General features: G+C 45.7%; 5 protein-coding genes across 5 annotated transcripts; 3 read left to right on the top strand and 2 right to left on the bottom strand.

Moving 5' to 3' along the window:
• Nucleotides 1–23,136: 23,136 nt before the first annotated feature.
• LOC123145223 (protein RADIALIS-like 4) lies at nt 23,137–27,345 on the top strand. The gene is made up of 2 exons (XM_044564597.1): nt 23,137–25,704; nt 26,976–27,345. Exons 1-2 carry the CDS (start codon nt 25,436–25,438, stop codon nt 26,998–27,000), a joined length of 294 nt encoding a protein of 97 aa, XP_044420532.1. The 5' UTR covers nt 23,137–25,435; the 3' UTR covers nt 27,001–27,345.
• A 3,905-nt stretch (nt 27,346–31,250) lies between these two features.
• On the top strand, nt 31,251–35,574 carry LOC123145224 (chromatin modification-related protein MEAF6). The gene is made up of 6 exons (XM_044564598.1): nt 31,251–31,559; nt 34,012–34,112; nt 34,682–34,751; nt 34,870–34,897; nt 34,982–35,036; nt 35,146–35,574. The coding sequence occupies exons 1-6, from the start codon at nt 31,395–31,397 to the stop codon at nt 35,240–35,242; spliced, it is 516 nt and encodes a 171-aa protein (XP_044420533.1). The 5' UTR covers nt 31,251–31,394; the 3' UTR covers nt 35,243–35,574.
• Nucleotides 35,575–37,038: 1,464 nt separating this feature from the next.
• LOC123141681 (uncharacterized) lies at nt 37,039–39,022 on the bottom strand. Its single transcript, XM_044560767.1, has one exon. The coding sequence runs from the start codon at nt 38,840–38,842 to the stop codon at nt 37,691–37,693; it is 1,152 nt and encodes a 383-aa protein (XP_044416702.1). The 5' UTR covers nt 38,843–39,022; the 3' UTR covers nt 37,039–37,690.
• A 4,192-nt stretch (nt 39,023–43,214) lies between these two features.
• LOC123145226 (ATPase family AAA domain-containing protein 3C) lies at nt 43,215–47,546 on the top strand. Its single transcript, XM_044564599.1, has 8 exons — nt 43,215–43,565; nt 43,649–43,744; nt 44,237–44,347; nt 44,482–44,791; nt 45,151–45,241; nt 45,322–45,631; nt 46,267–46,415; nt 46,705–47,546. The coding sequence occupies exons 1-8, from the start codon at nt 43,305–43,307 to the stop codon at nt 47,207–47,209; spliced, it is 1,833 nt and encodes a 610-aa protein (XP_044420534.1). The 5' UTR covers nt 43,215–43,304; the 3' UTR covers nt 47,210–47,546.
• A 1,425-nt stretch (nt 47,547–48,971) lies between these two features.
• On the bottom strand, nt 48,972–51,298 carry LOC123145227 (zinc-finger homeodomain protein 7-like). Its single transcript, XM_044564600.1, has one exon. It carries the CDS (start codon nt 50,833–50,835, stop codon nt 49,438–49,440), a length of 1,398 nt encoding a protein of 465 aa, XP_044420535.1. The 5' UTR covers nt 50,836–51,298; the 3' UTR covers nt 48,972–49,437.
• Between the last annotated feature and the right edge of the window lie 19,819 nt (nt 51,299–71,117).

Genomic DNA, 71,117 nt, shown 5'->3' on the forward strand with positions numbered 1-71,117 from the left:
ACATCTTTCAACATAATTTTTCTCTAGGAACATATCAAAATAAACATAGGGAAGTAACAACGCGAGCTATTGATCTACAACATAATTTGCAAAATACTATCAGGACTAAGTTCATGATAAATTTAAGTTCAATTAATCATATTACTTAAGAACTCCCACTTAGATAGACATCCCTCTAATCTTCTAAGTGATCACGTGATCCATATCAACTAAACCATGTCCGATCATCACGTGAGATGGAGTAGTTTCAATGGTGAACATCACTATGTTGATCATATCTACTATATGATTCACGCTTGACCTTTCGGTCTCAGTGTTCCGAGGCCATATCGGTTATATGCTAGGCTCGTCAAGTTTAACCTGAGTATTCTGCGTGTGCAACTGTTTTGCACTCGTTGTATTTGAACGTAGAGCCTATCACACCCGATCATCACGTGGTGTCTTAGCACGAAGAACTTTCGCAACAGTGCATACTCAGGGAGAACACTTATACCTTGAAATTTAGTGAGAGATCATCTTATAAAGCTACCGCCGAACTAAGCAAAATAAGATGTATAAAAGATAAACATCAAATGCAATCATAATATGTGACATGATATGGCCATCATCATCGTGTGCCTTTGATCTCCATCTCCAAAGCATCGTCATGATCTGCATCGTCACCGGCATGACACCATGATCTCCATCATCTTGATCTATATCAATGTGTCGTCACATGGTCGTCTCGCCAACTATTGCTCTTGCAACTATTGCTGTCGCATAGCGATAAAGTAAAGCAATTAATTATTTGGCGCTTGCATCTTATGCAATAAAGAGACAACCATAAGGCTTTTGCCAGTTGCCAATAACTTCAACAAAACATGATCATCTCATACAACAACTTATATCTCATCACGTCTTGACCATATCACATCACAACATGCCCTGCAAAAACAAGTTAGACGTCCTCTACTTTGTTGTTGCAAGTTTTACGTGGCTGCTACGGGCTGAGCAAGAATCGTTCTTACCTACGCATCAAAACCACAACGATAGTTCATCAAGTTAGTGTTGTTTTAACCTTCTCAAGAACCGGGCGTAGCCACTCTCGATTCAACTAAATTTTGGAGAAACTGACACCCGCTAGTCACCTGTGTGCAAAGCACGGCGGTAAAACCAGTCTCGCGTAAGCGTACGCGTAATGTCGGTCCGGGCCGCTTCATCCAACAATACCGCCGAACCAAAGTGTGACATGCTGGTAAGCAGTATGACTTATATCGCCCACAACTCACTTGTGTTCTACTCGTGCATATGACATCTACGCATAAAACCAGGCTCTGATACCACTGTTGGGGAACATAGTAATTTCAAAAATTTACCTACGCACACGCAAGATCATGGTGATGCATAGCAACAAGAGGGGAGAGTGTTGTCCATGTACCCTCGTAGACCGAAAGCAGAAGCGTTAGCACAACGCGGTTGATGTAGTCGTACGTCTTCACGATCCGACCGATCAAGTACCGAACGCACGGCACCTCCGAGTTCAGCACACGTTCAACTCGATGACGTCCCTCGAACTCCGATCCAGCCGATCTTTGAGGGAGAGTTCCGTCAGCACGATGGCGTGGTGACGATGATGATGTTCTACCGACGCAGGGCTTCTCCTAAGCACCGCTACAGTATTATCGAGGTGGACTATGGTGGAGGGGGGCACCGCACACGGCTAAAAGATCAAACGATCAATTGTTGTGTCTCTAGGGTGCCCCCTGCCCCCGTATATAAAGGAGCAAGGGGGAGAGGTGCGGCCGGCCAGAAGGGGCGCGCCAGGAGGAGTCCTACTCCCACCGGGAGTAAGACTCCCTCCCTTTTCCTTGTTGGACTAGGAGTCGAGCGGGAAAGAGGAGGGAGAGGGGAAGGAAAGGGGGGCGACGCACCCCTCTCCTTGTCCTATTCGGACTAGGGGGGAGGGGCGCGCGGCCCTGCCCTGGGCGCCTCTCCTCTCTTCCACTAAGGCCCACTATGACCCATTAAGCCCCCAGGGGGTTCCGGTAACCTCCCGTTACTCCGGTAAAATTCCGATTTCACCCGGAACACTTCCGATATCCAAACATAGGCTTCCAATATATCAATCTTCATGTCTCGACCAGTTCGAGACTCCTCGTCATGTCCATGATCACATCCGGGACTCCGAACAACCTTCGGTACATCAAAACATATAAACTCATAATATAACTGTCATCGAAACTTTAAGCGTGCGGACCCTACGGGTTCGAGAACTATGTAGACATGACCGAGACACGTCTCCGGTCAATAACCAATAACGGAACCTGGATGCTCATACTGGCTCCCACATATTCTACGAAGATCTTTATCGGTCAGACCGCATAACAACATACGGTGTTCCCTTTGTCATCGGTATGTTACTTGCCCGAGATTCGATCGTTGGTATCTCAATACCTAGTTCAATCTCATTACCGGCAAGTCTCTTTACTCGTTCCGTAATACATCATCCCGCAACAAACTCATTAGTTGCAATGCTTGCAAGGCTTAAGTGATGTGCATTACCGAGAGGGCCCAGAGATACCTCTCCGACAATCGGAGTGACAAATCCTAATCTCGAAATACGCCAACCCAACAAGTACCTTCGGAGACACCTGTAGAGCACCTTTATAATCACCCAGTTATGTTGTGACGTTTGGTAGCACACAAAGTGTTCCTCCGGTAAACGGGAGTTGCATAATCTCATAGTCATAGGAACATGTATAAGTCATGAAGAAAGCAATAGCAGAATACTAAACGATCATGTGCTAAGCTAACGGAATGGGTCAAGTCAATCACATTATTCTCCTAATGATGTGACCCCGTTAATCAAATGACAACTCATGTCTATGGCTAGGAAACATAACCATCTTCGATCAACGAGCTAGTCAAGTAGAGGCATACTAGTGACACTCTGTTTGTCTATGTACTCACACATGTATTATGTTTCCGGTTAATACAATTCAGCATGAATAATAAACATTTATCATGGAATAAGGAAATAAATAATAACTTTATTATTGCCTCTAGGGCATATTTTCTTCACTTCGCTTGTGAATCGAGTTGCTTGAATCTCTTAACGTCAGCAGCGTTGATGGTAGGAGTGACAGAGGGAACGCCAGTTTTCACAACGTACCAAAGATCGTTGTCAATTGCCTCAAGATGCATTCGCGTCTTATTCTTCTAGTAGGGGTAGTCCGTCCCATCGAAGGTAGGACACCTAGCAGAGACCTTGCTCATACTTGCGGTCGACATAACTAAAACTCCAGGCGTTTAACCAAAATCACACAGAATAAGGGAGTACCTCGCTCTGATACCAATTAAAAGTGCGTTAAGTCGACTAGAGGGGGTGAATAGGCGATTTTTACAGATTCGTCAGTAAGGAATTTCAGGGCGAGGAAATTCCTAAGTCACGAACGACTAGCAGCGGAATAAGTACTCATATGCAAGCATGACAGAACAGAAGCATAGTCATCTTGATGAAATGAAAACAAGCACAAAGTACAGAAAGCGTAAACACGGGATGAGCAGGCTAAAGATGAACTGACTGAAGAAAGTGAACTGAGGAAATTGAGAATGTCTTCAGTCAAAGTCTTCAAACAGAAGTGATCAAGTACACAACACAGTAATGAGGAAATGAAAGGGTTGAGGAAATAGAACCAGTTATCTTGGTGAAGACAATGATTTGGTAGACCAGTTCCAACTGATGTGACAGTTGTACGTCTGGTTGGAGCGGCTAGGTATTTAAACCTGAGGACACACAGCCCTCACCGTATTCTCCTTGAGCTAAGGTCACACAGACCTCGCCCAATCACTCATGGTAAGTCTTCAGGTGACTTCCAAACTGTAGCGACCAGACCTCAAACAGTCTGACCTCTGTGCATCAGTGTCATCCCTGGATCGGTAATGCTGGCACGCACAGTACTTGAGGATTTATAACAGAGTAGCAATCCCACACTTATTACATCGAATGTCTCAAAAGAGAACTTATTACAATAAATATGGCTTAAGGCCATCTAAAATCGACAACAGCGGAAGGCTTGGAAGATAAAGTGAGTCCATCAACTCCAACAGCATCACTGAGTGAAAGACAACGACCTAGGGCACCTTACTCGTCGTCGGAACAGTCTGCAACATGAACGTTGCAGCCCGAAACGGGTCAGCACATGGAATATGCTGGCAATGTAACACATAGAGTAATGAACAGAATAAATGCTATCACTACATGCATATTTGGCTGGTGGTAAGCTCTATGGTTACAGTTTTGCATAAAGCCAATTTTTTCCTACAACAAAGGAATAAATTTTATTTAACTATCATGGTGGTTGTTAAACATTGAGAAGGTTCCTCCAACTCAATCCCAATTAAGCATCATCATTAAACCCAATCAAAGTATTTTAAGAGTGATGAGATCAACATGATAATCGAAGAACTAGATACTCAAAACGTCCATAACCGGGGACACGGCTAACCATGATTAGTTTATACACTCTGCAGAGGTTTGCGCACTTTTCCCCACAAGACTCGATCTCCTCCGTTGGATTTCTCGCACTACATGGTGTTTGAGAAATGGATGACCGAGACACAGTCTTTCAGAAGCATTAACTCTCTACTCTGGATAGATAGTACCACCTACAACCCACTACATCTGCTAGTCTACCTCTTCAAGAGCTTCACGCAACTTACTCAACTATGCCAGAGCCCATATTGGCTTCTGGCTGCACACGGAAGTTTCTAGCATGAATAATCTTATGATCCCTTTGAGCCTAGGTGGCGGACCGTAGGATGATCACACGGGTCCTCCGGGATATCCTTGGACAACACTGGATTCTCCAGGTGCCCACAAGCAATCCACCCAGATGTGTATTAAGGTTGTCACCTTAAGTTGAACCATTAATTAACAAACTCACATCTGTCATGGATACACTCAAACCCAATCCACGTCTATGAGCATAGCGTAGCAATATAAGCAACGTAGAAGTAACTCCCATAGGTTTGATAATAAACAGGTAAATAGGTACTACCTCATCTACTTCCCAAAACCCACAAGTTAATCAGATCCTAACCATGCAATTGTTTGAGGATTGATCTAATGCAATAAAACTGGGTAGTAAAGAGGTATGATCAAAGTGTTATTTGCCTTGCTAATGATCCGTGAAACCTAGAGACTCGTAGTAGCACGCTTCGCACTCCGGGTACTCTATCACAAACAAACAAGCATACAATAAGCACTCAACTAGAAGCACGAGTAAAACTCAAATAAGAGATCTAACCAGAAAGGTCAACTTAAGAACTCCGGTTTGCAAAAAGAATCAAATCAAACGAAGCAACAAAACTCAAACTGCGAAAGAAACAAGATCCGTTTACTAATCTAGACTTAAGTCAAATTTTACAGTAGCAAAATCCTGTTCAAGTTGGTTAAACAGAAAGAGGGCTTCGAAACGAAGATCTAGGCGCTTGAATCGCCTGATTCTGATAAACGAGCGAAAAGATAAACTAAAATGAAAATCAGGATAGAAATCACGATCGAAAATAATCGCGGAAAATCCCTGGAAAAAGAAAAACTGACGAACAGGCTAACGAACGAACGTTCGCTGTCTGCGGTTAACGGGTGAAAACCGTTCGTTAAAACAAACGTACGAACAGGCGTTCACTAAATAACTAAACCGAAAAAAAAAGATCTAAAAAAACGCATCTAGGTTTTCGTATAGAAACCGAACGATTTTTAGAATAAAACCGACGGCTACCTCGCGGATCGGGACAGTGGCGGCGTACTCCGGCGGCAGAGGGCTCCGGCGACGGGCGGCGGGGTGGCAACGGGGGTGGCGGCGCGGCGTCGGCGGCGGCGCGGCGGTGACGGCGAGACGACGCGGCGGCGGCGAACTCCGACGGCGGCGAAATTCGGCGACGGCGGCGCGGACTTTGAGACGGCGGGGCGGCTAGGGTTTGGGGCTGGGGCGGCTCGGGCCTCGGCCTTAAAAAGGCCGGCCGGGTGCATTGTCCTAGTCGGACACGGCCCGGTAAGGTAGTTGACTTCTTCTTTTTTAATAATTCCGCACGCAGAAAAACAAAGAAAAGAAATACTAAATGGACTTCAAAAATTCTGAAATAAATTTTACCTGTCCTCTAAAAATATAGTGGACAAAGTGAACATTTATTTGGGCCTCTAATGCAAATTTGAAAAACACATATTTTTCCTAATTCAAATAAAATAGCGATAAAAACTCCGAATAAAATTCTTATTTGATTTTAATATTAAATCTCCAATATTTCTTTATTTTGGGGAAGTCATTTTATCTCCTCTCTTTTATTTTCATAAAAAATATTCGAAGAGAAAAATAATTAAAATCAAACGATCCTCTTTTCAAAATTTGAGAAAACTCAATTATGAAAATAACGAAATCCCCAACTCTCTCCGTGGGTCCTTGAGTTGCGTAGAATTTCTAGGATCAAGCCAAAATGCAATAAAAATATGATATGCAATGATGATCTAATGTATAACATTCCAAATTGAAAATTTGGGATGTTACAAACCTACCCCCCTTAAGATGACTCTCGCCCTCGAGATTCGGGTTGGCTAGAAAATAGGTGAGGGTGATCCTTTCGTAGGTCTTCCTCTCGTTCCCAGATGGCTTCATCCTCGGTATGGTGGCTCCACTGAACTTTGCAGGACTTGATAACCTTGCTGCGTGTGACTCGGCTGGCGAACTCGAGAAACCGGTTTCTCCTCGTAGGTCAAATCGTTATCCAACTGAATCGCTTCCAGTGGCACTGTATCTCTCAGAGAAATATCAGCCATCTCTGCGTGGCACTTCTTCAACTGAGAAACGTGGAACACATCGTGAACTCCTGACAATCCTTCGGGCAATTCTAACTTGTAAACAACTTCTCCCATACGTTCCAAAACCTTGTATGGTCCCACAAAACATGGTGCTAACTTTCCCTTAACTCCAAAACGCTTCACTCCTCGAAGTGGGGACACACGAAGATACACTCTGTCTCCAACTTCGTAAAATGTCTCCTTGCGTTTAGAATCCGCATAGCTCTTTTGCCTGGACTGGGCTACCTTGAGTCTATCGCGTATCAGCTTAACCTTCTCTTCAGACTCTTTAATCAAATCTGGTCCAAACAACTAACGGTCTCCAACTTCATCCCACAACAACGGTGTCCTGCACCTCCTTCCATACAATGCTTCGAAAGGGGCCATCTTCAAACTGGCTTGATAGCTGTTGTTGTAAGAGAACTCTGCATATGGCAAATTGTCGTCCCAACTAAATCCATAGTCTAGCGCACAAGCTCTCAACATGTCCTCCAGAATCTGATTGACTCTCTCAGTCTGTCCATCTGTCTGTGGGTGAAAAGTTGTACTGAACTCTAGCCTGGTTCCCAAAGTCTCATGCAACTGATTCCAAAACTTTGAGGTAAACTGGGTTCCTCTATCTGATACAATGGTCCTCGGAACTCCGTGCAGACATACGATCCTGGTCATGTATATCTTTGCCAACTTAGCACTGGTGTAAGTGGTCTTAACTGGGATGAAATGAGCTACCTTCGTCAAACAATCGACTACAACCCATATCGAGTCATAGCCTGAACGAGTCCTGGGCAATCCCGTGATAAAGTCCATGCCTAATATCACATCCAGTCCTTGTGACTCCAATACTATTAGGTCTGAGGGAAACACGTAGTTACCAATCCTTAATGGTAACCGATCACACCATAGGCTAGCCATATACTCTGCTCCTGGCGAGGTTACTAACATGGGTGACCTAAGGGCTTGGGTTGGCAGTTTAAACTTATCCACAAATCCCCTTGATATGTATGAATGCGATGCACCAGTATAAAACAGAACGATTGCAGTAAATGACTTAACCAAAAACTTACCTATTACTGCATCGGGTTGCGCTTCAACCTCCTCCACACTAATGTGGTTCACTTGTCCCCTGTTGAAAGGGTTGGGCTTCTTCCCAGAGCTTCCATTGCCATATCCATTCTTTGCTTCAGAACACTCCGTGGCATAATGTCCATTCTTCCCGCACTTGAAACAAGTAATGTGACTTAGATCCTTCTTGGCGGGCGTTGCTGGGTTGGAACGGTTCTGACCGTTGCTTCCTCCATTACCATTCCCATTCTTGGGGCCACTATGGTTGTGCGAAATCCCTCCATTGTGGTTGTGACCTCCATGGTTATGTTGAAGGGGCCCTCCCGAGTTCGGGGTAAAACGGGGTCTCTGCTGAGCTCCAGAATTATACTTCCCTTGTCCGTACTTCCTCTTGCGGTTGTCAATCTGCTGCTGCTTCCCTTCAATCATGAGAGCTCTATCTACCAACTCTTGGTAGTTATTGAAGGTTGCCACCATCAACTGCATGCTCAGCTCATCATTCAGTCCTTCCAGAAACTTCTCCTGTTTAGCTGGATCCGTAGCAACGTCATCTGGAGCATAACGTGCTAGCTTACTAAAATCATCCACATACTGGCCAACAGTGCGTCCTCCTTGGCGTAAGTTGCGAAACTCGCACTTCTTCATGGCCATAGCTCCTGCTGATACATGGGAAGTGCGAAAAGCCTGCTGAAACCGGTCCCATGTGACAATGTCGATGGGGTAAGTGGCTGTGAAATTCTCCCACCATGATGTTGCGGGCCCATCAAGCTGATGTGTAGCAAAACGCACTCTCTCCGCATTTGTGCATCCTGCAGTGGTCAACTCCCTTCCAATCTTGCGGAGCCAATCATCTGCAACTATCGGCTCGGTGCTACTGGAGAACACCGGCGGATTCAGCCTTAGAAAACGAGCTAAGTGATCAACAGGTGGTGGTGGGTTATTGTTGTTGTTTTTCCCCTGATTCTAATTCTGGACTAGTATCTGCATCAATGCATTCTGCTGCTGGATCAACTGAGTGAGCTCCGGTGGGAAAGCAAATCCATTGTCGCGTCTCGGAGGCATCTGATGGGTTTAGAAAAGATGAGAAAACATAATAGAATGAGGTCTAGGGGGAAAACACTACCCATATGCACATGAGACAAACACAAACATATCACTTCCATCAATTCAAACAAGGGAATACAATCGGTCTAACTATCGTTACAAAAGTGCTCGGACTAAGCTATATACATGGGGGAATACTACTACTGATATGGTGGTCGACTAGAAAAAATGATCGGTGGAAGATTCCATAATATCTGCTCCAGCTTCATCAACAAAGGCATCATCGCTATTGTCGGGGTCTGAGTCGGTGTCGTCGATGATGATGTAGTTCTCCGGGCAAGTGGAATCGTCGTCTTCTCCTCCTGGCGCAGGGTCTCCCATGAATACTCCTAGCTTCCTTGTCAGAACGTCATTCTTCTCCACGAGTATCATCATTTCCTCCTCGTATCCATCGCGTGTAGACTTGAGTTCTTACTCCAGCTCCGTGATCCTGGTCATTGCCTTCTTCAGATCTATCATGCCTGCGCACATCTGGTTCTCTTGGCGACGAATGTGTTGGTTTAACTCCTGGATGAAAGCTGCAATAGATCTATCCTTCCTGGTGCTGATCATCTCCCATTGCTCGTCTCGGCGCCCACAAATCTAGTAGATAGTATCCTTGAGATCCTTGTGGTAAACTTCTCCAATGCGTCCCATGGTGATGTGGGCTGCCATGCTCTTTCCTAGACTCCAGGTTGGTGCATCAAAGGAAACCTCTATGGGCTCAGTGACAGGCATGAACGTCCTTCCTGGAACTTGAACTCGAATCATCCAACGCTCCTCTTCTGGTAAAGTGGCAAGTAGGTCCCGGTGAAGCTTGGTATTCCGATGTTCAGGTATCTAGTAACTTCCTTCAAGTGTCGTCCAAAAGGTGTATCTTCATCCGGTTGAGTGAACTTGTTCCTTGCATCTGCCATCCTATAGAGTAGAAAAGGGAGAGGAGTCAGAAATGAGAAGAGAGTAGTGATATAGGGTTTTAGCTTAGTGGTCGTGTCCTACAGTCAGCGTGTGCTCAGATACCATCTTGTAGCAACCAGACCTCAAACAGTCTGATCTTTGTGCATCAGTGTCATCCCTGGATCGATAATGCTGACACGCGCAGTACTTGAGGATTTATAACAGAGTAGCAATCCCACACTTATTACATCGAATGTCTCAAAGGAGAACTTACTACAATAAATATGGCTTAAGGCCATCTAAAATCGATAAACATCGTAAGGCTTGGAAGTTAAAGTTAGTCCATCAACTCCAACGGCATCACTGAGTGAAAGACAACGACCTATGGCACCTTACTCGTCGTCGGAAAAGTCTGCAACATGAACGTTGCAGCCCGAAACGGGTCAGCACATGGAATATGCTGGCAATGTAACACATAGAGTAATGAACAGAATAAATGCTATCACTACATGCATATTTGGCTGGTGGTAAGCTCTATGGTTACAGTTTTGCATAAAGCCAATTTTTCCCTACAACAAAGGAATACATTTTATTTAACTATCATGGTGGTTGTTAAACATTGAGAAGGTTCCTCTAACTCAATCCCAATTAAGCATCATCATTAAACCCAATCAAATTATTTTAAGAGTGATGAGATCAACATGATAATCGAAGAACTAGATACTCAAAACGTTCATAACCGGGGACACGGCTAACCATGATTAGTTTATACACTCTGCAGAGGTTTGCGCACTTTTCCCCACAAGACTCGATCTCCTCCATTGGATTTCTCGCACTACATGGTGTTTGAGAAACGGATGACCGAGACACAGTCTTTCAGAAGCATTAACTCTCTACTCTGGATAGGCAGTACCACCTACAACCCACTACATCTACTAGTCTACCTCTTCAAGAGCTTCACGAAACTTACTCAGCTATGCCAGAGCCCATATTAGCTTGTGGCTGCACACGGAAGTTTCTAGCATGAATAATCTTATGATCCCTTTGAGCCTGGATGGCGGACCGTAGGATGATCACACGGGTCCTCCGGGATATCCTTGGACAACACTGGATTCTCCAGATGCCCACAAGCAATCCACCCAGATGTGTATTAAAGTTGCCACCTTAAGTTGAACCATTAATTAACAAAATCACATCTGTCATGGATACACTCAAACCCAATCCACGTCTACGAGCATAGCATAGCAATATAAGCAACGTAGAAGTAACTCCCATAGGTTTGATAATAAACAGGTAAATAGGTACTACCTCATCTACTTCCCAAAACCCACAAGTTAATCAGATCCTAACCATGCATTTGTTTGAGGATTGATCTAATGAAATAAAACTGGGTAGTAAAGAGGTATGATCAAAGTGTTACTTGCCTTGCTGATGATCCGTGAAACCTAGAGACTCGTAGTAGCTCGCTTCGCACTCCGGGTACTCTATCGCAAACAAACAAGCATACAATAAGCACTCAACTAGAAGCACGGGTAAAACTCAAATAAGAGATCTAACCAGAAAGGTCAACTTAAGAACTCCGGTTTGCAAAAAGAATCAAATCAAACGAAGCAACAAAACTCAAACTGCGAAAGAAACAAGATCTGTTTACTAATCTGGACTTAAGTCAAACTTTACAGTAGCAAAATCCTGTTCAAGTTGGTTAAACAGATAGAGGGCTTCGAAACGAAGATCTAGGCGCTTGAATCGCCTGATTCCGATAAACGAGCGAAAAGATAAACTAAAACGAAAATCAGGACAGAAATCGCGATCGAAAATAATCGCGGAAAATCCCTGGAAAAAGAAAAACTGACGAACAGGCTAACGAACGAACGTTCGCTGTCTGCGGTTAACGGGTGAAAACCGTTCGTTAAAACGAACGTACGAACGGGCGTTCGCTAGATAACTAAACCGGAAAAAACCGATCTAAAAAACGCATCTAGGTTTCCGTATAAAAACCGAACGGTTTTTAGAATAAAACCGGCGGCTACCTCGCGTATCGGGACGGCGGCGGCGGCGGGCGGCTGGGTGGTGACGGGGCGGCGGTGCGGTGTTGGCTGCGGGGCGGCGGCGAAGGCGAGACGGCGCGGCGGCGGCGAAATCCGGCGGCGGCGGCGCGGACTTCGAGACGGCGGGGCGGCTAGGCTTGGGGCTGGGGCGGCTTGGGCCTCGGCCTTAAAAAGGCCGGCCGGGTGCAGTGTCCTAGTCGGACACGGCCCGGTAAGGCGGTTGACTTCTTTTATTTTTTTAAATAATTCCGCGCGCAGAAAAACAAAGAAAAGAAATACTAAACGGACTCCAAAAATCCTAAAATAAATTTTCCCCGACCTCTAAAAATATCGCGGACAAAGTGAACATTTATTTGGGCCTCTAATGCAATTTTTAAAAACGCATATTTTTCCTAATTCAAATAAAATAGCGATAAAAACTCCGAATAAAATTCTTATTTGATTTATTAAATCTCCAATATTTCTTTTTTTTGGGAAGTCATTTTATCCCCTCTCTTTTATTTTCATAAAAGAAATATTCGGAGAGAAAAATAATTAAAATCAAACGATCCTCTTTTCAAAATTTGAGAAAACTCAATTATGAAAATAACGAAATCCCCAACTCTCTCTGTGGGTCCTTGAGTTGCGTAGAATTTCTAGGATCAAGGCAAAATGCAATAAAAATATGATATGCAATGATGATCTAATGTATAACATTTCAAATTGAAAATTTGGGATGTTACACAAACTTTCACAAACTCGGTCACTCGGCAATCCACAATTTTCTCTTGGATGCTGTAGACCATGACGCCTAACCGTCTGGAAGATGCACAGTCTTCAAAGGTAACAAGCGTCGGATCTACACAGGAACAATCTATTCAGTCATGCTCAATCACTTTGGGTTTGTAGGTGTTTGGGTTTGGGTTTTCCTCACTTGATGATTTTCGCTAAAAGTCCTCGAAGAATGGGATGCTCTCAATGACAAGTGTCAGCTTCTCTCGGAGCAGCCAACCAGCTAGTGGTTGTAGGGGGCGGCTATTTATAGCCTAGGGAGCAGCCCGACATGATATGACATAAATGCCCTTCAATGATATGACCGTTAGGTGGATAAGATATCTTGGAACGGCTGGCACATAGCACAGCAACGGTCGGAAATTTGAGATTCAAATTCCTCAGGGCTATCATGTTCCTCACTTGTAGGCAATCCGCACTGGCGAATTCCTAACTCCTCAATCAGAACAAATTCCTCAGAGACCAGAAGAACTTCGTCTCTGTCACTGAAGAAATTGACTGAACTATATGAGATTTCCAATGGCTTCACTCGAAGGGATTGGTAGGTGTAGGATTTTGAGTTGAGCATCACATGGAAACTTTTTCTTAGTTTTTCCTCGACCCCCTTTAATAGTAGGGATAATTAGATTTATGCCCCTAGTTGTGTCCCACTCGTCTATTTTACCCCTAATTCCCAAAAGTCACCGGTTCTGTCCAAATCACTTTGCTCCTCTTATGCTTTTGCCCTTTGACCGTTTGACCGTCAGTTTGAAAACTTCATAACTAATTCATACTAAATCAGAAAAATGCAAATAAGATACCAAAATGTTCAGAAAAACATCACCTATATGTCAGTGTCATTTGCATTCATGAAAAAATTGTTGGAAAGTGCCCATTCGAGTTTTAGCTCATATGCTACCACCATGAATAGTAAAATCTAAAAAAGTTCAAAAAAATTCAAAAATAATTTGGTGGCAAAGAATGACAAATGTTTTAAGTGCCTGCCAAGTTTCATCAGGGAATAACATTCGTGGGTGCTGCGGCAAGAAAAACAATCAGCACTCCAAAATAGATTATTTTTTTGCCACGATTTCCACGAATGTCGTTCCCTAATGAAACTTGGCAAGCACTTAGAACACTTGTCGTTCTTTGCCACCATAATTTTTTTGAATTTTTTAGAGTTTACTATTCCTGGTGGTATCAAAAGAGCTAAAACTCGGATGTGCACTTTCCAACACTTTTTTCATTAATGCAAATGACACTGACATATAGGTGATGTTTTTCTGAAAATTTTGGTATCTTATTTGCATTTTTTTGATTTTGTATGAATTAGTTATGAAGTTTTCAAACTGACGGTCAAACGGTCAAAGGGCAAAAGCATAAGAGGGTCAAAGTGACTTGGACAGAACCGGTGACTTTTGAGAATTAGGGGTAAAACAGACGAGTGGGACACAACTAGGGGCATAAATCTAATTATCCCTTAATAGTACGGTGTTTCCTATGACTCAAGAAAGAGAAAATGAAACTACAAAAATAAAAGTCTTCACACTTCATGTTCCTCGCATAAATACCAAGTCTTCAGGGTCACACCAATTTCTTCACTTTCAAAGTCTTTAGAAAGCCAAAGTCTTCACTTGAAGACATTCATTTTTAGGGGTCGACTTTCTCTGTAAATATAAAACTCCTCATAGATTTATAGACCTGTGTACACTCATAAACGCATTAGTCCATTAACCTATAAGTCTTCAATACACCAAAATCACTAACGGGCACTAGATGCACTTACTAACACATAATAAAAGCCGGGAAAAAAAGAAAAAAATCATTTAAAGCTGAAAACGCGTGCAGAAAAAAATCCGAAGTAGCGCCTAGAGCTCAACATGTGGCGGCGGTCGAGAGCACGCTAAATGGCGCCCTCTCTCCCGAAGGAGCGCTCTTTGATTAGTTGCTCCCGACATATAGCTACTAGGGTCCGTTTGGTCTCATAGAAGAAGGTGGGGTAAATGCCGGGATCGAGTCGTTTGCTCTCCGATTGGGGAGCGGGAGGTCCTATATGGCGCGTTTAGCGCTAGATCTCCTCCGTGACGCTCACACGAAGGTTTCCTCAACCTGGCCCAACAAAGGCTAGTTGCTTGGGACGTTGTTCGCTTAGGATCCTGTCGCTCGGGACGCACTATTCTTACGTTAGCTCAATCGTTGACTGTGTTGCCTTTTGTAAAAAAATGAATACGAAAACATAAAATTTGGAAAAGTTAATTGATTTTAAAAAAAGTTCATAGATTTGAAAAAAGGTTCACACATTTAAATTTCATTGAATTTTGAATTTCATCAAACTTGGGAAAAGTTCATCGGTTTAAAAAAACATCATCGGATTTGAGAAAATTTCATCAAATTTGAAAAAAAAACAGTTCATGGATTTTCAAAAAATAGTTTACAAGTTCGGAAAAAGTTCATTAATTTTAAAAAAAGCTCATTGATTTTCATAAGAAAAATTTCACATATATTCAAAAGAAGGAAAAAATGAAAAGGGAAAAAGGAAAAGAAAAGGAAGAAAAAGAAAAGTATGAAAAGAAGTAAGTAAACACATTTGGATGCTTTGCCTGGTTGGCTACCGTACCTACCACTTGAGGAGGAGGCTGTGTGTTCGAGGCGTAACACTCAGGCGCGCTTTTTTTGTGTTTGAAACAAAAACAAAAATGTAGATGGACCGGCCGAGCGGGGAGGGAAGTTGTGCTCCCGTTTGCAAACTATACTATAACGGACGCCCTAAGCATCATATAGGAAATGCCTTAGGGAGCGTCCATAATACATTGCCTGACGTGAGTTGAAACATATAGCGTCGTCTAACGCGAGGGGGCAGTTGGGCCGACACAATAGTTCATTTTTCTTTGTTTTTTCATTCGTCTCTTTTTGTTTTTCTCATGTTTTTTAAAAAGTATCTAGATACCAAAATTCCATAATTTATATTTAATTAAATTTTTTAAAAACTAAGAATTTGAAAAATGCTAACACGGTGTACAAAAATTGTTAGCATATTTTTTAAAAGATTGATATCATTCAAAAGGAATGTTTTTAACATTTAAAAGAAATTACGCATGTGTAAATAAAAAATAATGGTTCATACAATCAAAAAATTTATGTTACATTAAGATAATGCTCATGTGTTTCAAAAAATTATGTGTGATATTTCCTAAAATGTTTTAACACCAGTAAAAAATGTTCATCTAATTTAATAATGTTTTGTACAATTTAGAAAATGTACGTTACTACCTCCACTCCGAATTATAATATTTTTGGATATTTTAATATGTACTATATATAGATCGTAATGCATGAAAAACACACACTAAAACTTGTCTATGTACATCCGATTACAACATCTTATAATTAGAAATGGAGGATTTAAATTTTTAAAAATGTTCACACATTTCAGAAAATATGCTCTTAAAATTTAAATATATATTTCTACAAATGTAAAGAAATGTCCGTGTAGTTTTTATCTTTCTTAACATTCATAAAAATATTTTAATGTGTATTTCAAATATGTTTAACATGTATTTGAAAAATGTGCAAAAACATGCACTTGGAAAAATATTAATCATCTATTTGTAATTTTTTAAATGTTTACACAATTACTTCAGATGTATAGAGAAAAGTATAATATGTATGAAAAAAATTACACATCAAAACATACATTTAAAAATGTGAAAAATGTATTGAAAGATGTTAAATGGTTATAAATCCTGGTGTATACAAAAAATGTACAATCTATATGAAAGAAGTAGATATGTGTTGAAGAAAGAACAAAATAAGAAAATAACCCTTAAAAGACCAGCAACGGGACACAGAAGACGAAAAAACAAAAGAATACTATTGTAAAAGAAAGGAAGGAAAAAAGGATCAGTGCTACGCATCATCGGGATGATTTGAGGGAATGTTAAGACGCCTACAGAGTGTTAGATGCGCCCCGTCACACCATTGATTCCGTCCCCAACCTGTCTCTTTGCGGCGCCTCCGGCCATCAGGTATGCTGCAACGCACCATACCAGCTCCATGCGTTGCACATGTAGCTCCAACGAGAGCTGTACCATGCTTCATTGCAACACCAGCGGTGTTCCAGCGGTCTTGTGATGCTCCATTGCAGCACCAGCTATGCTTCCGGCGGCCCAGCGTTACTCCATTGCAACGCCGACAGTGTTCCCGCAGTTTGGTGATGCTCCATTGCAGCACCAGCTATGCTTCCGGCGGCCCAACATTAGTCCATTGCAACGCCGATAGTGTTCCAACAGTCTGGTGATGCTCCATTGCAGCACCAGCTATGCTTCCGGTGGCCCAACGTTACTCCATTGCAACACCGATAGTGTTCCAGCAGTCTGGTGATGCTCCATTGCAGCACCAGCTATGCTTCCGGCGGCCCAGCGTTGCTCCATTGCAACGCCGACGGTGCTCCCAGCAGTTTCAAGGCAACATCACCAGAGTTGCAGCGCCCAGTCGGCCACTCGCCGTGGTCAGCGCCAAAACGCCGCCGGCGCTCCCTCGCAGCTCCGAGAGGCCACGTGCGATGCTCAATCGCAGCTCTGACACCCATGCGCAAATGCTCCCACCGCAGCACCTCCAATGCTCGGTGGTGCTTCCAATGGATGCTCCATTGCAGCGCCTGCGATGCTGCATACTACTGCGTTGGGGGGTGGCCATGGCAGCGGGGAGAATGTGGTTTGCCGCTGGGAGCTCCTCTGACAAACAGGGAAGGGGAACGAGAAAAAGAATCATGGGGAGAAGAAAGCCCGTGAAGAGGATAAGGTTGGGAGGAGGTGTGGTCGGCTGGCCCCACATGGGATATGTGTGGAGCGGAGGGAACGGCTAACGGGAGGGAGAGATCACACAACTTAACTTGGTGTGTGTTTTCTAGAAGAAGAAAAAAAGCAATAACAAAATGGAGATAACTAGCGCTACAGAAAAAGAAAAAAATGACAAAAGGAGCTGTGAGCCATCGATGTAAGAGGAGAGCAACTAGTTAACGAGCGCTCCTTCGGGAGCCTCGTAACGATCAGCGCCACTTGGCGCGCTCTCAGCCATTCGCCACGTGTCGCGCTCTGGACGCGCCCTCCGGATTTTATTTTTTTATTTTTTTCGCACGTGTTTTCGGCTTTTAAATGGTTTTTTTTCAGGTTTTTTCGACGTTTTGGTTTTCCCCGGTCTTTCTTAGCTTTTCGATCAAAAAAAATCGAAAAAAAAATTTTGCGTGAAAAAACACGTTTTCTTTTTTTTTTCTTTCGCGAAAGTCACAGCTTTTCTTCCGCGAGAGGCACGGTTGTACTTTAGCGAGAGTCACGGCCGTGCCTTTCGGAAACGAAAAAAAACACGTTCTCTGTTTTTTTTTTCGCGAGAGTCACGGTTTTGCTTCCGCGAGAGGCACGGTTGTGCTTTCGCGAGAGGCACGGTCGTGCCTCTCGGAAAGGGAAAAACAAAACGCGTTTTCTGTTTTTTTTTTCTTTCGCGAGAGTCGCGGTTTTGCTTCCGCGAGAGGCACGGTTCTCCTTTCGCGAGAGTCACGGCCGTGCCTCTCGGAAAGAGAAAAAAATACGCATTTTCTTTTTTTTCGCGAGAGTCACGGTTTTGCTTTCGCGAGAGTCGCGGTTTTGCTTTCGCGAGAGTCACGGCCGTGCCTCTCGGAAACAAAAAAAACATGTTTTCTGTTTTTTTTCTTACACGAGTCACAGTTTTGCTTCCACGAGAGGCACGGTTGTGATTTCGCGAGAGGCACGGGCGTGCCTCTTTCGAAAAGGGAAAAAAACCGTTCTCCGGGTTCGTTTTTTCGCCCGGTTTTTTCGTGAAAAAAAAGTTTGTCAAAACCTATCAACATGAGATCTAGTTTTGAAGATCTTGACGTGAGGAATCTAAAGGTGAAAACGGTTCGAGATTTGGACGCACGGTTTAAGAGATAAAACGTTTTGAATAAACAGATCTACGAAAAAAAGGAAAACTCCCAGGTTGCGACAAGTGGCGCGCTGCATGTGCGCCACTTGTCGCGATATGGGAAAGTGGAGTGTTCTTTGCAACGAGTACTCCTTAATTAGTGATTTCGATGTAAGAGGCCAGAGCGAAGAAAAAACCCCCAAGAAAACCACCGTATTAGTGGGCCGGCCCACCGCGGAGCGCTGTAGTAGGCAAATGCTTGTTCGCCCCCCTGGCGCTCCGATTGGGCCGGATGCATCCTCCCCATCAATCTCGACCAATGTGATTCCAGGAACACCGTCCCTCTGCCCGAGAGCCCCTATTGGACTTTCTTTGCATCCAGTAGCACGCCGACGCACAGGGGGCGCCGCGACTGGGCCGGCCCACTCCAGGGCACCGAAGCTAGCTAGCGCGAAAGAAAAAAAATGAGGTGGAGGAAGGGAATCGAACTCGTGACCACCTGGCTATTTACAAACGATGTTAGCCACTACAGCCAACAGCTACTAGTGACAATTTGCATCGCAAAACGTATAAGAAGTGAGTATACCTATGAATTCACTGTAGCACCTTGTTTTTTGTACCTTATGGATTTCTAAATAATTTGAAAATCTTATGGAAAAACACATACAGTTTTATGAAGAAAGGAAATGCGAATATATTTGAATTTTTTTATACTTTTTTGTAAAACTTCAATGATTTTTGGAAATTCCGAACATTTTTCAAAACTCAGACTAAGTTTGAAAAGACGAACATTTTTTTTGTAAAATGGAACATTTTTTAAAATTCCATAGACATTTTGAATTGTTAAAAAAATTAGAAACATGAATAAATATCAAATTCGTGAACAAAATTATAAAACCGCGAACATTTTTTGAATCTGCGAACAAATTTTGAAGCTGCGAACATTTTTCGAATTGTGAACAAATTTTGTAACATGAAAAAATTTCAAAATCATGGACAAAATTATAAATTTTTTACATTTTCGAATTCTGAACAAATTTTGAAACCATAATTTTTCTCTAATTGTGAACAAATTTTAAAACATAAATAAATTTCAACTTCGTCAACAAAATTAGAACATTGTGAACATTTTTCGAATCTGCGAACAAATTTTGAAAACTGTGAACATTTTTGAATTGTGACCAAATTTTCAAATATGATGAAATTTCAAAATTCGTGAACAAAATTATAAAATTTCAAACATTTTTCAAATTGTGAACAAATATTAAACCCGTAAACTTTTTTGAATTGTGAACAAATTTTGAAACCATGAACAGTTTTCGAATTATGCACAAACTTTGAAAAACCGTGATTTTTTTGAATTGTGCACAAATTTTAAATTATAAAAAAGGAAATAGAAACAAAAGAAAAAAAACAGGAAAAGGAAAATCAGAGAAAAGAAAAGAGAAGAGAAAAACCAGAATAAAGAAACAAAATAAAAAAACAGAAATAGAAAAATGAGAGAAAAGAAAATAAAAAAAATTAAAAACAGAATAAAGAAAAAACCGATTCAAGGAACCTTCTAGAAGTTTCCCAAAACCAGCTGGGAACCTCTAGAAGGTTCCCAGAACCGGGGGCGTTGGAACGGTTAAACGGGCCGGCCCGTTGCGTCGCTGCTCGGTCGCTCGCCTATGGGAAGCGCCGGCAGTTTGACGCAGCAAGCGGCAAATAGCACTTTCCCCTCTGCCCGCCGCATCCTCCCCGCCACCGCTGCAGCCTGCAGCCTGAGCGCCCCACTCTCCTCAAAGTTCAATGCAGAGCGGGTGAGCAGGTGAGCTACGCGGCGCGGCGCGGCGGCGCCGACCGAGAGGCGCGAGGCGTCCTCGTAGCCCCCGCGGGTTCCTTCGGCTGTTCGAGGTAACCGCGAGGGGAGGATACCCCCAGCACTCGCACGCGTGCACGCACGCCAGGTGTTTGTTTCTACGCCTGTGGGGGCCCAAGTATGGCCACCCCTCTTTTGGCGTAGTTTTAGGATGCGTCCTCCAGAAATGCGACTCTCGCGAATCGTGAGGCGCCGTCCGTATGCAACGGGTTCGGTGTGTGAGGATGCCACTGCGATGGTTTCCTCTGGTTTGACTACAAATGTTGTGCATGAGGTCACCTGTGCGACTGAGCCAATTGTGTCCTGCAGAAATAATGGCTTTGTATTTCTTTACAAGGTTTTTCTTGTTTTCGAAATACGGAGTAGAAGATGGATCATTCTCTACTTTATATTTCAAAACCCAGCGAAGCCTGGTTGGCAAAGCCAAGCGCAAAGCAAACTTGCAGCGGCCACCGCATTCTTTACAAGATGTACCATAGCGTCTAATAGGTCTGAGCATTGTTACATATGACGAAACACATTAGCTCCATCCAGTGCTCATTTTCTAGGTTCAGAACTCAGGAAACCACATAACTGGATCATGCTACCGTATTCATCACATGACAAGCTTTTGTCTGAATGATACATGAAAACCCGTGTTCCATTGGTTTCCTAACATCTAACTGGATCATAGCAATGCTTATGAATTGTTTATTGTATTCATGACAATGGCATATCTCACAAGTGTTCTTATGTTCGTTTCAGTATTTGAGATCTTACGCTTAGCATAGAGTTAAAATATGCTATCTGTATGATTCCAAGTTCAATCAATTTTTTTTCTAGAATCCCGAGTTCAATCGGTAATCTGAACCTTTGGAATTTGAAACACTTAAGTCAGCAAGACAGCTATCCAGATTGATTCCCAAACAAATGAATTCATGTTCTTGAATCATGCCTGTCCATTGCTTAATCAGTTAATTCTATCATTGTTACAAACCAGTGTACTATTTGGCTGTCTACAAAAGATCGGACCACATATTCTGTACGCAGATGGAACATCATAGCTTTGGGATCTGCTGGATTCTTATTCTATTCTTATCTTTTTACTTCGTCTCCTCTTCCTGACCTCTTCTCAGTCTTTTTATCATGTCTTATCAAGGAATCATTCTTTAGCTCCTACGCCACACATCCATTATCAGGTACCTTTTCCTGTGAGATTCCCTACTTTTTAACAAGTTCACATGTTTTAGAATCCAACATCTCAGATGCTATATTTGATGATTGTTTTATTCTTATGACATCACCATCACTAGATCCATGTTTGTTTTTAGAGAAATCACCTATTACATTCTTTGGCGAGTGTCCGAAGATTAAGACATCGGCATATGCTCCCTCTGTTGGACTCTTAAAAATTGATCTTTGACCACAAATTTCTCATACAATACATTGCTCATAATTCCAAAATCATAATCACAGGAAAGTTATTTTTCAATACGAATTAAAGTCTAAATTCTGTGTGGCACAACTCACGTATTGTTGGACTAACAGCTGGTTAAAGATCAATTCTGCATGGTAAAAATACATCCTATATTTATCAACAGAGGGTATGCTATTCGGTCTGACAAGATTATAAGATATTTACATAAACCCTACCTTTTGCATTCCTAAGGGCATAGTTTGGACCTCTATCTTGATCCGTGGTCATTCCTGTGATGCGACACCTCCATTTATGCGACTGTGGAATTTGGTGCGCTTCAGCATAAACTTTGACTGTTTGTTTCTCCGTCCATCACATATCATGGCAGGCTGACAGGTGTAGTGAGTCGTAATTCTGTTGGTCAACATAAATTCCATTTAGATATAGATATAGATTCGAAGAATGTTATGATTCTCTCCCCCTTTCATAGAAAGGGAAAATAATTGAAGCAAATACCTTCCTTTGAAGACTGAAAAGAGGGTATCGAGGTAAGGGTGTGACATAATAAAGGTTCAAGTTGATATTTGGGTCTAATTTTGTTTAGTACCAAATTTAAATTCGTCGAGAAGAGATAGTAAAGAGGTGTATCCCACTTGGATGTGAATCCTAGCTACTAGCCTGGTGGGGGCCTTTTCCATCATCTCAAATCCACCTGTCCACACCTTGGGATGATGAGAACTCGAACCAAATCACATGAAAGATCCGCATACACACAAAAACCTTTAGCATTTGCTGACGTGACTTATGCATAGGCGCAGTGGTGTTCCGTACCTTCATGGGATAATCTACTTTTGAACCAGTTGACCTTTTCCTTCCTCATAAATCTCTCTTGTTAAAAGCTTCCAATGTCTGCCTTTGGAGGCTTGCGGCATCTTTCTAAATGTAAATAGCCAACAGAGAACATCAGAAGGCAAGAGAAAATTAATGCTTCTTCCAATGAATACTATTATAAGTAGTTAGTAGTTATCATTTTATTCTTACTATCTCTGTATGTTATTTTCTTAAGTTCAGTAGTAAGTGCTGGTTGACAGGCTATGTTCTGACACTTGTATGCCCAAGATTTGTGTCGAGTAAAGATTAGATGAAGCAACTTGGGGCAAGCTTAAAAAAGCCAGAAGCACCTTTTGAACTTCACTTTTCTGATACAAGTTTTGGAACAATGCAGGTCTGAGAATGTTATTCTAAATGTAATGAAGCTCAAGACGGCAAGGTAACTTAACTGCATCTTTCTACAAAACGGCAACCAAATGTTGGTAACCTTTCACAGAATAATCAAGTTTGTGCGTAAATTTGTTAAGAACTTCAGAGGCACAAGAATGGCTTATAGCTTTTTGGAAGTGATGATATGTGATTTATTATAAAATTTGGCAAGCTGTTGCACTAGAAATATTGTCAATTACTGTCATTTGCTTTTTAGTTCTTACTAACTTGGTTAGGGATATGCTCTGGTTTACGTAATTTTTCCCTTGAGTTAAAGTCATATACTATATTATATACTTAGGCATAGCTCTCTTTTCTGCATGAACATTTATATTTCGACTTGTTATGAAATAAGCTGGAAATTGACTGGCACTGCTTAAATTATCCAGAAGCATTCTATTCTTCTTAATTATACATGCAGCCCTGGTGCATGGTCTTGATTGTTCTACCGGAAACAACTATTAAGATTTAGGAGCTGAGTTGTTAAATCAAATTTTGATGTGAAATTCGTATAAAGCCAGTCACAATTTCTGTTAGGAGAATATTGACATGGTACTAACATACTTAATGGGTTTACTAGTTACCTGCAATATCAGCAGACACTTTAATTTTCAACTGTGGCATAGGTTTAGTTTTTAAGGAGCATAAAGAATTTGCTGTTCCATTATCCGAGAGGACTGGTACAAAATAAAGTTCCTGTACCAATGGCTGTTTGGATACTGTAGTAACTCCAACAATCCACCAACCAATCTCATGAATCCCAAATCTTTATTTTTTAACCGAAAACTGTAGGTGAGGCCCTGACAGTAATTTTTTATTGAAGGCGGCATGAAAAACACACGAAGGGGTAGTTAGAAGAAGAGGGGAGAATGTACAAAGGGAAGGGGAATATACAAGAGGGGACTATACAGAGAGCTATAAAAGGGTGTCAAGAATCCCAAATCTAATTATTCCACTTCATTATACACTAGATCTTGCCAATCTATTTTTATTGCATGAAACTTGTACTATTAAAGCAGCTGTTCTAATACAGTTTCTAGCAATGAGACGACTGTACAATATGTCCAGTTCTGCCATCATATTCTCAAAGTGGATAGGTACTAGGGACAGGTATTTCTTTGTGTTAAATTATTAGACCACAGACCACAGTTGAATAGTACATCCCATCTGCATGACATTCTTTTCTGTCCATCTGAAACCATATACCATCACTGATTAATCGAGTAGAAATATCATGGAAGAGTTAGGTGCTCCTATCCTTTTGACCTAATAATGGCTCCTTTTCCCTGTGTTACAGAAAGACAAAGAGGCATATATTGGTGTGTGTTTTCAATTAGATATTTGAATATCTTTGTTACAGTGGGGAGGTCGTCGACACAAATTGTTAGTCACTAGCTTTTCCTTGTACTTGCTATATTCACTATTCAGGGCAAATATCTTCTGCTACTAAACATCATTGTTTTAAGTGATGTTGCAAATTGTATGTAGTTTGTACAGCCAATTACTTGACTGCAAATTGGTGGACAGCACCTTTGTTCAAAACATTCCGTAAGTTTGTAACATCGACAGGGATGTTGCATGCTTCTATCCTGGCACAAATGGCCTTGTGATATTTTTTTAGGTACAACTAGTTATGGTTAGGATGCACTCTAGGCCTCCTGACCACTAGCTTTGCCTGCACTTACCCCTCTTCTTGTGACCTTTTTGCTTCTTTGTAGAGCTGTGTGTGTAGGCTTGTTGCTTTGCTTGTCTGGTTTTGTTAGCCTAGGTTGCTTTGTATATTGTGGTTTAATTGGCCTGGTAAGTTTTTGCATCTTCTCAGTGTGCTTCTTCCAATACAAAACGACACAGATGTTGATGTGAGTTTGAGAAAAGAGTTGTGGTAAGTACCAAAGGCACCCTTAGAGCATGGTTTCAAGTTTCAACATAGAAAAAAAAGCAAGAATAAAGGATATCTATTAAGATTGTGGGATGAAATGAAATGACAAAGGCCTAGTCTCCCAGCAAATCTGAGTGATTCTAATTCCTCCCTACAAATTTAATACACACTAGATTAGTGTGGTGAGTCGATGAAATTTCTCGTGGCTCCCTCCTACATAGGCTTGTCAACTCATTGCCTACTGCTAACACAAATCAACACCCACTCAATACTGGGTATTGTTGGTTTCCTCCTCTATATAAATAGCACATCTACGCTCACTCTTTGTTCCACAGAAACACGAGCAGCCACAAGTAGTGCCCATTACTAGTCCCCTGACCTTTCTTGGAAAATTTCTCCCTGCTGGGGAAACAGTAAAAGGGGAGGAGAAAAGGAAAAATAGAGAGATATGAGTTCATCGTGGACAGCAAAACAGAACAAGATCTTTGAGACGGCGCTAGCGACGTATGACGAGGACACGCCAGACCGCTGGCAGAAGGTGGCACGAGCAGTCGGTGATGGGAAGTCAGTCGATGAAGTGAAGAGGCACTATGAAGAGCTGCTGAAAGACCTGCATCACATTGAGTATGCAGGAGGCCGCCGCGGATCCCTCTACAACATCTCCGGCGCTAGCAGTAGCAACGGCAACTCCTGGGGCAGTGCCAATGAGGACCACAGGTAATTAAGAAGCCCGTACTCTCATACAGGCATAATCTCATTGTGCATCCTCTTCATATGCTCACCTGTTGTTATGCACTACTAGTCATGGGTGTATGTTCAAGGGCAGTGTTTCTGCATGTTGTCACTTGATTTTGTAGCTTTTGGTCATTTTATGATTCCTAACGTCCCACACCTAGATTATCTTTTTCCCTCTAGTTTGCGGCATGCCTTTTATAGTTTGTTCCTCCTATTCTGTTCTTTCGGCTTGTGTTTAAGTGTCTGGGTGTGCCTTGATTATCTGTATCTTGGGCTATCTGAAATGTAAGTCAAATCCATTGTCCTTGGATTTTGCTGGAATTGACTTACGCCTTACATAACTTATGTGATTAGTTTGACAATTACATTCTTCCCGAAGTGTGGAATTTGACTAGCTCTGCAGATTGCATTTTTCTGAACTTAGCTATATAACTGCTGGTCTGCTGCCCTGTTCCATTTCCATCTTGTGATAAATTAAGCATGTGATCCTTGTTTGTTGTTTATAAGGAGTACTCCAAGTTCCAACTAGTAAATAGTAATACACTTTTGTGCTCTTTCTTCATGTTTTGTGCACTCTGTTGACCGAGACTCCATTTGGCAAGACAAGTCAACTCCCTTTTGTCTATCAACAATGTGCAAATTCAACTAACGAAGATACAGCAGAATAAACAGAAGTATGCTGAAATTTCAAACTCCAGGCAACCTCACCCGTCCATGATGATGATCTGCCGGCAAAATACTAGTGGATAACTATGGCCACAATGACACTTTCTGATCCAGTTTAGTGTCGAATTAAATTGTGAGTACAGTGGGTAAGATATGGATAAACACCCGTAATCATAGTTAGTTACTAATCTCTAAAGTGGGCGGTGAAGCAGGTCAATCTGTTTACGGGAATGAAAATTCTTTAGCATTATTATGTTTGTGCTGCTGCTGCTGCTACCCAGTGTGCTTTGAAAATTCAACAATCAAATTATTATGCTTGTGAGAGAAATAGGCAGGATAAGGACACCAGCGATGGTGTTCCTCTTGGGAGGTTGCTCTTTGCATTCCTCTGCAAAGACCCTGCACAGTGGTATCAACCATGCATATTTTCCTAAAGTTTGCAAGGGAAATCATTACAAACCCCACTACCTTTAAGCTGTTTGCCTTTATGATGAATAAATCACTTTCAGAACAGTGTACATTTTGTTCCCCCTCCTTTAATTTATTCGAACGGATAACGGTTTGATGTTGTGGTTTCTTTGTTCCAGGAGAAGGTACCTCAATCCTCAGTGAACGCGATCTTGGAGGAGCTGATCCGAAGCCTATTGCAGCGGCGCTCTTACCAGCAAAGCCGAAACATAACCGAGTCTCCCTGAGATTACGTTTACTATATATTTTTTGAGCTTATGTGCTCTTGCGTTGTATGTGTGTGTCGTCATAGGTAGTAGACTTTCTACCAAAAGAAGATGGGCACTAGACTTGTGTAGTGGTTTGATGAAAAACTTCTAGCTGAGGTCGGGAGGGAGCGTGTGCTCCGGGCTTAAAATAAAAAATGGATCCACACTGTTAAAATTCTTGAAAAAAGTCAGACATATACTTGAAGTATTGCAGCATGTCTCTGCCAAGTTTGGTGCAAAAGGAATTTACATGTCTGATTTGGCATGTCACCTGATGAAAAAACAGTTTTCGTCTATGTGCTTTAAGCAGATTTTCGCCGTTATCGCCTTCATTTGCTGAGTGCTATCATGATAAAGTAGTAGGGCAGAACAGAAGGTTACCAAACTCGGACCACCAAACTCAGGACCAGATACCCAACAGTCATACGATAATGAACATTGCCCATCTTGGACAGGTGACCAAACCTTGGGCTGTGCAGGGTGGTCCACTGGAAGCAGTTGCAGAGATCTGCATGATCCTTCACTATCCAGTCTAGTTCTCCAAAGTGAATGCCCATGTCACTACTGTTGATCAGGTAGAGAGCTTTGCCAAGTGGCCCCGTGCTTCGACGAACGATGATCGGCGCCGGAGTCGTAGCAGCAAAGGAAGGAAACTATGGTGTGTGATCGGCCATATCCGCAGGCACAGTTTTTGGCGGGTGATCGGGCTCCACATTTTGTAGCTAGATGGAGTGAGACTGTAGCCTGCCGACTGTGGGTGGATAGAGCCATAGAGGTGTGGTATGGTTGAGCGGGTCCCGCGGAAATCTGAATATGAATCAGTAGATCTTGGTGCACCCAGTTTACACTTTACACTCATCGCGTCCATGATTGATGGGGGACAATAGAGACGTTATCTTAGGGATGATCATTCTTATTTTTCGACAAATGGTGGATTTTTTATTCAAAATGAAGCATCAAGAGGATACAAACACAATGAGCACACATCAAACCTCTGCATAGCATAACTTTTTCTGAAAAGTGTCTGCAGAGGCCAAGCTCCATTGAGCTCTTCACTTATTTTTCAGCGAAAATACATTTTCCCCAACTCAAAAATATCTGAAAAGAAGTATACATGTAAACATATATTTGTAGTATACACTTACAAAATTTCATGAACTAATACATTCATATGTGTTGTACATAAAAAAGGCAAATACACATATTAAAATGGGCTTTTCCTATGTTGTATTTGGGCCAGATATTTGTCTATTTTGTGTAGCATGCAAATATTCAAATTAGTTGATAAAATGTTATACATACTTGAAGAATATGCATCCGTGTTTGTAGATATTTTTTTGACATTTTTTGGAACTTTTAAATATATTTCCTTCTTTTTGCAATACAGGCTCCATTCTACAACTGCGCACTCCACTTTTTCACGATCCCATCAGCTACATATGCTAGAATAAAATTCCATCGTCCCCACTGCACAACTATACCCTATGCGTTAGGCCGTCGCTCGTAGATTGCATCTCACCGTCATAGGCAAATTGGCCGAAGCGAGAGCCGTCAAAACCCACAAAAAGACTTATGGCTGCATCCTGCGACCTTGCCAGATCGAGCCACTGGCAGCAATCGCCGGATCTGGGAGGCAAAGGATCCTCCCAGCCACCTGCAGCAGCTGTCGCAACCATTGCCACCAGGGGAACCACCCCCAGCTACCAACACCGCCGAAGCGCGCACGACTCTGTCATTTGATTGCACACACATCAACCATGTCGCGCGCCCGTAGCACCGCCGCCCCATGGCGGCCCCCAGATCAGAGCCGGAGTTGGCTAAGCCGCGCCCATGGACGACACCAGTAACTGCTCGCACCGCGCCCAAGATGATGTCACCCCGCACCAACACGCTTGCATCCTCAACCACCAGTTGCGGATCTTCCCGCCGAGCAGCAAGGCCGGCGTACGGACGCCCACGCTCCCAGCTGCCACCACAACCCTACTCAAGGACAAGCCGCACCGGTTGCTGTTGTTGCTACAAGATCCATTGTTTGCAACGGAAGGAGGTCGAGCCTCGCTAGCGGAGTGCCCCACTCCAACCGTCTCTAGCGCCAGCTTCATCGACTGTAACCTCCGGTGGCGGCGAGACAGGAGGCAAATTGATGAAGACGGTGGCGGCGAAGATGGGATCCCCCAGTCATCGACCGCTATCCAGCATGCATCTAGTGTATTAAGTTCATGGAGAAACGAGGTAATGCAATAAGAACGATGACATGATGTAGACAAGATCTATCTATGTAGAGATAGACCCCATCGTTTTATCCTTAGTAGCAACGATACATACGTGTCAGTTCCCCTTCTGTCACTAGGATCAAGCACCGTAAGATCGAACCCACTACAAAGCACCTCTTCTCATTGCAAGATAAATAAATCAAGTTGGCCAAACAAACCCAAATATCGGAGAAGAAATACGAGGCTATAAGAAATCATGCATATAAGAGATCAAAAAACTCAAATAACTTTCATGGATATAAAAAGATAGATCTGATCATAAACTCAAAGTTCATCTGATCCAACAAACACACCACAAAAAGAGTTACATCATATGGATCTCTAAGAGAACATTGTATTGAGAATCAAACAAGAGAGAGGAAGCCATCTAGCTACTAACTACGGACCCGAAGGTCTACAAAGAACTATTCACGCATCATCAGAGAGACACCAATGAAAGTGGTGAACCCCTCCGTGATGGTGTCTAGATTGGATCTGGTAGTTCTGGACTCTGCGGCAGCTGGAATTGATTTTCGTCGACTCCCCTAGGGTTTCTAAAATATCGGGGTATTTATGGAGCAAAGAGGCGGTCCGGGGGGTATCCGAGGTGGGCACAACCCACCAGGGTGCAACTGGGCCTCCTGGCGCGCCCTGGTGGGTTGTGCTCCCCTCGGAGCACCCCCCAGGCACTGCCTTGGCCCATTGGGTGTCTTCTGGTCCATAAAAAATCTCCGTAAAGTTTCGTTGCATTTGGATTCCGTTCGGTATTGATTTCCTGCGATGTAAAAAACATGCAGAAAACAACAATTGGCACTTGGCACTATGTCAATAGGTTAGTACCAAAAAATGATATAAAATGACTATAAAATGATTATAAAACATCCAAGATCGATAATATAACAACATGGAACAATAAAAAATTATAGATACGTTGGAGACGTATCAACGCCCCGATGGTGTCGCTCTCCACCCGCGACCCTGTTCTCAGGTGAAGGCCTAAAACCAACCTCGGGTTAGGCGGCGACGACGCGATGGATGTGGGGTCCGAGCGGCGGCAGAGAAGTTGAGGTTGGCATGTCCAACAAGTTTCCGGCTTTTCTTCTAGTTATATCTTTCGGTCGTTGATGCTAGTTAATTAGCCGTTGTCATTCCTAGCCAGTTGATGGATTTCATAATTCAAAGTCGGGTTCATCATGAGCCTCGTTTCTAAAAAGAAAGACTATATATGTATGTGAGTTTACGCGTGCTCATGCTTGCATCCCTAGTTATGAAGTTTACATTTCACTAGAGTCCAACTTGTGAACGGGGATCTGCAATGGGCAATAATTATACATAATTTACTATGTGTGTTTTTTCTATACATAAATAAAAAAGATCATGGATGCCGAAATAGGCTACAAGCATAAATGCTTGAATACGCAGTCGGGTATAGCGAGTTGTATTTTATTTATTTCAATTGAATCAATGAATATATTTTGAATAAAAAGTAAATGTATCTACCCTATTATTTAACAAGAGTGCTAGTTGCTAAAAGCGATTTCAGGATCAAAATTATTTAGCTTATTCTCTCGATCGAGGCGGATTTAAATCATAGGCATTTAATCCCATAACATAACTATCAGATGGCTATATATGATTTTTGTCGTTACCTGAAGCTATCATTATGAATCATTCACGGGTTAACTAGAATAGTCATCCTTGACACTTCTTCTCTTCCCTCTGCATTTATCTTCTTACTTCTAAAATGTGATTATCTTCTTTGGTAACTGATGTTTTGTCCGGAAATTTAAAATAAAAGGTTCTTATATACGAGTATATTTTCTCTTTTTGACACTAATAAAAAGTTTTGTGCCATATTTTCTTTTTCTCTCCCCCCTCCGGGGTTTGCAGGAATTGCGAAGTTTACGTTGAAAAACGAAGGGGGGCGTTAGCCGGATTGGCGAATCGTCGGCGAACGATACAAACTTGCAAAGACGCCCCCACCAAAAGGCCAAAACCAAAACACGAAGCTCGAGCCCTAGAACCGCGACGGGAACCAATGGACTCAGGGGGCGGAGGAGGGGGGTCGCACAAGGCCGCGTCGGGCTCCGCGCCGGCGGCGGCGGCGGCGGCGGCGGCGGCCCCGAACCCCACGGCGATGCTCTCGGCCCTGATGGGCAAGCGCGCCAAGCTCCAGGAGGAGGTCCGCTCCATCGAGCGGCAGGTTAGGTCTCCTCCAGCCCCTGCTGTCCCTCTTTCGGGGGGCCTCCTCTGTTTGTTAGAATTTGCACATCTCCTGTGCTCCTCTGGGAGGCTTTCTGCCGCGTAAGATTTCAAATTCAGTTCCATGAAACATTCGCTAGTCTACACATACATGAAAGCAACATGAATTTACCTTATTTAGTGCACCAGGACAATACAAGTCTGAAAGACATACGTCTGAATCTATTGTGTCTGAAACCACAACGTGTTGTTCCGTGGAGTGAATAGTTAGCGCAACTTGGGAGAAGTCCTATTGTGTCAAACTGAATTCCGTGATTGAATTAAATTTTGGATGCAGGGAGTTTGACAACAAATTTGCTGCTCCATTATTTTTTGCAAAAGATTATTGCTTACTTACTTCATTTGATCAGCCAATTGCTCGTGTGAAAACTGATTTCTATGATGTCACTCATATGAAACAATCTGATGCTCAAAATAGCCGGTTAAAGATTTTTATAATTTTAATCAAGCCTCAGCGTTGCAGTTATTGCCCTGTCTATAAGAAATAAATCATAGTAATAGTACATCCACTTATACTATAGCCATAAGAACATTTTGAGCTATATTCTGGTATATTCTCTTATAAAGCTTTCTTAAGGTTCTAGAGTAGCAAAAAAGGTCTGACCTTATATTCATAATGCTAAATCTTGTCATTTCATCCAAATTTATTGAACCATCGGAACAATTGGTCTACTAGAATGGACAGTGTGTGTAATCGAAAAAGTGACCAATGCATATTGGTTTTATTTCTAGTCTTTCAATACATTCCAGTGTTCATATACAAGTTAGACATGTGCTACAAGTGGAGTAATAACCAGCGGTAGCATCCCGGTAATTGAATTACTAAAATTTTTTTTGGCATCCTCTAAAGTGTGTGCCATTGTGCGCTGGCACCAGTTCGTAACTTGCTGTAAATATTCCATGTGTCCGCCTCTGCTGTAAATAACGTGCCCATATTAACGTTGGATGGTCAGATGAAATCAACATCAGCAGCCACACATCCGCTCTACAGGTCGAGCAAAATCATTTTCCTGCTTAGACAGCACATTTCCTAGTAATGCCAATGTATACTTTTGCCAAAAGAGATCCTCTATATCTGTTGTCTCACTAGACAGGGAAACTCACAGACCGAGTCAAGTAGAAAGATGCAAGACATTTGCACAAAAATCCTAGAGGTACCAAGTATTGCAGGCCTAACTCCTCACACGAAGCCCCTCGTTCCAGCCCAAATGTAATCCCATCTCTCATGCATCAGCGTGGGTTGCCGGAGCGCGCTGCCAACCTCGCCGAATCAACCTCTCTATCCTCACAACCACCAGATCTGGCCTTCCCGAGCCTCGCCGTCGGCAGTTCCGCCAGCCCCATGACGTGACACTGCCATATCCTGCCATGACGAGGTCCACCGCCAGCTTCTCGTGCGCCGCTGTCACTTGTTCTTCTAATCCACCGTGAACCCCCCTATGCATGCAACCCCTTCGGCCGAATATGTCCGCTGCCCGAGTGTGACCCTTCGGTGGTTGCATCTTCCTTGATCCCCGTCCTAGATTCGTATCTAGGTGAAGTTTCTTGTTCTGACTTGGGTGCGAGACTGAAGGTTCAGCAGGGTGGAAAATCGATTTTCAGTTAGTGGGAGATCATGAATTGTTGGTATTTTTTGTTCATATATTTTTATAGTGTTTGTTCATGATCTGGATGTTTGGATCGAGTTTTAAAATTCGAATGAAATTTTATTCATGATCCAGGGTGGTTTGACTTTGCTGTTCATGATATTTGTACAGAACCTTATTCATAATCGTAAATGCTGTTATTTTTCAGTTTTTTAGTTATTTAACTTTGTATGGTGGAAGTTTTGTATCCAACAAGTTGCATGCGTTCATCTGGTGTGCTGGGAAAACTCAGGCCTAGAAATATGTATGAATTCGTGGGAGAAAACCCATTCTGCAATTACTGTATGCGTTCATGGCAGGAACCTCGTCTTCAGTACTTTCTGTGAGTACTGAACTACCAAGTGCAGTTTGAACATGTATAGGTGATGGCTGGCGGTGTGTGGATCACATGCAGCATTATCAGATGATAGCAGGGGCTTTGCACAAAGTTATCAAGCCCTTCCGGTCTTGCTTAATCTGTACCTTGCCTTAAAAAACGAACTGTTGATATGGCTGGATCGCACGATCTCACGCCAAGTGCAGATCCTATACTAGTCTTCCTCTATTTTATGGTGTCCTCTTTTGCTTTATTATTGTACATTAGTAACATCTTCTAGGTGCCAATCTATCTTATAACTGACGAGGAAAAACATCAGTTATCCATTGGCCATGTGCGTATAAGTCAAATTTTCTTACTGTCCACGCATGTCTTAGAAACCATTTTTGGCAATCTATAGCTTGTATTAATATCTACTATTATCCAACCAGGTTTATGATATGGAGACCACCTACCTACAAGAATCTAATCAATTCGGAAGCGTGCTGAAGGGTTTTGAATCATTCTTGTCATCGTCAAAAAACACTGCTAAGTAAGAGACCTTTCTATTATTTATATTTGAATAAATCGATGAACTGTTAGGGGGTCTTCTCTGTATGGAGAACGTCATTTGTCCATCCTATTATCATTGTCTTTGATTACCATTTATATTTATGAGAACTCAGGTCTCAGATTTTGCTTGGTCTCTATTTTATTATTACCATGAGCTATATTGATTGGGTTATGGTATCTGACCTGGCTTTGTATACCTACTATGCCACTGACCATACATATTAATTAGCCAACAATTGGGTCAATGGTCAATAGTGCTAGATATACATCAGGGGATGAATAATCCTGAAAAAAATAAGTATGCCAGTGTTCTATGATATTATAGACTTAAGTCAGTTTCTTTCTTTGTTGCGCGTGTACTTTATATTGAGCATAATCTTTTTCGGGTTGATGGCAACCGGTTGACTATGTGGAACTAGTTGTATCTCACTATTCTGCAGAAGCAATATGTATTTAGCATGCATTTATGTTTTATGTTTTCAAGCAATAGAGACACTAGATCTCACATAGATGGAATACTCATGATGGCATGTGCTTGACACGTTTCAGCCTCAAGCGGTCCAGGAAGTTTCAGGTTGATGAGAGGCTATTCTCTCTGTCATCAGTTACTTCTCCAGCGGTATGAGTAATAGTGCAGTACCACTGAAAAGCACTAGCCTTCCTACTTATTACTTCCTTTCCCCTTTTACTATTCAAATCAATGAATTCGCTTTGCTATTCTTCTATGTAATTTCCAGGTTGAAGAACAACTGGCTGCGCGAGACGGTAAGCTTTACTTATTTCTGTTTTCAGTTGAAACCAGCAGCAGCTAATAATAAACTGAATTGAATACTCGTGCCACCCTGGCAGAGGCAAGAGAATATGCAGGTCGTTCAAAGGGCGCAAGCACTCCAGCTAATGGCCAGTAAGTTTCAGATAGCTTTGCGGAAAAACTTTGGCTCGTGCAGTGATTAACAAAATGTTTAGCAGGTTTGCCTGTTTTTCTGATATCTCGTACTATATTCTTTTGGCAGAGGGAAACCAAAGAAGGGAGGGCGTCCTGGAGGGAGAGACGGCAAGAGAATACGTCCATCGAACGATCCAGACTTGGACGACGAAGATGACTACTAACCGTCGCATGTTTCAGTCATCTTTTAACTTTGTGTCCGCATCTAGTTCCGTCTTTATGTGTTGTTGCCTTTAGGCTTTAGCCCTGTTCTCTTGCAAATCCAAACCAGCGCTGAGGAATCTCCTGTATTATGTTCCCAGCGCATCTGCTTGCTTGAGCGTGTGTCTTTTCCATGCCTTTTAACGTTTTGCCCTTTGTAACATATAAGGTAGCAGCCAGTTAATTAGATGGTGAAAAGTTGTGTGGACATTATTCTATTTCTTATAAACTAACTTGTTGTAAACTCTCGTTGGCTGAGGGAATTAACTTTGCCCTGGTTCTCGGTGGCGACATCCCTGGTCTGGATTCATTTTTTAAGACGTGGTCTGGATCATTCTTTTTAAGATGTGGTTCTGGATGAAGTAGGTAATGGTAAAAAGGACGGAATCGATATGCGCGTATAAACATTGGAATAGTATGTTCTCTTTTATGGGTTAAGTTTCTCGTATACTCCTCAAATACATACATATTATCAATTGCGATGATAGCATGCTTGCGTTGATGACTGTGTGAACTAATCTTAGCCGACTGAGAGGGTGCTTGGATAGTAGTGGGACTAAAACTTGCTAATCTCACCCATGCTTGGATCCAAATAATAAAAACATTAAAATCAAGTTAATGAGCATTTATTATTCTCCAAACCCTCAATCCAGAACTCGCCTGTGTTAAAGGAGAGGAGTTAAATGAGAAGAGAGAGGACTAATCCACATTTTAGTAGGGGTACCCCTGACTAAAAAATCTCAAGACTAGTTTTAGCCCTTTTTAGTCAAGGGTGCTTGGAACTTTAGCCTCTTAAAGAGACTATTTTTAGTCCGACTAAAATAAATCCCTTGGATCCAAGCACCCTCTGAGATTTGATTGTCTTGGTAGATGCTATATTTATGAGAATCCGTGCTAAATCTTTTTCTTCAGATTTTTCCTTTTTACTTCCTTACTCCATCGGTCCCAAAATATAAGACGTTTTTGCAAGCTATGTTAGCTTGCAAAAACGTCTTATATTATGAAACGGAAGGAATACATGTTATGTCACTTGACCGAAACTTGGTTAATTATTAATCAGTTAAGAATTAGCCACACCCTATGTTGGGATCTGAATTGTGTTTGAAATGACTTTTCAGAAAAGTTGTTTCATGTGTTTTTGAATTAATTCATGATTTGGACATGCTGCTGGGTGACCCTGAAACTAGATGTCCAAAAACCACTGTAGCAATGCTTGGCATGCTGTTAGGCATCAACGGAGTGTTATCCAACAGACCACTATTAGGGCAGTCCAGCTAGCTCATGGGATTAAAGGCTTGCAGAAAATAGAGTGCAGGCTCATCCCTATTTTATTTTATTTTACCTGTAAACAAAGACGAGCTAAAAACACAATCAGGTAATCTGAAGAGAGCGGCAAAACTACCGTGCACGGTATATACCGTGCCTGGATCTGCCACTCATTGTGTTACCGAGATTCGCGCCCAAAAAAAATCAACGTGCATGCAAAACCGCTAATCACCACCCCCCTCATGGCAACTCTATCAGGAAATATATTATCTCTTTCTGTGTAAACGATTTAAATACCTCATATCTTCTAATACAAAAGTGTGTCTTACATTCTATCTGGACAAACGTGTTTATTTTGACGAGATATTTAAAACATGACCAATATTGAATGTGTTTTTGAAAACTTATTTGTTCTTACGGCTCAAATACACTTTGACCGTTGTCTACAAAAAATGAAATAAGCACATATGGTTTGTAAACATATTACACACCCGATTCAAAAAATAAACTGTGTCTAAACTTTGGAGTACAAAAAAGCATGGATGAGTGAAATACCAAGTGCATCGTTTCTTTGGGGAGAGAGGAAAGTTATGTGCACAAGCGAAAAGGTGACTAATTGACATGACGTTAACTACTGAAACTGGGGGCCACAGATTCAGATGAACTAAGCACTGCAGTAAATACATGCATGCATGAGTGGCTGATACATGCACGGTAGATCTTTTCTCGGTAATCTGAGCAAATGAAAGACACATGGTACATAAGCAGAACATAAATATCTTGACAGTTTATCTAAAGGATTAACCCTGCGCCTGCAGCCAAGCTTGCACACAGGTCAGCAGTCAAACTCCATAAACACCTTGGATTAATAATAATAAAGCAAACTCATGTACTTTCTTGATGACAAACATTTGCATCTTGCGCCTCAGTCTGCTCAAGGAATTCTTCACTTGTACTGCCAGTAGTCTTGAGATGTTTGGAGATCCCGGTAGCAAGGAAGCAGGGCATAAAACCGTAGTGGTGGTCTGGTAGCTTGGCAACTCCTCGCAGAGCCTTCATCCTCATGTCAACGGCGAGCACCGTCGACATATCGGTGCCCTCCCTTGACAAAATGTAGACGACATCATCATCGTCGTCGGCGACGCTCACGGTGGGGTAAGACATGCGGAGGCGTCGCAGGGAGGACAAGGTTCCCCCCTCTTCCGTGCGCAGCTTCTTATAACGCATCGCGACGTCGGGAGGGATGTCGATTTCCGCCGAGCGGGCGGAGCATCGGGGCCGCCAGGCCAGGCCTCCCATGAGGTCACCGGCACCGGCATGCTCCATGTGGTGGCCTTCCAGGGGCTAGGGACCAAGAAGTACATCGGGCATTCTTGCTGGCTCAGCCATTCGTGATGCGCCTTGTCCTCGGGAGTGAGCGGTATAGCTTGGTAGATCTCCATCTCGACGTACTTGATGGTGTCCTTGCTCTGGTTGACGACGACGCTGCGGGCGTAGTAGGGGCAGCCGTCGAGGTGCACGTTCCGGTTGCCCTTGGAGGGCAACGGCAGCGGCATGTCGCGGAGCTTGGGGCTGTCCTCGAGCACGTCGCAGAGGACGATGCCTCGCCAGAGATCCACCCAGATGACCGTGCCCTTCGCGCCGCCGAGCGTGATCACGTTGTTTGTCCGGTGGTGGAAGAGCCCCGGCGACGAGGGAAGGGTCGTCGGGCACACCTTATCCCTCAGCGGCTCCTCCACCTCCACCACCTTGGAGGTCCAAGCCCCCTGCTCGCCGTCGGGCCCGGAGCGGTACAGGTAGAGCGTGAAGGTGAACTTGCCGAGGGTCTGGAGGGCGGCTACGGCGTAACCGCCGCCGCCGTCGCCGTCGCCGCAGCTCAGTATGGCCATCTCCGGGTCTTGGAATTCAAAGCGATGGGGAGCGGACGTCGGGAGCAGGTCCAGTCTTGGGCGTCGGGGGTGCGCCGTGTAGACGAAGTAGTCGCAGAACCTGATGCTGAACCTGGCCGACCGGTCGACGGGGACGCGGAGGAGGACGAGGTCGGCGTCCGCGGCGATGACCTTGGGCGCCAGGGACAGGGGCTCGGGTTCCGGGCACGCGGCGCAGTCGACGGAGAGGTACGAGAGGACTGGCGGGCGGAGGGCGCAGAGGGTCACCGCGATGGGCAGGCCGGCGCTCGTCTTGGACGTGGCGGTGGCGGCGCTGCGGCTGGGGCTGACGGAGCCGAAGAGGTCGAGCAGCATGGTGCTTGGGATGTCGTGGCCCTCGCGGCTCCCGATGAAGGCCGCGCCGGCCATGGGGTCCGGTCGATGGATCAATCTGATCGGGGAAGACCCACCCGGAGCTTCACTTGGATTTGGGATCTGGGGACGGCGGGATTTGGCCGGGCAAGGTGACGGAGGTTTTAGGGTCGGCTCATCACATAAAAACAAGTTTTATGAACCTTTTTTTTTAACTCTTCTAATCACCCACGGATCGCACCGTTTCGTCCACCGCCTCCTGAGAGGAGCCGGCCCCCGGAGTGCTATGTGCCGGCCGCGGGGGCGCTAGAGGCCGCCGGACTGCATCACCCCGCCTCAGCGAGGCATGCCGCCGCCATAGCCGTGCCCGCTATTCCACGTTGCCGCCGTCCTAAAGGAGCACCGGTGTCTATGGCTGCCGCCTCCTCGAGCTCAACCGCAACCGCGGATGCCGCCGCAACAGTTCCTACAACATGATATATGTTGCATTTTTTTTTGCACATGGTCTTTGTTGAAAAAAATCTACAGGACAACACCTTGTTGTAAAGAAATCTGCAACAATACCTATGTTGCAAAAAAAAACTGCAACAAGACTCATTGCAATAGTGTAGGCGTCGTTCGGCCGCTCGAATCGTCATATGTGACAGCTCGCGACCCAACAGGTCTTTTAAAAAGATCAGTCGGGGAACACAGATCAGTTGGGGGCTCCCAGCAGTGCTTTCCTATCCACGTGAGTTCCCCCATGAAATATGGATCCTGCCTTGCAGACGATTGTAGCCTTTATCAAAGTTATTCTCTTGCTCTTGACTCATCAAATCCTGGATGGATGGCAATTCCAGTCGATCGCGGGGCCGTCTCTTTGTCCAATGAGAAGTGAGAGGATTCCATCTCTGACGACTTTGGTGAACAATGGGCAACTCCTACTACTGAAGCTAGTGGATACCGAGTCTCTTCCTCTCATCTCTTTCAGGGACTTTTTTTCTTATGCATTACCTCTGCCAAGAAAAGCTACTGAACTCTATCATAAGCTTTTTCAAAATCCAACTGAAGCAAAATTCCTTTAGAGTGAGAGATTTTCAACTCATGCAAAACTTCATGAAGAATTACACATCCGTCCAAAATGTACCTCCTTGGAATAAGTCTAGTCTAGCAGAAAGCCGTCCTAAAACCACGGATCCGGCATGAACACGGGCAGGGAAGGAACTGGATCGTGCCCCCACTCGTTCCCCGTACTCGAACTCCTAGTAGGGCGAAAAGCCGCCCTGAACCTGTGGATCCCGAACGAAGAAGAGGTCACAGGCAATGGATTCAATAAATAGACCTTTTCTCCATATATATAAGCTTTATAATGCAATAACTAGCAAAATATATTCCGTTGATTCGAATGTCTATCAGATGCCGTGGGTTAGCAATTCAGAGGGCCTCGTCGGTCCTGTGGTTTTCATGAGGCCGTTGGACGCCGCCGGGGCTATAATTTTGAGGTAGTCAGTTGCACCGGTCCAGATGGTTGGGCACAACCTGTGAATTTTGGGAAATGTAGTAGAGAAAAAATCGCCGTACTATCACTTAGGAACAATATGAAGGTGCATTAACGGTTTAGATTTGATCGTTACCGACTCCGAGTTGCAGCGGAAGAAGATGAGTCGGTGTAAATCGTACTTGTAGCCCTCAAACTGTACACGAACGATCCCGTGAACCGCCCACGGATAGTCCCTCGAACGGAAGACTAAAAGCATGGTCTCTGTACGAGTAGCAAGCGTACGATCTTCACGATCCGACAGCGCTTCGCGGTTCAGAGCTAATCGTCGTCAGAGAATTAGACGGAGGAGATTAGAACCACACTGGACTTCTAATTATGAGGGTTAGAGGATCTAAGACAAACTCTAATTGATCAACTAGGACGAACAAGAATTAGAACTAGAGAACTAGAGGAGGCTTCAAAACTTGTGTAGAGAAAAGGATGTAAAAACCTCTAGTATGTATATGTTGGAGGGGAGAGGGAGGGGCACCACAAGGAGGGAAAGGACTCCCCTCGTTGGCCCGCCAAGAGGAGGGGGAATCAAAAGATTTCTTGCTAAAGAGTGTGCCACCATGTTTGCCTCTCTTGCGACGTGAACAAAAGAGACCGGTCCAATCCTCTGCGCTATATGGAAGCAATCAACAAGGATAGTTGTATATGGACTGAGTATTTCAGCTACCCCATTGCAAACATTAATAAGCTCTAGGCAATCAGATTCAAAAACAACTAGTGAGCATCCGAATTCATCGCAAGTATCATTCCGTTTTCCAGAGCTAACCCTTTCGTCGAAGGAGCATCGAGCACATGATCAAATAAGAAAGAGCCACCTAACACCGCCTCCCCTCGATGGTTACGAAGTACAACGGTTGTAGCTCCCATTTCCATCGTCCATATAGCATGCATCAAAATTCATTTTATGCACAATTAGCTCTGATTTGATCCATTTAGCAACCTTGGTTTGCTCATCATCAATCGCCCTAGTTGAGTTAGCTGTGATTGCATGTATCGCCAATACAGTTCTTGGCGGGCTAGAGATCCCAATTCCCTTAACAACTTCTCTCTTTTGCCACCAAATATACCACGCACCCACAATGATAGACTGCTGTATAGTACACCGAGATGTTAAATAGTTGATGACCGTCAGCGTTGGTCCCTGAGTAAGTTTTCAACAACTATGCTGCCAGATCTATCAGTTCCAAGTGCCTGGTCAACCACCTCCTTCAGCCGCAGAACTCTCCAAACTTATCTAGCTCTTGTGCATGTGAACATTAGATGGCGGATATCCTCCGCACCCCTCTGGCAAATAGGACACTGTCTAGAAATAGGAATATGTTAATTTGCTAGAACCAAAAAGCATTGTATGATCCCATACAGAACCTTTCAACCAGATAATTTGATTTTACTTGGAACGTTTAGTTTCCAAAGGATTTCCCAGACATGATTGCTAGTGGAAGGACCATCATCTGAACCTTTGAGGCCCCCAACAAAGTGATGCCTTCCGTCTTTTTTTCCTGGGTCTATCCTTATAAAGACTTTGTGTTATGCCAAGCAACAAAATCACCAGCCATGTTTGCACTGAGGGGTATTCTCAAAATCCTTTCAACGTCCACCGAGATGAAATTATCTCTGATTATATCCTCATCCCAATCTTTCTCATCCCAATCTCCCGTAGTAGCAAAAGTAGCAAAATCGCCATCGCATCCGCCCCGGAAAAGTAGGATCGCACGAGGCGATCAAGGGAGGCGACGAGGGTTCCCTTGCGCGTCGCCGGTGACGCCACCGGTTCCCTCTCTCTCCGTCGGCCGCTCTGGCGGCGGGAGGGAGGGGGAACCTCGAATATGTTCGCTAGGTGGGTGTGTGGTAGGGTTAGGGTTGAGGGAGACGCTGCCGAGGCCGTTGCTGTGGTGTCGCGTCGAAATAAGTTTCTCCGGGCTCCGTTTGCGGTCAGGCGAGGCTTTTGCCTTCGTCTAGGAGCCAGCGGGGTTGGGGATCCCCGGATCTCGTCGAGGTCGCGGGCTATGGTGGCTGGAGGTCCATCGGCACTGGCCGTTTGGGTCCTCAGATGGGCGGTGGATGCAGGGAGACGAAGACCCTTCTTCTTCCTTGTTGGTATGATTTGCTGCTGCTGTTCTTCTCCTTCCTCTGCGCTGATGCTGGTGGGAGATCCTGCTTTGTCCGGGCGGATGACCCGGCCGCGGTGCTGGACCGGTCGGATGACCCGGCCGCGGTGCTGGACCGGTCGGATGACTCGAGTTCTCTTCCTTCCGGAAGGGACACTTTTCGCGGTACTCAAAGCCAAAGATGGCGACGGCTGTTGCAGGTGTGTTGGATTGATGTCCATGCCTTCTCAGCGCTGGTGTCAAGAAATGAGGAAGCAACTTGGCGGCAATTGTACCGTGGTCGAAGATGATGACCTGCTTGCGACTGGTTGCAGATCCTTCTGCTGCAGGGGTCTTCTCTCAAGATTCAGGGATGATGACACAGGGCTCCGGAGATCTTCTTGTGTTATGGTTGTCTTAGGATACTCTAGGTGTTCATGGTCCTTTGTGTTTGCGGTTGAGTGTGCTTGTAAGGGTCAACTACTTTGTACTGATTCGTGATATGAATGAAAAAATTCTCAAAAAAAATAATTTCCCGTAGTGTATAGCACGGTAGTAGCTTTTCCCCTCAAGGAAAATAGTGTTTCCTTTTCCCCTCAAAGAAAAAATAAATGTGTTTCCTTTTTTTTTGCTTTTTTTTGAGTCCTTTTTTTTTTGCTTGCTTGAATCTTTCCTCCAGATGATACATGGGCCGTGACAAATCAAAGCGAATATAACCGAATGCTACCTGCTGAGGCCCAACACAGGCCCATCCAGCACTCTCGCTTGGAAAGCAAGAAAGAAGGTTACCGGAAAACTCCCCCATCGACGGGAGCTCTCCCCCGTCCTCCTCCTCTCCTATTTCTCTCCAGTCGCCGCTTAGCCAAAAACCCCGAGAAAACCCTCGCGCCCCCCGCCCACCATGCGCCGCCTACTCCGGCCGGCGAAAGCGGCGGCCTCCGTGGCCGCCGGGGCCGCGGTATTGGCGTCATTCGGCGAAGTCGCGTACGCGGATAGCATCTTCTCCTTCCGCCGCCAGCCCGCCGCTCCCCCTCCTCCTCCACCTCCAGATGCCCCCGCCCCCGCCGCCGCCTCGTCCGGCTCCAGCGGGTTCGACCCCGAGGAGCTGGAGCGCGGGGCCCGCGCACTGCGGCAGATCAATGGCTCCCGGTACGCCAAGCTGGTAAGCTGCTCGCGCTCTTTGCCCTTATTACCCGGATTATTGCCCGTTCTGACGCCCCCTGCTGTTGTTGGGCTTGGCCGCAGCTGTTTGGGCTGATGCAGAGCCAGGAGGAGACGCGCCTCGCGGAGATGGCTGCGGAGAAGGTCCGCCACGATATCTACTGGAAAGTCAAGGAAATCGTGAGTTGTTCGCTGCTTTTCCCCTTTTGATGCGAAAATTGCTCGATGTCACGCGATTCCAATGCTAGACTACTCGAATTTATTTTACCTAATCCGCCTTTTGAGCATTCTCTTCCTCTAGTGTTTGAGTTCGCGACTTCTCTGAAATGAAGAGCATCCGATTCGGTAACCATTAATTTGCTTAGAAAGCTTCCTGCAACAACAACAGGACCTGCTTAAGAAAGCAGAGCTGCTAACATTCTAGTCTGGAATAAAAAATCTAGGATCTGACCATTCAAGTGGCATACGTCATATTTCATAGCAAATCACATCCTCGATCTTCGTGAATAGCAAAGACTGACGGATTTGGAACTTCATGGCAACTAAAACTGGAACAAATGTGTTATGTGGGATAAAATTTCATCTGTGCGTCTAACTATGATGATGCATTGAGCCGTTGTACATGGCTGCTGCCAATACACTCATACTTTTGTGTCGACCCTTATCTGACAGGAGGCGAAGCGGAAAATGGGTGAAGAATATAGAGAAAATTTGAAACAGCAATCACAAATTGAGGCACAAAGGTTACGCTACGAGGATGAGTTGGCTAAGAAAAGGAAGCAGGTATTGAATCTTCCACCCTCTAACTAACTTTGTTAATGTTTATATCTATGTTAAGTTGGCGCTATTTCCTGTGGTGCATTGGGTTTATAAGGAGAACATCAACACATGATTTAATCAAGCACTTATTTTGACAGGAAGAGCGTGAAGCTGAAAGACGACAGGACGCTGAACTTGTAAGGATGCAAGAGATTGGTGCCTTAAAAAGAGAACAAGCTAGGCGTGCCACAGAACAGAAGATTTTAGAGCAAGAGCTACAGACTCTGAAAGAAAGGGCTAAAAATGATCGCGAGACAAACAAAGAGAATGCTATTTCTAATGCTAAAGCTAAAGCTCATGAAGCAAAGCTGACAGAAGATTACGAAAGAAGAATGCTTGTGGAACTCATGAATGGCGAAAGAGAAAAGTGGCTTGCTGCAATAAATACCACCTTTCAACATATAGAAGGTTTATATACTCTTGCTATTCTGCTTTATATTGTCGTTTATAATTATTGGAAGTCACATAACTACTTTGGTCAATCTTGCAATTTTCAATTATCTGATCAGTGTCCTTATGTTGAAATTTTCTTCCTACTTAAATGAAGGAGATTACACATCACTTAGCGTCCTGTTTCTACATTTACCATATCTTCCTTCCTAATTTCACATCAAAACAGCTGGATGGTCTGTTTTCAGCGGAGACCTTTCTTATGTGTGCTTTAGATTTCAGATATGGATTGGGATTTCGATTTTTTAAATAAAGAAATCATGATTTATTCCAGTTTTGCTCTAATTTTGATACCAGTTTCTCATGTGGAAGTGCAGGTGGGTTAAGAACATTATTGACTGATAGGAGTAAGCTTGTAATGGGTATTGGAGGAGTCACTGCACTAGCTGCTGGAGTTTATACTACTAGGTTTGTCTGGCGATCATACAATTTTCGTTGTCACAAACAATGACATGGACATGTGATGGTTCTATTTGATTTTCATTCAGGGAAGGAGCCAGGGTTACATGGGGTTACATCAATAGAATTTTGGGTCAGCCTTCACTGATTCGTGAATCATCAATGCGAAAGTTCCCATTGCCAGGTCTTAAGGCTCTTAAACCTAGCTCCGCATCTCTGTCGGGAGGTGCTGGCTTTGAGAATGTTATTCTTCACCCTTCACTCAAACGGAGGATTGAACATCTTGCACGAGCAACTGCAAATACGAAATCTCATGATGCACCATTCCGCAATATGTTGTTCTATGGACATCCTGGAACTGGCAAGACTTTAGTAGCCAGGGAAATGGCTCGCAAATCTGTAAGTTGATACATTTAATTTCTCACACTATCAATAGGGGGTTGTTTGTTGCCAATGCTCTTTTTTGGTAGGACTGTTGAGTATATTCAAAACCTGACTGAGTGTAACTTGATTGTAAATTTAAATTTAACTAAAATGTGTTACCAAAGAAATCATGGCCATTCAACTTCAGTTATATGTCAGTTTTATTTATTTATTGCGAAGACATGTTTTCAGATTGAACCTGTGTCTGGGCTTACAAGGCTCATTTGCTTTGTTTTAAGTCAAATCTTTTTAAATTTGAACAAGAAAAACATCAACATCTACAGTATCACTAGATAGTATATTTCCATATGTATTTATATGAACTTGTGGCTGTTGATACTTTTTTCGGTAAATTTGAACAAGTTGACTCGAGAAAAACCAAATGAGCCTTGTAAACCTGGACTGAGTATGCAGCAACCATACTGCTCATGCTTTCATCTTCGTATTGAATGTTTAAGTTCAAAAGAGAGTGAAATCGACGAAGTTCCCTTTTCCAACGCTAGGAGCTGTTATAACTTTACTAGTGGGATACTTCTGTTTTGTAGGGAGATTTGTAGGAATTCCATTTCACATTGAAGATATTTATGCTCACACTGTTGTACCCTTCACAGGGCCTTGATTATGCAATGATGACAGGAGGAGATGTTGCACCATTAGGATCAGAGGCTGTTACGAAGATCCATGAAATCTTCGACTGGGCTAAGAAGTCCCAAAAAGGCCTGCTTCTTTTCATTGATGAGGCTGATGCATTCTTGTGCGAGTAAGTTTACAACTCAATCACTTTCTGACTACTTGTAATTATCTATAATACGAATCTATAATACAAATAACAATTAGTAAATTCATCAAATCTAAACCTTTTATTGAGGTGTATAATATGTTGCCCAAAAGTGATTCCAAACTCTGTTTATCAGGTTTTTTTAGGTACTAGGTCTAACCAAACTTTATATTGGGGTGTGTGTGTGTGTGGGGGGGGGGGGGGGGGGGTGGTAATATATACACATCAATTTCGTTAATCTATTTGTTTGTTTTTCCTTCTAATTCGCTAGGCGTAACAGTACCCATATGAGTGAAGCTCAGCGGAGTGCTCTCAATGCACTATTATTTCGAACTGGTGACCAATCAAGGGACATTGTTCTTGTCCTTGCAACCAACCGACCGGGTGATCTTGATGCTGCTATTACTGACCGAATTGATGAAGTTATCGAGTTTCCCCTACCTGGGGAAGAGGAGCGGTTTCAGCTGCTCAAGTTATATTTGAACAACTACATGCTCAAGGACGATGACAAGAGTTCTCCTTGGAGCACACTGCTGAAGAAGCAGCCGAAGAAGATACATGTACGGGACATAAGTGATGATCTCCTCAGGGACGCCGCGCGCAAGATTGATGGCTTCTCCGGCAGAGAGATTGCGAAGCTGATGGCCAGTGTGCAGGCTGCTGTCTACGGGAGTCCTGACTGCATATTGAATCCGCAGCTGTTCAGCGAGGTGGTTGAGTACAAGATCGCCGAGCATCAGCAGCGCATGAAGCTTGCTTCGGAGGCTGCAGCTTGAGCGGTGTTGTAGATTTATCTGTAGGTGGCATTATTCCTGATTGATTGAGGCATGGCACTGAGACATGATCGCCTCCCACCTACTTCTGATAGCAGCCATGGTTTCGAATTACAGTAGAGACAGAAAATCTTGCGTGTCACGGGTTTGGTTCTGTCAATTTTGTTCGATGTGTGCTTGCCTGTGGCGAACTTAGATAGAGTTGTCCTTCTAACAGGGTCGAGATATAGCCTCATCTACGTTTCTTACCTGTTCAGTCGGCCTTGGTAATAATCTGTACGCTTGTTTTACACACACTATTGAAGATGAGGGGATAATATTCCGGTGCTAATTGTTCAAATTGAGCAGTTGAGCTCCGATACTGTTTCTGTGTGGATTCCGTTCTCTTCTCTGGGGTTATCTTATTTCAAAGGAGTCCCAGTTCATTAGTTTCTTTCATCAGAAATTCAGAGACTCAATGCCGTTCATGATTTACAGTTGGGAAACCTGTGTGTTATCAAACATGTGATTGTGTTTGAAACGACCGTATGGAACTGAGAAGGAAATGAAAGCTACGGGGAGGGGTACAGAAGACAGCAGTGCCACCGGAGCACGGTCCCCCAGCATCAGCATCAATGATGTGCACATAATAAATGATGTAGTTTCCGTTTCCGGTCTCATCGGCATCAATGGTGTGTACATACCCCCATTGTTCTTCTCCTCTAGCAACAGCACACTGGAACTAGTCTTCCGTAAATCTCATCTGTAACCCACCATCAAAGCTCAACTATAGCCAAGTACAGCGCGCCTGTAGATCTCGTGGCGGTATTGAAGTTCCATCAGTCACTGTCATGGCGCAAGGCACGACCTGCTTAACCTCTCCCTACGACGCCATACCACCATATTAATTTTCTGTAGGTTCCAGAACCGCATCACCAAGCGTTCGTGCAGGAATTCAACTCGTGATCAATCATTTTCCCTTCCAAAATACGCTTTTTTCCTCTTCTGAAATGTCTTGACAAACACAAGAAACTGCCCTTTCATCAGGACTATGGGGGAGGCAGAAGTACAACCCATGTATCATCATCATCGTGCTGGCGACCGCACCCACAAAACAAAGCAAAGAACAAACCACGGGATGAAATGTCATTGCCAAAATCGCACCAAATTGCAGGGCTGGATGGGCTTCTGATGCAAGCCTTCAATTTTGCCGACAATGTACATATCATCATTCACTTTGCGCTGCCATCCACCCAACGCACACACACACACACTCAAAACGCAGGCCGGTCCGGTCTCGCTTCCCTTTGATCAGCTTCTGACACACACAGTCCGCTCTCACATGCGCCTGCTGCTCGCTGCCTTCTGGCCAAAGTCCAACAACTTGACACCACCACCACCGTCACCACCACCGGAAATCAGGGAGAGAAGAGGAGAAAAAAAAACAAGGGCTTTGGCAGAAGCCCATCATCCATGGAAGCAGCAACAGCAGCAGCAGCTCAAACAAAATTGCCCCCCGGAAAGGCTGCCGAGACAACTTAGGAAAGGGGGGTTAACGGCGGCCCCACCCAATCAAGGCAGAAAGCTAGGGCAGGAGCTTAGGAACAATCCTGTAATGACCCCCTCCTTAATTGTACTTTGCACACCAAATGACAAACCCCCACGCCTAAGTACATTCCAAGCAAGCAACCACAGGGCCCCTCCCTCACCCCAATGCATGCAGCACACACCACAACACAATGCCCCTCTGCCAAAGGGAATCCAACAAGCCCGAAAAGCAAAGTCAAAAAGCAACGAGTGCCCAAGCCAAGAAGGGCGGGTGCATTGGCAATGGCAGTGCCGCTGCAATTGCATCAAGAAATGCCACTGCAACTGCATACATCCAAGCAAGCACAGGCACGCATGCACCACAGCACTATCAGAGAGAAGAGAGAGAAAGAGGCCCCAAAATCTCTAATGTAGTAGTAGGATCTAAGCAAGAAGCAGTTGTCTCTCACCGTGCTAACCTAACCATTGTTATTTATCCATGAGACGAGAGCAATGAGCAAGAGGAAGAAGGAATGAATGCATGCATGCCGTCTCAGGGTTCAGGCTACCTCTTCCCACATTACTGGTCTACTCCCTCCTAAGTGACTGCCGACGCACGGGTTAACACCTGACAACGATGAGGTTACGGGAATTACACGGGAGAAATGATAAAAATGCTAATGGCTAATGCATCCTCTAGCGTCGTGCTGCTGCTGCTCGCTGGCTCATGCACCGTGCTGCTGCTGCTGGTGGTGGGGCGGCGCTGGGTGGTGCTGGTGCTGGTGGTGGGGAGGAGGGCTAGGGTCGTGGTGGAGCGGCGGCAGCGGCTGCGGGGACGTGGCCGGGGTCTTGGCGAGGTGCTTGTTGTTGTGCATCCACACCTTGAGCACGCGGCGGGGCACGCCGACCTGCGCGCAGAAGGCGTCCACCACGCCGCCGTCGGGCTTCTGCACGCGCCAGCCCACGCGGTGCGCGAACTCCAGCATGCGCTCCTTCTGCTCCGGCGTGAACTTGGTCCGGAACCGCTTCTTGCTCGGCGCCGGGGGCGCGGAGGCCGACCCGCCCGCGGCCGCCTGCGCCTGCGAGTGGGGCGGAGGGGGCGGCGGCGGCGGGGCGCGCAGCTCCTCGCTCGAGGACTCGGCCAGCGCGGCGGGCGCGGACATCGGGGACGCCGGGACGTGCGGGCGCTTCTGCTGCATGTGCGGCGGGGCGAGGAGGAGCGGCATGAGCCGGGAGTTGGCGCCGGCTGGGGTCGCGGAGGGGGACACCACGGCGGAGGCTGGCGAGGGCGAGGGCGAGGGGACCACCACCACCGGCTCCCGGCGGTGGAAGCTGCGGTGGCAGCCGCACGCGGCGCAGGCCAGCGCGGCGGGCCCGTCGCCCGGGGACGGCATGAACTCGCCGCAGCCGTCGAGCACGTGCGCGCCCATCCGCGCGGCGTGGTTCCGCAGGCACTCCCTGTACCTCCACGGCAGCGGCTCCGGCCCCGAGGCGCCACCGTGCTCGCCTGCCGCCCTTGTGGCGCCGCCGGTCACGATGGCAAGCGTAGGCGGCGGGGGAGGCATGGCGCCACCACCGAGCACGCCATTTCTCGCCGGCTCCTGATGGCGCTGCGGCTGCGGCTCCTGATGGCGCTGGTGCTGCGGCTGCGGCTGCTGCTGCTGGCGGTGGGCCTCCCCAGGCGCCTCCACCGTCCTCTCCTTCTCCCTCTCCCTGTCCACCCTTCTCCGGTGGGGATGCTGGTGCTGAGGCAGGAGGAAGCCGGGCGGCGCCTGCGGCGGCGGCGGCGGCGAGGAGACAAGGGAGGAGTTGGGAGGCAAGAGAGGCCTGGAGAAAGCCGCCGCCTCCATCAAGGAGGAGGGCGAAGAGGCAGCCGCGGCAGGCGAGCCAAGAACCTGGGGAGCCTGCCCCTGCATGTGCAGGTGCAGCGGGGGCGCGGCCGTGGCCGGCGCCGTGGTGTAGTGGTGGCGATGATGGTGCGGGTGCTGGTGCTGGTGCCGACGGTCCCTCATCGCCCCCTCCTCGTCCTCTTCCTCCTCCTCCTCCTCATCGTCCTCCTCCTCTTCCTCCTCCTCCTCCAGCTCCTCGTCCTCCTCCACATGCGATGACCTCTTGTACTCCATGGGCGTCTCCGGCCTCGCCGGAGCTAGCTCGCTCGCCCGCGTTGTCGCCGGTGCGATTAGGACGGAGCTGAGATTCTTCTCTTTCCTGTGGCGTGTTCTTGGGCGGTGGGGTTGTTGGGGCGTGCTGTGTTGTGACTTGTTCTAACTTCTAAGTGGGAACCTTATAGTTGTGGCTAGGTTTGTGGTGGAGCTGGGAGGGGGGTGTTGGCCTCAAGGGGGAAAGAGCTGAGCTTAACGGAGGAGGGATACACCTAGACTACACGGTGGTATGGCATGGCTGGGTTAGCGATGGTCATTAAGGAGGGTGGCAGTAACCACATGGCATCCATAAAGCGGGGAATGTCTCCTTGGGAGAGAGCTAGCTATCCTATCTATCTCTCTCACTAGGCCATCTTATCTATCCAAGCTTCTCAAAAGAAAGAAACGGGGGCGAGCAGGGCCAGGGAGGGGGGAGAACGAGGGCCAGGGCAAAGGGGTTGGCGAGGTGACGGGAGAGAGACAGCGGCCGCTGCTGGGAGTGGGGCTTGTTTGAAGGAGTCTACTCTCGTGGCCGTGGTGGTACTACGCCACTGCACTGTGCATCACTCCACGGAGCGGTGAGCCGGTGGTTTTTGGAGAGAGGTTTGGAGGGGAGGAAGAAGCCCATGCCCTGCGCTGCCCACCGACAGGGCCATGTCTCGGCACCGCGCTCCCACGGGAAGGCTGCAGTACCATGGGATGATGGCATTGCCATTGCCATTGCTGCCCACACCAGCAGCCTCCAAAACCCAAACCCAAACCCTGATCAAATCCGCCATTGCTGCCGTGTTCTGTCTCTGTGTGCATGGCGTGCACTGGCTGGCTAGCTTCCTTAATTGCGCCCCGCTCCAATTCTCGCCCTGCAGCGAGCGACCTACCGATCCAGCAACCGCAATAACTGCACGCGCCGTGGCGTATTTGCTTGCCCCATTGACCCCAAGTACGCCCATGTCTCCCCAGTCCCCGCCCATCTTAACCGAGCGAGCCTCCTGTAGCGGCCAAATTCAGTGTTTTGATCCAATTGAAAAAGTTAAGCAAAACTGAACCTGATTCGGAAAAAAAAATAGGATCTGACCCTTTTTTCTACTGCTGGGGTGGATGTCGGTAGGATACACAGCCTACCGACGGGAACCCCGGCAGTAGGTTTAACGGCAGTCGACGACGGTCGTTGGATGGGCTAACGTGGCTTAACGGCCTACCGCCAAGGTAAACCATACCGCCGACGAGTCTGGTAGTAGGGCGGAAGCAATCCACGCCCTCTCCAAAAAAAAAACCCCCCCTCCAAAAACCGGTATTGTTGTTAGGAAGGGAAGAAATTATGCGGTAGGCAGTGCTACCTACCGCCATTGAGCTCAGCGGTAGTGGGCGTCGCTATTGTTTCCAGAACTTCGTATTGTTTTGCGGTACAGTGTGCAACCCTACCGCTAGGGACTATGGCGGTACGGTCCTGTCTCATTTTATTTTTTTGCAAAACTTGATCATTCAGTTCAAAAAATTCATTACACGGTATAATATAGTTTGCAAATCAAAATTAGGATCTCACACATCAATATATACATCACACATCGAAATAAAGGATATTTCAACATATCAAACATAGCAAATAGGTTTACATGCCCAACATAACAAATAGTTTAGCAAATCGACGATAACGAGTAGTTCAACATGGCCAACAAGTTCTTGTTCACATCTTAACACAAAGCAAATAGTTTTATCACTAAGTCTTCCTCCCCCTCTTGGCGATGCACTCCTTGTTTCTCTTCGAGCGAGTCTCTTGCGCTGCTGTTGCGCGGCAAGGAGGACGCTGAAACGGGGATGGACTATTTCATTGCTTTTTTGGTTGTTTCTCCCTTTTGTCCTGGGTTGGCTGAGTGGGTGGAGGTCCGTCATCCTCATCATGCTCCTCCTCGCCCCCTCTTCCTCTTCTCCCTCGGCTTGCTCCTCCTTGTCTTTTTCCTCATCTTCCTCATCATCCTCAACATGGCGAGACGACGAGACGGCATGGCTAGAGGAAGCTCCACCGGCATGGCTCGATGAAGCGATGGTACGTGTCAACGGTCCAGGAACATGCACATCAGCCAAGATAGCGCACACAAGCATGCTCACTAGCTTGCGACAGCGGTCATGAACTTCTGCAACGACAAATAAACGAAAACATGATATGGATCAAGTTTATGGTTATGGATCTGGTAGTGACAAATACTATACTAGATTATGGTTGGGCTCAAAGTAAGTGACAAAAAATGATATCGACCAAGGTTGTGGTTACTCGAGCATATGGCTAGGATCAAACTTACCTTAGACACTTCCCTGAGCTTGTTGTCAGATTCCACGGTCTCAGGGTCGTGAAGTAGCGCATTGGAGGCATCGAAAATGCTTCTATTCACCTTGGAAGCCTGCAAATGTCAGCATCACAAATAAGTTAGTGACAATGACTAAACTAGATTCTTCTCGAAATGTCGGCACCGAACAATTGAACACAACTCACCACTCTATTTATTAGGGGTGCATTCTCCCTAAATTCACCAAAGGACTCTCTGACGTTGGCATTCTAGGCTTCTTCATCGGGGTCATCCGCCTATAGTTATCCGACATCTGCTACCATTAAGTGTGTCCTACGGCGCACACGATACTTTACGTCGTCGTCATACCAACTCAGATGTCGATCGTACGCGTCCCAGTCAACCACCCTCTTCTCCCCATCTTTGCGACACCTCCTCTTGTCCCACGCTTTCACTTACTCCGCGTGCTCTTTTCCCTAGTCCGATATCGCCTGACAATTCTTCCTACTCTTCCTACCGGCGCCTCTCCTCCGAACCCAAACCAAAACCCAGATCAAATCCGCCATTGCTGTCGTTTCTCTCTCTGTGCATGGCGTGCGCTAGCTAGCTTCCTTAATTGCGCCCCGCTCCAATTCTCACCCTGCAGCGAGTGACCTACCGATCCAGCACCGCAATAACTGCACGCGCCGTGGCGTATTTGCTTGCCCCATTGACCCCAAGTACTGAAGGAAATATGCCCTAGAGGCAATAATAAAGTTATTATTTATTTCCTTATTTCATGATAAATGGTTATTATTCATGCTAGAATTGTATTAACCGGAAACTTGATACATGTGTGAATACATAGACAAACATAGTGTCACTAGTATGCCTCTACTTTGACTAGCTTGTTAATCAAAATGGTTAAGTTTCCTAGCCATAGACATGTGTTGTCATTTGATTAACGGGATCACATCATTAGAGAATGATGTGATTGACTTGACCCATTCGTTAGCTTAGCACGATGATCGTTTAGTTTGTTGCTATTGCTTTCTTCATGACTCATACATGTTCCTATGACTATGAGATTATGCAACTCCCGAATACCGGAGGAACACTTAGTGTGCTATCAAACGTCACAACGTAACTGAATGATTATAAAGATGCTCTACAGGTGTCTCCGATGGTGTTTGTTGGGTTGGCATAGATCGAGATTAGGATTTGTCACTCCATGTTTCGGAGAGGTATCTCTGGGCCCTCTCGGTAATACACATCACTATAAACCTTGCAAGCAATGTGACTAATGAGTTAGTTGCGGGACGATGCATTACAGAACGAGTAAAGAGACTTTCCAGTAACGATATTGAACTAGGTATTGAGATACCGACGATCGAATCTCGGGCAAGTAACATACCGATGACAAAGGGAACGACATATGTTGTTATGCGGTTTGACCGATAAAGATCTTCGTAGAATATGTAGGAACCAATATGAGCATCCAGGTTCCGCTATTGGTTATTAACCGGAAGTGAGTCTCAGTCATGTCTACATAGTTCTCGAACCCGTAGGGTCCGCACGCTTAACGTTCGATGACGATTTGTATTATGAGTTATGTGATTTGATGTACCGAAGTTAGTTCGGAGTCCCGGATGAGATCACGGACATGACGAGGAGTCTCAAAATGGTTGAGAGGTAAAGATTCATATATTGGAAGGTTGCATTTGGACATCGGAATGGTTCCGAGTGGTTCGGGCATTTTTCGGGAGTACCGGGAGGTTACCGGAACCCCCCGGGAGAAGTATTGGGCCTAGTGGGCCTTATTGGAGGAGAGGAGAAAGGGCCACATGAGAGGGGCGCCCCTCCCCTAGCTCAAACTGAATTGGACTAGGGGAGGGGGCCGGCCCCCTCTTTCCTTCCCCTTCTCTCCCCTTACCTTTCCCTCCGGTGGAAGAAAGGAAAGGGGGGGGGCGAATCCTACTTGGACTCCTACTTGGACTAGGAGTCCAAGTAGGACTCCCCCCTGGCGCGCCCAAACCTGCCCGACCTCCTCTCTCCCTCCCCTCCTTTATATACGTGGCTAGGGGGCACCCCAATAGCACAACAGACAATCTCTTAGCCGTGTGCGGTGCCCCCCTCCACAGTTCCACACCTCGGTCATATCGTCGTAGTGCTTAGGCGAAGCCCTGCGCCGGTAACTTCATCATCACCGTCGCCATGCCGTCATGCTGACGGAACTCTCCCTCAGCCTCAACTGGATCAAGAGTACGAGGGACGTCATCGAGCTGAACGTGTGCTGAACACGGAGGTGCCGTACGTTCGGTGCTAGGATCGGTCGGATCGTGAAGACGTACGACTACATCAACCGCGTTGATATAACGTTTCCGCTTTCGGTCTACGAGGGTACGTGGACACACTCTCCCACTCGTTGCTATGCATCACATAGATAGATCTTGTGTGATCGTAGGAATTTTTTTGAAATACTACGTTCCCCAACAGTGGTATCAGAGCCAGGTCTATGCGTAGATGTTATATGCATGAGTAGAACGCAAAGAGTTGTGGGCGATAATAGTCATACTGCTTACCAGCATGTCATACTTTGATTCGGCGGTATTGTTGGATGAAGCGGCCTAGACCGACATTACATGACCGCGTTCATGAGACTGGTTCTACCGCCGTGCTTTGCACACAGGTGGTTAGTGGGTGTCTGTTTCTCCAACTTTAGTTGAATCGAGTGTGGCTAAGCCCAGTCCTTGTTGAAGGTTAAAATAGCACACTTGACGAAAAATCGTTGTGGTTTTGATGCGTAGGTAAGAACGGTTCTTGCTCAGCCCGTAGCAGCCATGTAAAACTTGCAACAACAAAGTAGAGGACGTCTAACTTGTTTTTGCAGGGCATGTTGTGATGTGATATGGTCAAGACGTGTTGATATATAAATTGTTGTATGAGATGATCATGTTTTGTTAAAGTTATCGGCAACTGGCAGCAGCCTTATGGTTGTCTCCTTATTGCATAAGATGCAAGCGCCATATAATTGCTTTACTTTATCGCTATGCCATAGCAATAGTTGCAAAAGAAATAGTTGGCGAGACAACCTTGTGACGACACGTTGATAGAGATCAAGATGATGGAGATCATGGTGTCATGCCGGTGACGATGGAGATCATGACGGTACTTTGGAGATGGAGATCAAAGGCACAAGATGATGATGGCCATATCATGTCACATATTTTGATTGCATGTGATGTTTATCTTTTATGCATCTTATTTTTGTTAGTTCGGCGGTAGCTTTATAAGATGATCCCTTACTAAAATTTCAAGGTATAAGTTTTCTCCCTGAGTATGCACCGTTGTGACAGTTCGTGCTGAGACACCACATGATGATCGGGTGTGATAAGCTCTATGTTCACATACAACAGGTGCAAGCCAGTTTTGCACACGCAGAATACTCGGGTTAAACTTGACGAGCCTAGCATTTACAGATATGGTCTCGGAACACTGGAGACCGAAAGGTCAAACATGAATCATATAGTAGATATGATCAACATAGTGATGTTCACCATTGAAAACTACTCCATCTCACGTGATGACCGGACATGGTTTTGTTGATTTGGATCATGTGATCATTTAGATGACTCGAGGGATGTCTATCAAAATGTGAGTTCTTATGTAATATGATTAATTAAACTTTAATTTATCATGAACTTAGTCCTGATAGTATTTGCATAACTATGTTGTAGATCAATAGCTCGCGATGTAGCTCCCCGTTTATTTTTGATATGTTCCTAGAGAAAAATAAGTTGAAAAATGATAGTAGCAATGATGCGGACTTGGTCCGTGATCTGAGGATTATCCTCATTGCTGCACAGAAGAATTGTGTCCTTGATGCACCGCTAGGTGACAAAACTATTGTAGGAGCATATGCAGACGTTATGAACGTTTGGCAAGATCGATATGATGACTACTTGATAGTTTAGTACACCATGCTTTACGGCTTAGAACCGGGACTTCAAAAATGTTTTGAACGCCACGGAGCATATAAAATGTTCCAAGAGTTGAAATTGGTATTTCATACTCATGCCCGTGTCGAGAGGTATGAGACCTCTGATAGTACTTTGCCTACAAGATGGAGGAGAATAGCTCAACCAGTGAGCATGTGCTCAGATTGTCTGGGTACAACAATCACTTGAATCGAGTGGGAGTTAATCTTCCAGATAAGATAGTGATTGACAGAATTCTCTAGTCACTATCACCGAGTTACTAGAACTTTGTGATGAACTATAATATGCAAGGGATAATGGAAACAATTCCCAAGCTCTTCGTGATGCTGAAATCGGCGAAGGTAGAAATCAAGAAAAAGCATCAAGAGTTGATGGTTGACAAGACCACTAGTTTCAAGTAAAAGGGCAAGGGAAAGAAAGGGAACTTCAAGAAGAATGGCAAGCAAGTTGCCACTCCCATGAAGAAGCCCAAAGCTAGACCCAAGCCTGAAACTGAGTGCTTCTACTGCAAAGGAAATGGTCACTGGAAGTGGAACTGCCCTAGATACTTGGCGGATAAGAAGGATGGCAAAGTGAACAAAGGTATATTGGATATACATGTTATTGATGTGTACTTTACTAGTGTTTATAGCAACACCTCGGTATTTGATACTGGTTCAGTTGCTAAGAGTAGTAACTCGAAACGGGAGTTACAAAATAAACAGAGACTAGTTAAGGGCGAGGTGATGATGTGTGTTGGAAGTGATTCCAAGGTTGATAAGATCACCATCGCACACTCCCTTTACCTTCGGGATTAGTGTTGAACCTAAAATAAATGTTATTTGGTGTTTGTGTTGAGCATGAATATGATTGGATCATGTTTATTGCAGTACAGTTATTCAAGTCAAAGATTAATTGTTTTTCTATTTACATGAATAAAACCTTCTATGGTCATACACTCAATATAAATGGTTTATTGAATCTCGATCGTAGTGATACACATATTCATAATATTGATGCCAAAAGATGCAAAGTTAATAATGATAGTGCAACTTATTTGTGGCACTGCCGTTTAGGTCATATTGATGTAAAGCGCATGAAAAAAATCCATGCTGATGGGCTTTTGGAATCACTTGATGCTTGCGAACCATGCCTCATGGGCAAGATGACTAAGACTCCGTTCTCCGGAACAATGGAGCGAGCAACTGACTTATTGGAAATAATACATACTGATGTATCTGGTCCAATGAGTGTTGAGGCTCGCGGCGGGTATCATCATTTTATGACCTTCACAGATGATTTGAGCAGATATGGGTATATCTACTTGATGAAACACAAGTCTGAAACATTTGAAAAGTTCAAAGAATTTCAAAGTGAAGTGGAGAATCATCATAACAAGAAATTAAAGTTTCTACGATTTGATCGCAGAGGCGAATATTTGAGTTACGAGTTTGGCCTTCAATTAAAACAATGTGGAATAGTTGCACAAACTCATGCCACCTGGATCACCACAGCATAACGGTGTGTCCGAACGTCATAACCGTACTTTATTGGATATAGTGCAATCTATGATGTCTCTTACCGATTTACCACTATCATATTGGGGTTATGCATTAGAGACAGCTACATTCACGTTGAAAAGGGCACCGTCTAAATCCGTTGAGACGACACCGTATGAACTATGGTTTGGCAAGAAACCTAAGCTGTCATTTCTTAAAGTTTGGGGCTGCAATGCTTATGTGAAAAAGTTTCAACCTGATAAGCTTGAACCCAAATCGGAGAAGTGCGTCTTCATAGGATACCCAAAAGAAAATGTTGGTTACACCTTCTATCACAGATCCGAAGGCAAGATCTTTGTTGCTAAGAATGGATCCTTTCTAGAGAAGGAGTTTCCCTCGAAAGAAGTGAGTGGGAGGAAAGTAAAACTTGATGAGGTAATTGTACCTGCTCCCTTATTGGAAAGTAGTTCATCACAAAAATCAGTTCCAGTGATTCCTACACCAATCAGTGAGGAAGCTAATGATGATGATCATGAAACTTCAGATCAAGTTACTACCAAACCTCGTAGGTCAACCAGAGTAAGGTACCGCACCAGAGTGGTACGGTAATCCTGTTCTGGAGGTCATGTTACTTGACCATGACGAGCCTACGAACTATGAGGAAGCGATGATGAGCCAAGATTCCACAAAATGGATTGAGGCCATGAATGGACTTTGGTTGACTTGCCCGTTGATCGGCAAGTCATAGAGAATAAATGGATCTTCAAGAGGAAGACAGACGCTGATAGTAGTGTTACTATTGACAAAGCTCGAATTGTCAAAAAAAATGTTTTTGACAAGTTCAAGGTGTTGAATACGATGAGATTTTCTCACTCGTATCGGTGCTTAAGTCTGTCCGAATCATGTTAGCAATTGCCGCATTTTATGAAATGTGGCAAATGGATGTCAAAACTACATTCCTTAATGGTTTTCTTAAAAGAAGAGTTGTATACGATGCAACTAGAAGGTTTTATTGATCCTAAAGGTACTAACAAAGTGTGCAAAGCTCCAGCGATCCATCTATGGACTGGTGCAAGCATCTCGGAGTTGGAATATACGGTTTGATGAGTTGATCAAAGCATATAGTTTTATACAGACTTGCGGTGAAGCCTGTATTTACAAGAAAGTGAGTGGGAGCACTACAGCCTTTCTGATAAGTATATGTGAATGACATATTGTTGATCCGAAATAATGTAGAATTTTCTGGAAAGCATAAAGGAGTGTTTGAAAGGAGTTTTTCAAAGAAAGACCTCGGTGAAGCTGCTTACATATTGAGCATCAAGATCTATAGAGATAGATCAAGATGCTTGATATTTTTTTTCAATGAGTACATACATTGACAAGATTTTGAAGTAGTTCAAAATGGAACAGTCAAAGAAAGAGTTCTTGCATGTGTTGCAAGGTGTGAAGTTGAGTAAGACTCAAAGCCTGACCACAGTAGAAGATAGAGAGAGAACGAAAGTCATTCCATATGCCTCAACCATAGGTTCTATAAAGTATGCCATGCTGTGTACCAGACCTATTGTATACCCTGCCCTGAGTTTGGCAAGGGAGTACAATTTTGATCTAGGAGTAGATCACTGGACAACGGTCAAAATTATCCTTAGAGGACTAAGGAAATATTTCTCGGTTATGGAGGTGACAAAAGAGTTAGTCATAAAGAGTTACGTCGATGCAAGCTTTTACACCGATCTGGATGACTCTAAGTCACAATCTGGATACATATTGAAAGTGGGAGCAATTAGCTAGAGTAGCTCCATGCAGAGCATTATAGACATAGAAAATTTGCAAAATACATACGGCTCTGAATGTGACAGACCCGTTGACTATACTTCTGTCACAAGCAAAACATGATCACACCTAAGTACTCTTGGGGTGTTAATCACATAGCGATGTGAACAAGATTATTGTCTCTAGTAAACCCTTTGGGTGTTGGTCACATGGCGATGTGAACTATGGGTGTTAATCACATGGTGATGTGATCTAGATTATTGACTCTAGTGCAAGTGGGAGACTGAAGGGAATATGACCTAGAGGCAATAATAAAGTTATCATTTTATTTTCTTATTTCATGATAAATATTTATTATTCATGCTAGAATTGTATTAACCGGAAACTTGATACATGTGTGAATACATAGACAAACATAGTGTCACTAGTATGCCTCTACTTTGACTAGCTCGTTAATCAAAGATGGTTAAGTTTCCTAGCCATAGACATGTGTTGTCATTTGATTAACGGGATCACATCATTAGAGAATGATGTGATTGACTTAACCCATCCGTTAGCTTAGCACGATGATCGTTTAGTTTGTTGCTATTGCTTTCTTCATGACTCACACATGTTCCTATGACTATGAGATTATGCAACTCCCGAATACCGGAGGAACACTTAGTGTGCTATCAAACGTCACAACGTAACTAAGTGATTATAAAGATGCTCTATAGGTGTCTCCGATGGTGTTTGTTGGGTTGGCATAGATCGAGATTAGGATTTGTCACTCCGTGTTTCGGAGAGGTATCTCTCGGCCCTCTCGGCAATACACATCACTATAAGCCTTGCAAGCAATGTGACTAATGAGTTAGTTGCGGGACGATGCATTACAGAACGAGTAAAGAGACTTGCCAGTAACGAGATTGAACTAGGTATTGAGATACCGACGATCGAATCTCGGGCAAGTAACATACCGATGACAAAGGGAACAACATATGTTGTTATGCAGTTTGACCGATAAAGATCTTCGTAGAATATGTAGGAACCAATATCAGCGTCCAGGTTCCGCTATTGGTTATTGACCGGAAGTGAGTCTCAGTCATGTCTATATAGTTCTCGAACCCGTAGGGTCCGCACGCTTAACGTTCAATGACGATTTGTATTATGAGTTATGTGATTTGATGTACCGAAGTTTGTTCACGGACATGACGAGGAGTCTCAAAATGGTTGAGAGGTAAAGATTCATATATTGGAAGGTTGCATTTGGACATCGGAATGGTTCCGAGTGGTTCGGGCATTTTTCCGGAGTATCGGGAGGTTACCGGAACCCCCCGGGAGAAGTATTGGGCCTAGTGGGCCTTATTGGAGGAAAGGAGAAAGGGCCACATGATAGGGGCGCCCCTCCCCTTGCCCAAACCGAATTGGACTAGGGGAGGGGGCCGGCCCCCCTCTTTCCTTCCCCCTCTCTCTCCCTTACCTTTCCCTCCGGTGGAAGAAAGGAAAGGGGGGGGGGCGAATCCTACTTGGACTAGGAGTTCAAGTAGGTCTCCCCCTGGCGCGCCCAAACCTGCCCGACCTCCTCTCTCCCTCCCCTCCTTTATATACATGGCTAGGGGGCACCCCAATAGCACAACAGACAATCTCTTAGCCGTGTGCGGTGCCCCCCTGCACAGTTACACACCTCGGTCATATCGTCGTAGTGCTTAGGCGAAGCCCTGCGCCGGTAACTTCATCATCACCGTCGCCACGCCATCGTGCTGACGGAACTCTCCCTCGGCCTCAACTGGATCAAGAGTACGAGGGACGTCATCGAGCTGAACGTGTGCTGAACACGGAGGTGCCGTACGTTCGGTGCTAGGATCAGTCGGATCGTGAAGACGTATGACTACATCAACCGCGTTGATATAACGCTTCCTCTTTCGGTCTACGAGGGTACGTGGACACACTCTCCGGCTCGTTGCTATGCATGACATAGATAGATCTTGCGTGATCTTAGGATTTTTTTTTAAATTACTGCGTTCCCCAACAAGTACGCCCATGTCTCCCCAGTTCCCTTCCATCTTTAACCGAGCGAGCCTCCTATAGAGGCCAAATTCAGTGTTTTCGCCCGATTGAAAAAGGCCATGTGGTAACATCTCAGCCGCTCCTCCTCCCAAAAATTATGGTTCCTCCGCCTTCCACCGGCGGCGCTACCAATCCGCATTGTCTCCGATGGCCTTAGGGCCTTGGAGGCGCGGTGGTTCCCGGCCCTTGCCGCTGGTAGGGATCCATTTTTAGATGTGTTTGACGGAGGCGGCTCCCTTAAGATGGAATAAGATTCCCGACTGTCTACTACGACAAGTTTTGCCCGATTCCGGCGAGGGAGGGGCGATGACGGCGGCGTGCCTTCGGCTCGCTTCAGTTCTTGTAGTCATTACTAGGTGGTCTATGAATCTGGATGTAATTTTTATTATTTCTGGTGTTTGTTGTACTGCCATGATTGAAGATGAATAGATCGGATGTTTTCCGCAATTTTTTTTTAAAAAGTTAAGCAAAATTGAACCTGATTCGAAAAAAAGGATCTGGCCCTTTTCCTACCGCTGGGGTGCATGTCGGTAGAATACACAGCCTACCGACGGGGTCCCTGGTGGTAGGTTTAATGGCAGTCAACGACGGTCGTTGGATGGGGCTAACGTGGCTTAACGGCCTACTACCAACGAGGTGAGCAGTACGTAGGTAAACCATACCGCCGACGAGTCTCGCAGTAGCCCCCCCTGAGGGAGTCCTGGATTAGGGGGTCCCCGGGTGTCCGGGTTATGTGACGTGGGCCGGACTGGTGGGCCATGAAGATACAAGATAGAAGGCTTTCCCCCGTGTTCAGATGGGAGTCTCCTTGGCGTGGAAGGCAAGCTTGGCGTTCGGATATGAAGATTCCTTTCTCTGTAAACCGACTCTGTACAACCCTAGGCCCCTCCGGTGTCTATATAAACCGGAGGGTTTAGTCCGTAGAGACAATCACAATCATACATGCTATACATCTAGGGTTTAGCCATTACGATCTCATCAAAGTCAATCAAGCAGGAAGTAGGGTATTACCTTCGATCCTTAGACGCACAGTTCGGGACCCCCTACCCGAGATCGGCCGGTTTTGACACCGACATTGGTGCTTTCATTGAGAGTTCCTCTGTGCTGTCGATAGAAGGTTCGATGGCTTATTCGATCATCTACAATGATGCTGTTTCGGGGGAGACTTTCCCCCCGGGCCAAATCTTCGTATTCGGTGGCTTCGCACTACGTGCCAACTCGATCGGCCACCTTGAGCAGATCGACAGCTACGCCCCTGGTCATCAGATCAGTTTCGGGAACCTAAATTATGTCGCCGATATCCAAGGAGATTTGATCTTCGAAGGACTTGCGGCCCCGACCGCCGCTCTGTCCTTAGATCCAGAGCAGACTACCAGGTCCGAAGACGGGAGTTTAGAGCCTGTCGGACTCCGAGCAATTATGGAACTTGCTATCGGAGATCTGGAGGGGACGGTGTCATCGGCGAGCCCAAAGACGAACCGAGCTCCCCTTATCGCTAAAGTGCCGGACTCTCCCTCTGACTCTAAATCTGAACTCTCGAGGTCCGCGTCGAGTGGGCGCGGCCAGGAGGCTCTCGCCCCGGTCAGCCCTGCGGACCCTTGCTTTTCTGTCCAAACCTCGCTCCTGAACGAGGCCCTGGACTTAATGCGATCACTCGCCATTGCGGAAGAATCGCTTCCGAATTATGCCCAGCCCAGACTAGGGGCTGAGAGCGGGGAATTTTACGTCCCACCCACCACCCACTTCATAGCCACTATCGAAGATCTAACCGACATGCTGGATTACGCCTCCGAAGACATCGACGGTATGGACGACGATGCCAGAGACGAACAAGGCCAAGACCCTCCGTTTACCGGATGATGGACGACCACCTCCACATACGACGTGTACATAGTGGACACACCCAAAGTGGATGGCGACAACGGCAAGGAGGATCCGGTTGAGGACAAGCCTGCTGAAGCACCTTTGAAGCATCGACGTCAGCGGCTCCGCTCAAAATTGCGTCGCGACAAAGACAGCAATACCGGCACCGGAGACAATAACACTCTAGAGAATGGCGAAGACTCCGAAGCCCCCGTTGAGCCAACATCCGAACAGGACGATTAGGAGGATGGGCAAGTTAACCCCGACGACCCTGTCGGGAACGAGGACTCGGAGGATAGTAACTACCTACCGATCTTCGAAGAGGATGTGAGCCTCGGCGACGAAGACTTCATCGTGCCAGAGGAACCCCTCGAACAAGAGCGCTTTAAGCGCCGGCTAATCTCCACTGCGAGAAGCCTAAAAAAGAAGCAACAATAGCTTCAAGCTGAACAGGATTTACTCAATGACAGATGGACTAATGTCCTGGCAGCCGAGGAATACGGCCTCGAACGCCCAACTAAGAGTTATCCGAAGCGCAAGCTACTACCACAGTTCGACGACGAGGCCCTTGAGCCAATACCGCCAAAGAATAAAACTACTGATGAACCTGACCGCCCACCACGTGGACAGGACAGACCGGCTACGCACACCGAATACCAGCCCGCGCCACCCCGCCGTTGAGGCAAGGAGGCAATAGCCCCGGGCTATACCTACGACCTACGCAAGGACCTGGACAATAGAGCCGGTCAGACAAGATCAATCTATGGATCAAGGGGACGTGCTCCAATGTGGGAGGACAGCCATCAGGGCTGGCGTGACAGGCACAACCCACCCGGGTTGAAAACCGCATACGGACTTCATCCAAACTACACTGCGACATCGCCCGATATAGTGGCACCGCACACCCCTTATGCTTCACCGATGAGGTGATGGAGCACCAGTTCCCAGAAGGGTTTAAACCCGTAAACATTGAATCATACGACGGTACGACGGATCCTGCAGTATGGATCGAAGATTTTCTTATCCATATCCACATGGCCCGCGGTGATGATCTCCATGCCATCAAATACCTCCCGCTCAAATTAAAGGGACTAGCACGGCACTGGTTAAACAGCCTCCCAGAAATTTCTATTGGCAGCTAGGAAGACTTGGAGGATGCCTTTAGAGACAACTTCCAAGGAACCTATGTTCGGCCTCCAGATGCCGATGACCTTAGTCACATAGTCCAGCAACCCGGAGAATTAGCCCGGAAACTCTGGACCAGGTTCTTACTTAAAAAGAACCAAATTGTGGATTGTCCGGACGCCCAAGCCCTCGCGGCCTTTAAACACAGCGTCCGAGACGAGTGGTTCGCCTGACACCTCGGCCAAGAAAAGCCGAAGTCCATGGCAGCCCTTACCGCACTTATGACCCGCTTTTGCGCGGGAGAAGATAGCTTCTAGCTCGTAGAAGCAATAGCACAGCGACCCCGGCACCTCCGAAGCCAGGGATGGCAATGGCAAGCCACAACGCAACAAGCACAAGAGTCGAAGCAATAATGAAGGTACCAAAGACACAACAGTCAGCGCCGGATTCAGTGGCTCTAAATCCGGTCAACGGAAGAAGCCATTCAAAGGAAACAGAGATGGTTCATCTAGTTTGGACAGAATACTCGATCGGCCTTGCCAGATTCATGGCACCCCCGATAAGCCTGCCAATCATACCAACAGAAACTGTTGGGTCTTTAAACAGGCCGACAAGCTCAACGCCGAACACAAGGGGAAAGGGCCGCCTAGCGAGGACGATGATGAAGAGCCTCGCCCACCGAACACAGAGGGACAGAAGAAATTTCCCCCTGAGGTCAAAACGGTGAACATGATCAACGTTACTCATATCACTAAGCGGGAGCGCAAGCGCGCGTTAAGGGACGCCTACGCCATCGAGCCAGTCACCCCAAAATTTAACCCGTGGTCATCCTGTCCGGTCACCTTTGATTGCAGAGACCATCCGACCAGTATCCGTCATGGAGGTTCGGCTGCATTGGTCCTCGATCCAATTATTGACAGATTCCACCTCACGCGAGTCCTTATGGACGGCGGCAGCAGTCTCAATCTGCTTTATCAGGACACCGTCCGTAAAATGGGCATTGATCCATCAAGAATCAAGCCCACTAAAACCACCTTTAAAGGGGTAATACCCGGCGTAGAGGCCCGTTGCACAGGATCCATAACGCTGGAAGTCGTCTTCGGCTCACCGGATAACTTCTAGAGCGAAGACCTGATCTTCGACATTGTCCCGTTCCGCAGTGGCTATCCCGCACTACTCGAACGAACCGCTTTCGCCCGTTTCAATGCAGTCCTGCACTATGCTTATCTAAAGCTCAAGATGCCTGGACCACATGGCGTTATAACAGTCAATGAAAACAAGGAGGGCTCCCTCCGTACAGAGGAGCATATCGCGGCCCTCGCAGCCGAGGTGCAAGGGGGCCTCGCTAAGCCGAATACTACACTGGTAGTCAAGCCCCCAGACACTGTTAAACGAGTCCGGTCTACCCCGCAGAATGACAGTCCGGCTCATCCAGAGCTAGATTAACAGTCCGGCCTCCGTCAATGCCCTAGCCTGATAGCGGCATACGTACCTCGCGTACATAACTACGTGTTAAAAATACCATGGGCAAGGACGGAGGCAGGATAAACATACGGTCCACGGTATGGCTTGACCCTATCTGGACCTTCATATTCCTCTACCTTTTTCTTCTTGTTTTTATTTTTCAGGTTCGTTACAACCCACATCAATTTCTAGTGGTAACAAGGGCCCCCTTCTAGGCCCTTTATGCATTCTCGATTGTTGATCCTCTCAAAGGATCATACACCAAGGCAAAAAGTGGCGCAGGCGTGCGACAGAGTGTCCAAAGGATCTTCAAGATCATCTTTTTAATTTTAGGACCTGTATACAGCTTTCCCTTGTTTTCGGCATGTAAAATAGCCGTGATGCTTATCGCATCTTCTGTAAAAATACGTTTTGACGTACTAATCAGACTATAATGGAAACAGTTTTTGCCCAACCCTGTTCGGCATCGGCTTATTTTTTAAAATCTGTCTTTCCACATTACGTCCGAATTGGCATATACACCTTGGTACGACTTAACTCGCCAGGGGCTCTATTCAAGCCACATATGTATCTTCAATCATAGAAAGTCCAAACACTCTCAGAGTACACTTTGGCGTCCCGAATACTACACTATATGCATCGGCTCCGAATCACATCTTTGGTCAATAGTTGGGTTGCCAGGCTCCTGTGCCTGCTACCTTACGTTCCGTTTTCGGCTAAGGTAGTAAAGAGAGAACTACTGCGATTGTGTTTCTGGCTGGCCCGGTCAAGCACCTCAGTAGAGAAAGCCGAAAACTGACTGTCGTGATGCTGCGAGAGCCGGTCAACAATTCGGCGACCTATTAAATCTCTAGTGATTTCTTCCATATTACACGAAGGACTGGCTCTTCCCAGTCATGCGCTTAAGGCATCCTAGTTCAGATAGCTGCATGTGCACCAGTGGCTATCTTACAGTCCCATTGTCAAGCTCCTATGGCTAAGTGAGAGTGATAAAGCCGCATAGTCCGATTGCCTGGTTCGCCACACCGACACCTCCTTTACAGACCAAGGCGTTGGGTTAAGTGTGGTTGTGTGCTACCCCGAACACCCCCGTAGTATCTACGTGGGGGCTGAAGCCGACGACTGGCAAATTCTCAAAAATAAAAACGGCCGCACAGGAGGAAAAGCAATTAAGATAACAAGCGCAAATATATTACAAAAGCCTCGGTTTATAATACAATGTCTGGGTAGCTCGAATACAGTTACTCGAACATAATATCCTTTGAGCATTGGCCCTCTATCAAACAGGCACCCTCAAGGACATCGTTGAAGTAGCGCTCCGGCTTGCGGTGGACCTTGCCTCCGGGCGGACCCTCAACCGCCACGTCGGCGGCCTTCATCTTCGCCCAGTGCACCTTGACACTGGCAAAGGCCATTCGCGCACCCTCAATGCATGCCGAGCGCTTCACTACCTCTATTCGGGGCAAGGCGTCGCCGAGTCACTTGACCAGGCCGAACTAGCTTCTCCGAATGGGTCCGGCTGGCCATAGCTGGACTATGATGTCCTTCATGGCCAAACCGGACATCCTATGCAGCTCCGCCGGCTGCATCATCTGATTGTTCAGTAGCGCTGGTCGCTCCGGCGCCAAGTACTACGACCAGAAGAGCTTCTCCGCCGCATTCCCTTCTTGGGCCTGGAAATACTGTGTGGCGTCGGCTGCACTCCTTGGGAGATCCGCAAAGGCGTGTGGAGCACTCCACAGTCGATTTAGCAAAGTATATCTTCGATCGCCAAATATACTCTGTAAAAGAAAAGGTTTACCAGCCGCTATTTGTCCGGCCTGCTTGATCTCCTCGCGAGCCGCTCGGGACTCGCCCCGCGCATCCTTTGCCTCTTGAAGAGCTTTGTTGAGTTCGGCCGCTTGGGCTTTATTACTCTGCTCTAGAGCCTCACACTTGTTGGCGGCGTCTTGAAGCACCTGTTCCACTTCGGTCACCTGCTCCTCATACTTGCGACGGGTAACCTGCTCGGCCTCTAAATCTGCAGATGCTTTGTTAGCGGCTGCTTTGCTTGCCTCCGCCTCCTTCTTGGCTTCGGCAAGGGTACTCTTGAGGGTTTCGACCTCGGCCGCGCTGCCTGCAATCATAAACATAATAGCACATGAGCCCAAACTCTGATTTTGCATTGCAATTTTGGCTCGTCAGGGGACTTTTAAAAGCATACCTTGGGCCTCATCAAACCGCTTGTTAATATGGTCGATCTCATATCAGCCAGCTTTAGTTTCCGCTGGAGTTCGGAAACTTCAGCGTCATTGGCCGAAGCCGCTAACAGGGAAGCCTGTTCATCAAGATAGATAAGTACGTTATCTCCTGCGAATATTTGATCCTCTGTCCGCCCCCTTCTTCCAAAGAGACGAATAGAGTCTCAGGGGATACTATCTATATACAGGCATCTTTTTTATATGAAAAGCAACTAAAGATACTACATCACATACCTCAAAGCCTGTTAGCAGGCTAGTGAACGCTTCGTTCAGACCGCTTTTGGCAGACTGAACCTTTTTAACCACCGTACCCATCAAGGCATGGTGTTCATCCACGACGGAAGCACGGCGAAGTGCTTCCCTCAAGGTGTTTGGCGCCTCCGGATTGATGGAGGTCGCCGGTGGAGTCGGCACTCCCCCCTCTTTCAAAGGGGGTGCTCGCTCAGGCCCGAAGCCGTGTGGGTCTCTGGAGCAGTATTCGGCTGGGGGCCGAACTGATCAAGGCCCCCGCCGTCAGCCTCCATGGGGGTTATGCCCCCATGTTTCCGGCGGCCGAGGCATTACCCTCCGGCACTGTTTCCGCGGCCTTCCGCACCTCTCCCTGGCCCGGAGAGGTCCTTTGGGACAACACCTCGGTGTTGTCCGTGGCATGAGGTGGAGAGGCTCGCAGGGGCATTTCACTCTCCATCATATCTGGCACCAGAGAATTCCCCGAAGACGATGATTGTTGGGGGAGATCACGGGCCGGACTGAAACACATAGATGATATGTCATCCTACAATTTATAAAAAGCCGGATATATACAATATCTTTGAATACTTATGATTCGGCCAGGGGCTTCGGCCTAGAGTGCCACTCAGGGACGGCTTCGGTGTCCGACTCTGAACCGTCCGAAAGGGAGAGCTTCCCCTTCTTGGACGCCTCCGCCTCCAGGTCCGCAGAAGCCCCCCTTTTCTTCTTCCCCCCCTTAAGGGTAGAATTGCTCTCCTCCTCTTCCTCCTCGTCGTCATCTCCCTCGTGGGAGGAGAGAACTCCGGTATCTTTGGACGCTATGTCTGAAGTACCTTTAGGGCGAAGGCCACTTCGGGCCTCCTTGCCTTTCTTCTTGGCTTTCTTCTCCAGCTCCTGGTATGGCGCCGGAACTAGCATCTTCCTCAGAAGAGGAATAGCTGGGTCCTCGGGCAGTGGAGCCGGACACTGGATCCGCTCCGCCTTCTTCGTCCAGCCCTGAAGGATAAAGGGAAGGCTTAGCATACTCCTTGGATCTACAAGTTGAGGATATGTTTGGAAATTTGAAAAACTTACTGGAGTAGCCGGATGGGCGCAGTCGAGGCCGAGGTCTTCGGTCATTTCCGGGCACGACTTCTGGGCCTTGAAAAGCAGCTTCCATATGTCTTCGTGCTTTGTGCCGAAGAACCGCTGCAGGGTCCGGGGACTGGCCGGATCAAACTCCCACAAATGGAGAGTCCGACATTGGTAGGGGAGAATCCGGCAAAAAAGCATCACCTGGATCATGTTGGCAAAACTGGTGTTCTTCTCTATCATGCTCTTGACACGCTTCTGCAGCATCATCACCTCGTCGGATGACGCCCAATCCAGGCCCTTGTTAATCCATGATGCGAGCCGCATTGGAGGACCGGATTTGAACTCCGGAGTGGCGGCCCATTTGGCATCACGGGGCTCCGTGATGTAGAACCACTCCTGTTGCCATACCTTCATGGTCTCTATGAAGGTTCCCTTTGGCCAGGTGACATTGGGGAGTTTGCTCACCATGGTGCTGCCACACTCCGCGTGTTGACCCTCGACCACTTTCGGCTTCACGTTGAAGACCTTGAGCCAGAGGCCGAAGTTGGGGGGGGGGGAATGCGGAGGAACGCCTCACACAAAATGATGAATGCCGAGATGTTGAGGAAGGAATTCGGGGCTAGATCATGGAAATCTAGCCCATAATAGAACATGAGCCCGCAGATGAAGGGGTGGAGAGGAAACCCTAGCCCGCGAAGGAAGTGGGGGATGAAC

Source organism: Triticum aestivum, chromosome 6D (genome assembly GCF_018294505.1).
Source record: "Triticum aestivum cultivar Chinese Spring chromosome 6D, IWGSC CS RefSeq v2.1, whole genome shotgun sequence".
NCBI classification, from domain to species: Eukaryota; Viridiplantae; Streptophyta; class Magnoliopsida; order Poales; family Poaceae; genus Triticum; species Triticum aestivum.

What these genes read in the sequence shown, in the direction of transcription:
- LOC123145223 (XM_044564597.1), top strand. Translation starts at nt 25,436, where the DNA reads ATGAGTTCATCGTGGACAGCAAAACAGAACAAGATCTTTGAGACGGCG. An exon ending in AGTGCCAATGAGGACCACAG is followed by an intron (nt 25,705 to 26,975) that starts GTAATTAAGAAG and finishes TCTTTGTTCCAG; the next exon opens with GAGAAGGTACCTCAATCCTC.
- LOC123145224 (XM_044564598.1), top strand. Translation starts at nt 31,395, where the DNA reads ATGGACTCAGGGGGCGGAGGAGGGGGGTCGCACAAGGCCGCGTCGGGC. An exon ending in TCCGCTCCATCGAGCGGCAG is followed by an intron (nt 31,560 to 34,011) that starts GTTAGGTCTCCT and finishes TTATCCAACCAG; the next exon opens with GTTTATGATATGGAGACCAC. An exon ending in TCGTCAAAAAACACTGCTAA is followed by an intron (nt 34,113 to 34,681) that starts GTAAGAGACCTT and finishes GACACGTTTCAG; the next exon opens with CCTCAAGCGGTCCAGGAAGT.
- LOC123141681 (XM_044560767.1), bottom strand. Translation starts at nt 38,842, where the DNA reads ATGGCCGGCGCGGCCTTCATCGGGAGCCGCGAGGGCCACGACATCCCA.
- LOC123145226 (XM_044564599.1), top strand. Translation starts at nt 43,305, where the DNA reads ATGCGCCGCCTACTCCGGCCGGCGAAAGCGGCGGCCTCCGTGGCCGCC. An exon ending in CACCTTTCAACATATAGAAG is followed by an intron (nt 44,792 to 45,150) that starts GTTTATATACTC and finishes GTGGAAGTGCAG; the next exon opens with GTGGGTTAAGAACATTATTG. An exon ending in GCTGATGCATTCTTGTGCGA is followed by an intron (nt 46,416 to 46,704) that starts GTAAGTTTACAA and finishes CTAATTCGCTAG; the next exon opens with GCGTAACAGTACCCATATGA.
- LOC123145227 (XM_044564600.1), bottom strand. Translation starts at nt 50,835, where the DNA reads ATGGAGTACAAGAGGTCATCGCATGTGGAGGAGGACGAGGAGCTGGAG.